This window comes from Populus nigra, chromosome 11, assembly GCF_951802175.1.
Source record: "Populus nigra chromosome 11, ddPopNigr1.1, whole genome shotgun sequence".
Taxonomy (NCBI): domain Eukaryota; kingdom Viridiplantae; phylum Streptophyta; class Magnoliopsida; order Malpighiales; family Salicaceae; genus Populus; species Populus nigra.
The window spans coordinates 7,633,509-7,705,071 of record NC_084862.1 but is presented as its reverse complement, the minus strand read 5'-3'; the positions used below and the strand labels follow the sequence as shown (position 1 = coordinate 7,705,071).

At 33.3% G+C, this 71,563-nt stretch overlaps 4 protein-coding genes and 3 long non-coding RNA genes across 12 annotated transcripts; 6 read left to right on the top strand and 1 right to left on the bottom strand.

The window, feature by feature from the left end:
• Positions 1–14,620: 14,620 nt before the first annotated feature.
• Positions 14,621–16,680, top strand: LOC133668387 (uncharacterized). The gene is made up of 3 exons (XM_062088194.1): positions 14,621–14,815; positions 15,970–16,074; positions 16,239–16,680. The coding sequence occupies exons 1-3, from the start codon at positions 14,621–14,623 to the stop codon at positions 16,278–16,280; spliced, it is 342 nt and encodes a 113-aa protein (XP_061944178.1). The 3' UTR covers positions 16,281–16,680.
• Positions 16,681–29,564: 12,884 nt separating this feature from the next.
• Positions 29,565–34,687, top strand: LOC133668389 (uncharacterized). The gene is given in 13 exon segments (XM_062088195.1): positions 29,565–29,869; positions 29,964–30,128; positions 30,250–30,357; positions 30,442–30,576; positions 30,701–30,769; positions 30,846–30,942; positions 31,038–31,140; positions 31,517–31,727; positions 32,508–32,621; positions 33,267–33,397; positions 33,624–33,705; positions 34,040–34,156; positions 34,341–34,687. Coding segments are annotated over 13 exon segments (1,554 nt in total). The 5' UTR covers positions 29,565–29,725; the 3' UTR covers positions 34,419–34,687.
• Positions 34,688–35,166: 479 nt separating this feature from the next.
• LOC133668386 (phosphoglucan phosphatase LSF2, chloroplastic-like) lies at positions 35,167–40,252 on the bottom strand. 2 transcript variants are annotated; one of them, XM_062088192.1, is made up of 5 exons: positions 40,054–40,252; positions 36,764–36,969; positions 36,422–36,592; positions 35,983–36,195; positions 35,167–35,481 (listed from the first exon to the last, which is right to left on the bottom strand). In XM_062088192.1, exons 1-4 carry the CDS (start codon positions 40,097–40,099, stop codon positions 35,992–35,994), a joined length of 627 nt encoding a protein of 208 aa, XP_061944176.1. In that variant the 5' UTR covers positions 40,100–40,252; the 3' UTR covers positions 35,167–35,481; positions 35,983–35,991. The 2 variants fall into 2 exon arrangements, with proteins under 2 accessions (XP_061944176.1, XP_061944177.1); XM_062088193.1 differs by having other exon boundaries at positions 36,764–36,916.
• Positions 40,253–43,472: 3,220 nt separating this feature from the next.
• LOC133668011 (uncharacterized) lies at positions 43,473–47,219 on the top strand. Of its 5 annotated transcripts, none has more exons than XM_062087743.1 (9): positions 43,473–43,866; positions 43,951–44,085; positions 44,210–44,278; positions 44,355–44,451; positions 44,547–44,649; positions 45,026–45,236; positions 46,017–46,130; positions 46,776–46,907; positions 47,028–47,211. In XM_062087743.1, exons 3-9 carry the CDS (start codon positions 44,267–44,269, stop codon positions 47,058–47,060), a joined length of 702 nt encoding a protein of 233 aa, XP_061943727.1. In that variant the 5' UTR covers positions 43,473–43,866; positions 43,951–44,085; positions 44,210–44,266; the 3' UTR covers positions 47,061–47,211. The 5 variants fall into 5 exon arrangements, with proteins under 5 accessions (XP_061943727.1, XP_061943726.1, XP_061943728.1 ...); XM_062087742.1 differs by having other exon boundaries at positions 46,776–46,952; positions 47,150–47,172; XM_062087745.1 differs by having other exon boundaries at positions 43,475–43,866; positions 47,150–47,219.
• Positions 47,220–49,183: 1,964 nt separating this feature from the next.
• LOC133706265 (uncharacterized) lies at positions 49,184–50,120 on the top strand. The gene is made up of 3 exons (XR_009844480.1): positions 49,184–49,334; positions 49,479–49,837; positions 49,951–50,120. It is a non-coding gene; the product is annotated as an uncharacterized LOC133706265 (long non-coding RNA).
• Positions 50,121–50,247: 127 nt separating this feature from the next.
• On the top strand, positions 50,248–67,372 carry LOC133667944 (uncharacterized). The gene is made up of 14 exons (XR_009833595.1): positions 50,248–50,296; positions 50,407–51,747; positions 51,888–52,111; positions 52,223–52,242; positions 52,576–52,611; positions 52,727–54,142; positions 54,237–54,278; positions 54,391–54,784; positions 55,124–55,839; positions 55,931–55,966; positions 56,558–56,592; positions 65,806–65,876; positions 66,675–66,779; positions 66,944–67,372. It is a non-coding gene; the product is annotated as an uncharacterized LOC133667944 (long non-coding RNA).
• LOC133667945 (uncharacterized) lies at positions 62,216–63,776 on the top strand. The gene is made up of 3 exons (XR_009833596.1): positions 62,216–63,167; positions 63,278–63,535; positions 63,628–63,776. It is a non-coding gene; the product is annotated as an uncharacterized LOC133667945 (long non-coding RNA).
• Positions 67,373–71,563: the final 4,191 nt, after the last annotated feature.

Sequence of the window (71,563 nt, the reverse complement as noted above, 5' to 3'; positions counted from 1 at the left end):
ACAGTTGGTGGAATTGAAAAACGGAGAGACTTACAAGAGGCATTTGGTCAATTATGATGCTTGGATGAACATCCATCTCTGTTTAGCTTTAATTTTCTTTAACTCTAATATCCTTAATTTGTTTTAGATTCCAAAATTTGCCATCCCTTTCCATGCTTTCATTTTATGTTCTTGACCCTGGCTTTTCTTGCAGGTTGCTTGATTTTTCTTTTTTGCTCCAAAAAACATGGTAACCATCTCAACTGTCTTTGATTTGAAAACTTTCTATCTTTCTCCTGTTTTCTTTGACACTCTTAATTTTATTTTTCTTGTGTTAACTGCAACTTCCTCTTTCTTTCCTTAAGACTGCTCAGGCCACCCAATGGTAAGAAAGAGATGTTTGTTTTTCTTCTCGTGTCATTTTACCTTATGAATCCAGATTTTTGTGCAAATTTGTAGACTTTGTTTTACGGCCTTTTATCATTTTTTTTATGTAGCTTGTAATTCATAGTGGTTGTATGCTGTAACAGTTGGTGGAATTGAAAAACGAAGTAACTTACAATGGGCATTTGGTCATTTTTGATGCTTGAATGAACATCCATCTACGTTTTGTTTTAATTTTCTTTAACCCTAATATCCTTGATCTGTTTTAGATTCCAAAATGGCTTGATTTTTCTTTTTGGCTCTAAAAAACATGGTAAACATCTCAATTGTCTTTGATTTGAAAACTTTCTATCTTTCTCCTGTTTTCTTTGACACCTTTAATTTTTTTTTTTTGTGTTAACTGCAGCTTCCTCTTTGTTTGCTCAAGACTGTCAAGGCCACCCAATGGTATGAAACAGATGTTTGTTTTTCTTGTCGTGTCATTTGACCATATGAATCCAGAATTTTCTGCAAATTTGTAGACTTTGTTTTACGGCCTTTATCATTTTTTTATCCAGCTTTTAATTCATAGTGGTTGTATGCTGTAACAGTTGGTGGAATTGAAAAACGGAGAGACTTACGATGGACATTTGGTCAATTGTGATGCTTGGATGAACATCCATCTCTGTTTAGCTTGAATTTTCTTTAACCCTAATATCCTTGATCTGTTTTAGATTCCAAAATTTCCCATCCCTTTCCATGCGTTCATTTTATGTTCTTGACCGTGGCTTTTCTTGCAGGTTGCTTGATTTTTCTTTTTTGCTCTAAAAAACATGGTAACCATCTCAACTGTCTTTGATTTGAAAACTTTCTATATTTCTCCTGTTTTCTTTGACACTCTTAATTGTTTTTTTCTTCTGTTAACTGCTGCTTCCTATTTCTTTGATTTGAAAACTTTCTTTCTCTAGTTTTCTTTGACATACATAATTTTTTTTTTCTTGTGTTAACTGCACCTTCCTCTTTCTTTATTCAAGACTGCTCAAGGCCACTCAATGGTAAGAAAGAGATGTCTGTTTTTCTTGTCGTGTCATTTGACCATATGAATCCAGAATTTTCTGCAAATTTGTAGACTTTGTTTTACAGCCTTTTCCATTTTTTTTATGCAGCTTGTAATGGTGGTTGTATGTTGTAACCGTTGGTGGAATTGAAAAACAGAGAGACTTACGATGGGCATTTGGTCAATTGTGATGCTTGGTTGAACATCCATCTCCGTTTAGCTTTAATTTTCCTTAACCCTAATATCCTTGATCTGTTTTAGATTCCAAAACTTGCCATCCTTTTCCATGCTTTCATTTTATGTTCTTGACCCTGGCTTTTCTTGCAGGTTGATTGATTTTTCTTTTTAGCTCTAAAAAACTTGGTAACCATCTCAATTGTCTTTGATTTGAAAACTTTCTATCTTTCTCCTGTGTTCTTTGACACTCTTAATTTTATTTTTCCTGTGTTAACTGCAGCTTCCTCTTTCTTTAGTCAAGACTGCTCAAGGCCACCCAATGGTAAGAAAAAGATGTATGTTTTTCTTGCCGTGTCATTTGACCATATGAATCCAGAATTTTCTGCAAATTTGTAGACTTTGTTTGATGGCCTTTTTTTTTTATGCAGTTTGTAATTCATGGTGGTTGTATGTTGTAAGAGTTGGTGTAACTGAAAGAAGGAGAGACTTACAATGGGCATTTGGTCAATTGTGATACTTGGATGAACATCCATCTCTGTTTAGCTTTAATTTTCTTTAACCCTAATATCCTTGATCTGTTTTAGATTCCAAAATTTCCCATCCCTTTCCATGCATTCATTTTATGTTCTTGACCCTGGCTTTTCTTGCAAGTTGCTTGATTTTTATTTTTGGCTCTAAAAAACATGGTTACCATCTCAACTGTCTTTTATTTGAAAACTTTCTATCTTTCTCCTGTTTTCTTTGACACTCTTAATTTTATTTTTCTTGTGTTAGCTGCAGCTTCCTCTTTCTTTGCTCAAGACTGCTCAAGGCCACCCAATGGTAAGAAAGAGATGTCTATTTTTCTTGTCGTGTCATTTGACCATGTGAATCTAGAATTTTCTGCAAATTTGTAGACTATGTTTTACAAACTTTTCCATTTTTTTATGCATCTTGTAATTCATGGCCATTCTTCCAGGTGTTTCTAGAGTGGCTTGTAAGATAGGATGGATAGACTTATAGTCACAACACAAGAACTTTGAACTGTGAATTTGCTTTATTGTTTCTTCACGTGATAAATGACTAGTCTGAGCTTCAGTTTTTTGTTCTTGGCTTTTAATGTATTGTTAAACTATTGTGTCTTGTAATTAATGTTTGAAATCTATTTATCGGATTTGCCAGCCGATATCTTTAATGAAATCCTAGGCGATGATGTTTTGGTCTTGCCCCCACATGTACTCGGTACTTACTGAGATAGGTGATGTTTCTATGCTTCCACTTAAGCATTCATCTTTTGAGAAGTGACATGCTCTCTTTTATTGGAACATATAGGTATAACTGGAGTGTGAAAGAGTTGCATAAAATGCTTCATTGGTGTAATGAGCAACTTTAGCAGTTCAGCCATATGAACAAGAAGGCACTAGATCAACATGAGGTAAGTGACGAGGCACTCCAGAAAAGGCAAGCTGAACTTGAGGCAAGTGACAAGGTACTATGGTACTGGATTTTAATGCTTAAATATCTTCTGTTTTACTTATTGTTTTTAACGTGGGATTATAATTGTAGTTTTGTGAGTATGAAAATGATATTTCTCTCATTCTTGATGCATGAGTACAGTATGTATATATACAGGTCTAGGATTAATCTAAATCCCTAGAATCAAGCTATAATTGAATGTATATAAATCAGCCCTGCAATCAGCCCTATAACTGACAGCCCTATAGTTGACTTACTCTATTTAGAACAATAATCAATCCTATAATTGATTTACTATATTTAAAACAATAATTTACTTACCTTTACTTCAACGACAAACATAAGCAGTAAAAAAGCAGACTGAGCTTGAGCTTGATGTGAAAGACCTGCTAGAGAGAATTTCAGGACATATCCAAGCCAAGGTATCAAACTCTAGCAAAGAGAAAAATGCTAATTATTTTTTGGGGATAAAGAATGTTGAATGCTTTTATTTAACATGTGCCTTGCTTTCAGGATGATGCTATGATTTAACATGTGCTATGCTAAAATGTAAGGTATCTCCTCAACTAAAATTTTCCACATTGTTATCTAAGCTATAATTTCAGCTGATAGGGCCTCACATTAGGTTTTTATCCTCTACTTTTAATAAACTAATGCATACAAATAACATGGTAGATAATAATAAAACACAGTCTAGTAGATGAAGAATTTGCAAGTAAGTAATTATAAAATTATTATTTAAGAATTATTTGGATATTTTGTTACTTAAATTAATTTGTAAGGGAATTTATACCTGCTTTCATTTGACCTAGTGTAGGGTTTGGGGGACCTATATAGGCACACATATTTTTGAGTCTTAATACTATATGCTTGTCGAGTGAAATTTGATTTTTTGTAATTTTACTTGTTTCTTTACTCTTGTGGATATCAACTCTTCTACTTTCGTTGTAGATTCCTCATAATTCATTTTATTACATCACTTTTTATCACTACTATAATCAGATAGCAACCATGATTATCGATCTGAATGTTTTGTGCTCTAGCCTTTTCAATTGTTAAGACATCTTAATAGAAAGCTTCTCCATATGGTTTCACATTTGACTTAAACACTATTGATTTTTCTTTTCCTATTTTTTGTGCTTGGCTTCTTGGATTAGTTCAGGTATTCCTCACTTGGCTTCTTGCATCATTCTTATAACAACCCGTGACATCACATAGGTAATTTACGTATAATGTTAAATATTTTCTCTCTTAGAGTTGTGTTCCCAATTTGCCAGACGGTCTGGCATAATCACTAGCAGTTTCTTGACCTTCTGCCCTGGTCACTTTATATCAATATGTATTTTGAGCAACTTATTTCATGTGGTGCTTGGGTATAATAACATATCAAGTCTAATAATTAGGCACCTTAATGCTTTGAAATGAGGACAAGCCACTTTTTTCCCCTAGGATTTGTGCAGGTTAGTTCTCCATCGAGCTTGTTCTAACTGAAATAGTATTGATACAACAAAAACTTTGATTTGAGTTTTGGTCTACACACGATTGAAAACTCAGTAATTACCTGTGCTATATATCTCTACGTGTTTTGTTAATTGATTGTTGATGTTTTCATTAGCTTGTTCTGCAAATTTGGGTTGAAAGTTTATGGTGCGACTATTTATTGATTGCTTTTGGAATCCATGGATGGATAGTTGTGAGAAAAAGTTTCAATTTGATAATTGTGGTCGATTAGTCCCACGTGTAAAAGCAAGCAAGGCTATAAAGTACCTACATATAGCCTTTTTCCTTGATGTGATAGTTGTAAGTAACTTAAATTATTTGATCGACATGTTCTTGGATACTCGTGGAGCATTGTTTATGCCTGAGGGCTTGTCTCTAATTGTATATGCTTTTTAAAAATTTACATGAGCTAAATTGTTAGTGATGTTGATATGAGTCGTGCAATAGGCTGCATGCTTATATCGTTGATTATTCTTCTAAGTATTTACCTAAACAGTGATATGCGGAGATTTGGATGTGTCCATAAATTGATGGTGTGGTCTGCAAAATTATGGATAGTTACAATAAAAATCTTATATGTTATTTTTACATGATGATCCTTATACATGTTTATGATGCCTTAACTATATACTTGTTTATAATTAGCTTACCATACTGGCTATATATACTCTCGTAATCGTGTACTAGAGTTATCTTAAGAAGCTATATATATACTCTCGTAAATAGAAAAGGAGATTTAGCTTACCATGTATAGCTTCTTAAGATAACTCTAGTACACGATGGAAAACTCAGTAATTACCTATGCAATATAACTCTACGTGTTTTGTTAATTGATTGTTGATGTTTTCATTAGCTTGTTCTGCAAATTTGGGTTGAAAGTTTTTGGTGCGACTCTTTATTGATTGCTTTTGGAATCCATGGATGGATAGTTGTGAGAAAAAGTTTCAATTTGATAATTGTGGTCGATTAGTCCCACATGTAAAAGCAAGCAAGGCTATAAAGTACCTACATATAGCCTTTTTCCTTGATGTGATAGTTGTAAGTAACTTAAATTATTTGATCGACATGTTCTTGGATACTCGTGGAGCATTGTTTATGCCTTAGGGCTTGTCTATAAATGTAGATGCTTTTTAAAAATTTACATGAGCTAAATTGTTAGTGATGTTGATATGACTCGTGCAATAGGCTGCATGCTTATATCGTTGATTATTCTTCTAAGTATTTACCTAAACAGTGATGTGGAGATTTGGATGTCCATAAATTGATGGTGTGGTCTGCAAAATTATGGATAGTTACGATAAAAATCTTATATGTTATTTTACATGATGATCCTTATACATGTTTATGATGCCTTAACTATATACATGTTTATAATTAGCTTACCATACTAGCTATATATACTCTCGTAAATAGAAAAGGAGATTTAGCTTACCATGTGTAGCTTCCTAAGATCACTCTAGTACACGATTGAAAACTCAGTAATTACCTGTGCTATATATCTCTACGTGTTTTGTTAATTGATTGTTGATGTTTTCATTAGCTTGTTCTGCAAATTTGGGTTGAAAGTTTTTGGTGCACCTCTTTATTGATTGCTTTTGGAATCGATGGATGGATAGTTGTGAGAAAAAGTTTCAATTTGATAATTGTGGTCGATTAGTCCCATGTGTAAAAGCAAGCAAGGCTATAAAGTACTTACATATAGCCTTTTTCCTTGATGTGATTGTTGTAAGTAACTTAAATTATTTGATCGACATGTTCTTGGATACTCGTGGAGCATTGTTTATGCCTGAGGGCTTGTCTATAAATGTATATGCTTTTTAAAAATTTACATGAGCTAAATTGTTAGTGATGTTGATATGACTCGTGCAATAGGCTGCATGCTTATATCATTGATTATTCTTCTTATTCTTCTAAGTATTTACCTAAACAGTGATATGTGGAGATTTGGATGTGTCCATAAATTGATGGTGTGGTCTGCAAAATTATGGATAGTTACGATAAAAATCTTATATGTTATTTTACATGATGATCCATATACATGTTTATGATGCCTTAACTATTTACATGTTTATAATTAGCTTACCATACTGGTTATATATATTCTCGTAAATAGAAAAGGAGATTTAGCTTACCATGTATAGCTTCCTAAGATCACTCTAGTACACGATTGAAAACTCAATAATTACCTTTGCTATATATCTCTACGTGTTTTGTTAATTGATTGTTGATGTTTTCATTAGCTTGTTCTGCAAATTTGGGTTGAAAGTTTTTGGTGCGACTCTTTATTGATTGCTTTTGGAATCCATGGATGGATAGTTGTGAGAAAAAGTTTCAATTTGATAATTGTGGTCGATTTGTCCCACATGTAAAAGCAAGCAAGGCTATAAATTACTTACATATAGCCTTTTTCCTTGATGTGATAGTTGTAAGTAACTTAAATTATTTGATCGACATGTTCTTGGATACTCGTGGAGCATTGTTTATGCTTGAGGGCTTGTATATAAATGTAGATGCTTTTTAAAAATTTACATGAGCTAAATTGTTAGTGATGTTGATATGACTCGTGCAATAGGCTGCATGCTTATATCGTTGATTATTCTTCTAAGTATTTACCTAAACAGTGATATGTGGAGATTTGGATGTGTCCATAAATTGATGGTGTGGTCTGTAAAATTATGGATAGTTACGATAAAAGTCTTATATGTTATTTTACATGATGATCCTTACACATGTTTATGATGCCCTAACTATATACATGTTTATAATTAGCTTACCATGCTGGCTATATATACTCTCGTAAATAGAAAAGGAGATTTAGCTTACCATGTATAGCTTTCTAAGATCACTCTAGTACACGATTGAAAACTCAGTAATTACCTGTGCTATATATCTCTACGTGTTTTGTTAATTGATTGTTGATGTTTTCATTAGCTTGTTCTGCAAATTTGGGTTGAAAGTTTTTGGTGCGACTCTTTATTGATTGCTTTTGGAATCCATGGATGGATAGTTGTGAGAAAAAGTTTCAATTTGATAATTGTGGTCGATTAGTCCCACATGTAAAAGCAAGCAAGGCTATAAAGTACCTACATATAGCCTTTTTCCTTGATGTGATAGTTGTAAGTAACTTAAATTATTTGATCGACATGTTCTTGGATACTCGTGGAGCATTGTTTATGCCTTAGGGCTTGTCTATAAATGTAGATGCTTTTTAAAAATTTACATGAGCTAAATTGTTAGTGATGTTGATATGACTCGTGCAATAGGCTGCATGCTTATATCGTTGATTATTCTTCTAAGTATTTACCTAAACAGTGATGTGGAGATTTGGATGTCCATAAATTGATGGTGTGGTCTGCAAAATTATGGATAGTTACGATAAAAATCTTATATGTTATTTTACATGATGATCCTTATACATGTTTATGATGCCTTAACTATATACATGTTTATAATTAGCTTACCATACTGGCTATATATACTCTCGTAAATAGAAAAGGAGATTTAGCTTACCATGTGTAGCTTCCTAAGATCACTCTAGTACACGATTGAAAACTCAGTAATTACCTGTGCTATATATCTCTACGTGTTTTGTTAATTGATTGTTGATGTTTTCATTAGCTTGTTCTGCAAATTTGGGTTGAAAGTTTTTGGTGCACCTCTTTATTGATTGCTTTTGGAATCGATGGATGGATAGTTGTGAGAAAAAGTTTCAATTTGATAATTGTGGTCGATTAGTCCCATGTGTAAAAGCAAGCAAGGCTATAAAGTACTTACATATAGCCTTTTTCCTTGATGTGATTGTTGTAAGTAACTTAAATTATTTGATCGACATGTTCTTGGATACTCGTGGAGCATTGTTTATGCCTGAGGGCTTGTCTATAAATGTATATGCTTTTTAAAAATTTACATGAGCTAAATTGTTAGTGATGTTGATATGACTCGTGCAATAGGCTGCATGCTTATATCATTGATTATTCTTCTTATTCTTCTAAGTATTTACCTAAACAGTGATATGTGGAGATTTGGATGTGTCCATAAATTGATGGTGTGGTCTGCAAAATTATGGATAGTTACGATAAAAATCTTATATGTTATTTTACATGATGATCCATATACATGTTTATGATGCCTTAACTATTTACATGTTTATAATTAGCTTACCATACTGGTTATATATATTCTCGTAAATAGAAAAGGAGATTTAGCTTACCATGTATAGCTTCCTAAGATCACTCTAGTACACGATTGAAAACTCAATAATTACCTTTGCTATATATCTCTACGTGTTTTGTTAATTGATTGTTGATGTTTTCATTAGCTTGTTCTGCAAATTTGGGTTGAAAGTTTTTGGTGCGACTCTTTATTGATTGCTTTTGGAATCCATGGATGGATAGTTGTGAGAAAAAGTTTCAATTTGATAATTGTGGTCGATTTGTCCCACATGTAAAAGCAAGCAAGGCTATAAATTACTTACATATAGCCTTTTTCCTTGATGTGATAGTTGTAAGTAACTTAAATTATTTGATCGACATGTTCTTGGATACTCGTGGAGCATTGTTTATGCCTGAGGGCTTGTCTCTAATTGTATATGCTTTTTAAAAATTTACATGAGCTAAATTGTTAGTGATGTTGATATGACTCGTGCAATAGGCTGCATGCTTATATCGTTGATTATTCTTCTAAGCATTTACCTAAACAATGATATGTGGAGATTTGGATGTGTCCATAAATTGATGGTGTGGTCTGTAAAATTATGGATAGTTACGATTAAAGTCTTATATGTTATTTTACATGATGATCCTTATACATGTTTATGATGCCTTAACTATATACATGTTTATAATTAGGTTACCATGCTGGCTATATATACTCTCGTAAATAGAAAAGGAGATTTAGCTTACAATGTATAGCTTCCTAAGATCACTCTAGTACACGATTGAAAACTCAGAAATTACCTGTGCTATATATCTCTACGTGTTTTTTTAATTGATTGTTGATGTTTTCATTAGCTTGTTCTGCAAATTTGGGTTGAAAGTTTTTGGTGCGACTGTTTATTGATTGCTTTTGGAATCCATGGATGGATAGTTGTGAGAAAAAGTTTCAATTTGATAATTGTGGTCGATTAGTCCCATGTGTAAAAGCAAGCAAGGCTATAAAGTACTTACATATAGCCTTTTTTCTTGATGTGATAGTTTTAAGTAACTTAAATTATTTGATAGACATGTTCTTGAATACTCGTGGAGTATTGTTTATGCCTGAGGGCTTGTCTGTAAATGTAGATGCTTTTTAAAAATTTACATGAGCTAAATTGTTAGTGATGTTGATATGACTGCTGTAATGGGCTGCATGCTTATATCGTTGATTATTCTTCTTATTCTTCTAAGTATTTACCTAAACCATGATATGTGGAGATTTGGATGTGTCCATAAATTGATGGTGTGGTCTGCAAAATTATGGATAGTTACGATAACTATCTTATTTGGTATTTTAAATGATGATCCTTATATATGTTTATGATGCCTTAATTATTTACATGTTTATAATTAGGTTACCATACTGGCTATATATATTCTCGTAAATAGAAAAGGAGATTTAGCTTACCATGTATAGCTTACTAAGATCACTCTAGTACACGATTGAAAACTCAGAAATTACCTGTGCTATATATCTCTACGTGTTTTTTTAATTGATTGTTGATGTTTTCATTAGCTTGTTCTGCAAATTTGGGTTGAAAGTTTTTGATGCGACTCTTTATTGATTGCTTTTGGAATCCATGGATGGATAGTTGTGAGAAAAAGTTTCAATTTGATAATTGTAGTCGATTAGTCCCACGTGTAAAAGCAAGCAAGGCTATAAAGTACCTACATATAGCCTTTTTCCTTGATGTGATAGTTGTAAGTAACTTAAATTATTTGATCGACACGTTCTTGGATACTCGTGGAGCATTGTTTATGCCTGACGGCTTGTCTGTAAATGTATATGCTTTTTAAAAATTTACATGACCGAAATTGTTAGTGATGTTGATATGACTCGTGCAATGGGCTGCATGCTTATATCGTTGATTATTCTTGTTTCATAGCCGTATATCCCTTGATTATCTCTCTCAGGTTTTCATTATTGTATAGGCCTAGGATTAAGGGATCTGATTATGTTTATTAGACCCTAGAATTAAGGGATTTGATCATTCTTGGTATGTGTGTGTTTGTGTGTGTAACTCTCTTAGTGAAATAAACATAAAGCATTTTAGAAATTCTCTTGTATTATCTTGTCATCAACACACTTCTTGAATACTATAAGGGTGTAACTTAGAATAGGCTAAAATGTAAGGTATCTACTCAACTAAAAGTTTTTACATATTATTACATAAGCTATGATTTCAGCTGAAAATTTCCCTCACATTAAACTAATTCATACAGCTGAGATGGCAGATAATAATAAAACATGGTCAAGAGAACACAATTATTTTAGAATTATTTGGGTATTTTATTTCCTACTTTGGTATGACCTAGTGTTGGATTTGTGGACCTGAATAGGCACCCATTTTTTCGAGTCGTAATGCTAGATGCTTGTCGAGTGAAATTTGATTTTTTGCATGTTTCCTTACTCTTGTGGATATGTCGACTTCTACTTTCCTTGTAGATTCAAGAAAGCTTCTTGTGGATTTCTAGGTTTCTTTTCTTTACTAATTGTTGGGTGATTTTTTGTTTTTGTTTTCCTTAAATCTTTTGGTAAGCTTGCGTTGCAATCTTTTGTTTTGATATGCGTGATTTTAATCAGCATTTTAATTTTGTCTGTTGTTTCATCTTTTCAGAACGTCAGCACAATTATTTTTATCAATAGTGATGCACATCGTTCACGTGTTTGCTCTTTATGCCTATGTTTTGTGTTAACACATGCTCCTGCCCGTTATATTTTCTTAGATCTTTGTCGTGCTGTCCTAGGATGCCAATAAGGCTGTTATATGTTTTGCTGGCAATGATAGTTTGTTTTTAAACCTTGGATGTGTCTTTATACTGTGACTGTGGGATGCTCTTATTAGCGTTTCTTTAATGGGTGCTGGTAAGGATTATGAGCGTTATTTTTATCAATAGATGCACATAATTCACATAATTTGCCCTTTATGCCCATGTTTTGTGTTAACACATGCTGTTGCCTATAATTTTTTTCCAGATCATTTTCCTGCTTTCCTAGGCTGCCAATAAGGCTCTTACGTGTTCTATTATTGGCAATGATAGTTTGTTTTTAAATTTTGATGTCTCTTCATAGTGTGACTGTGCGATGCTCTTATTAGCGTTTCTGTAATGGATGCTGGTAAGCATTATGAGCATTATTCAATTAGGAAAAAATTGTTGCTGCTGCAAGTTGACTACACCTATTGGAGAAATCAGTTGAGAATATGATTGATTTGGCGACTGCCTTTATTTTTAACAAAACTAGTTTCCATTCTATTCATGCAATGACTGTTTTTCTACTTTATTATGCATGGTGGATTGAATGGGTTTCCTTATAGATGCCTTATCTGATGAATTCATTTCCATTGGAGATGCCTTTGTGATGGATGGTTTCTGCACAATTGTGTTGGTTCATTTACATTTTCATTGTGTCACTTTCTACATGCAACCATTGATTTATTTAATTTTTATCTTGAGAGAATATATGACCTGAGTGCATTTGAGTAGTTAAGGCTAAATGATGAGTTTGGGATCTTTTGGTGAGTACACCTGCGCAACATTCATAGCGTTCCAACATTGTTTACCTTTAGGAACCCCATTAAGCTCTTTTGCTTCTATCCCTTATGGCTTATTTTGTTACATCACTTTTAGTCACTAATGTACTTGGATAGCAACTATGATTATTGATTTGAATGTTTTGTGCTCTGGCCTTTTCAATTGTTAAGTCATCTTAATAGAGAGGTTCTCCGTATGGTTGCACATTTTGCCCAAACACTATTGATTTTTCTTTTCCCATTTTTACTACGTTCTTTGTCTGCTCGGCTTTTTGGATTAGTTCAAGTAATCCTCACTTGGCTTCTTGCATCATTCCTATAACAACCCGTGACATCACGCAAGTAATTTACCTATTATATTCTATTATGTAAAATATTCGCTCTTATACTGTGTTCGCAATCTGCTAGACGATATGGCATAATCACTAGCAGTCTCTTGACCTTCTGCCATGGACACTTTATCGTTTGAATAATGTACTTCATATCAGTATGTCTTTCAAGCAACTTATTTCAGATGGATTCTAGAGACTAATTTCACAACTAATCTGAAATGACAAAAACAAAAGTTGGAAGCCATAATATCCTTTGCAAGGTTTGAAATGTTATATGGTGAAGCTATATTGAAGAGGCAAGAACTAAATGATGCTAACTCATTAGCTGAAGTCATAACTGGAGAACTCTAAAGTAAGCTTGTCTTATGTTGTACTTATTGTTTTTAACGTGAGATAATGATTTATGTGTCTTTACTTCATCGAGATTATGTTTTTTTTTTACTTCAATGCAATCATAGAACTTATATTTGTTTTAGATCAGCAAAATAATGAATCGATGGATCATACTTTCAAAGGAGTTGCTGAGCACTTCAGCGAAGTATTCTTTGAACTTATGCAAGGTGGTCATGGTCATTTAGTTATGATGAAGAAAAAGGTTACTTAAAGGAGCATTTAATGTTCCTTGAACCTTTTGTTATTGCTGATAGATACCATCATTGACATTGATGAAAGACTCTAGTTTCCTTCTATAACTAGCAGCTAGCCTGGTTTCCCTGTATAATTAGTCCCTTGTACAAACCAGTAGTTGGCCCTATATGTAATGGTTACCTAGTGAAAATTAATTCATTTTGAATTCTAACCATTCTATAATGATATCAAAGCACCCACTCATAGTTTTCTCTCTCAATCATAGTCTTAGTCCTTATGGAGAAGTCAAATAATGTTTGTGTCATATTCATTAGCAAAAATTATACTGCTTGGGATTTTCAATTGAAGACTTTTCTCAAAGGTCAAGAGCTGTATTTTCTTTCCTTATCTTGATGGTTCTTTCTATGCCAAAATAGCACTTTTATTTGGTAGAAGGAATTTTTCTTTGTGCAGTGTCTTTCTTTCATAAACGGTTTTGGCAACTTGCAATATAATGGAGTGTGAAAAGCAGGTGAGCATCCTTTATCAAAAAACAAGGTCGGGCAACCCATTTTCCAGCAAAGCTATTCGTGACAAAAGGCTGTAAATGGAAAATGATGATTTACGTCTTTTTTCTTCAAATTGGCTCAAGCAAGAGTTTAGATTAGTCTATTCTGATACTTTAACATCAATGTAGATGCATGCTGGTGTTGTCAGAATCTTTCTATAGGTGGCACTTTCTTATCTCATGCTCATCATTTAATTAAGAAAGGACCAGGCCCTCTTATCAGATAATTCCATGATCAAAACACAATGTTAAGGGTTTTTCTTTTTTGTTTTCTTTTTTGAATTGTTTGGGTATCTTTAGTAAACTGGACTTAACAAGAGTTATATCTAAAGAAATGATTAGCCTTTCTAGCATATTATTTGTTCAAGTTCATAGGAACTCTGAATTGTGAATTTGCTTTATCCTGTTTTTATGTGGTAAATGACTAACTATGAATTTGCTCTAGTCTGAGTTTTAATTTTTTGTTCTTGGCTTTTTATGTATTATTGTCTTGTAATCATTATTTTAAATCTATTTATCTTGCCTGATTTGCCAGCCAATATCTATGTTGAAATCCTAGCAGATGATGTTTTGGTCTTGCCTCTACATGTACTTGGTACTTACTGAGATAGGTCATGTTTGCATGCTTCCACTTAAGCTTTCATCTTTTGAGAAGTGACATGCTTTCTTTTATTGGAACATATAGGTATAAGTAGAGTGTGAAAGAGTTGCATAAAATGCTTCATAGGTGCAATGAGCAACTTCAGCCATGTAAACAAGAAGGCACTAGACCAACATGTAAATATCACTGAGAAACAGGAGAAACTCCAGAAAAGTCAAGTTGAACTATGGTGCTGGATTTTATTGCTTAAATATCTTATGTTGTACTTATTGTTTTTAACGTGAGATTAAGATTTATGTATCTTTACTTCAATGAGATTATGTTTTATTACTTCAATGCTTGTGTGCAGAAAATCATAGAACTGATATTTGTTTTAGATCAGCGAGACAATGAATATTGCACTGTCAAAGGAGTTGTTGAGCACTTTAGCGAAGTATTCTTTGAACTCGTGCAAGGTGGTCGTGGTCATTTGGCTATGATGAAGAAAAAGGTTAGTTAAAGGAGCCTTTTATGTCTTTGTTTCATTTGTTCTTTTATTTACTCACATCGTTCATTTTTCCCTTGCTAGTCTTGTGTAATGCCTTGGCGTTCTTCCTTTGTCTTTTTATTGTTTTCCAAGTTTAATCAGTATATTTTTTGGTCTTTTAAGTTGAAATTTTGAGATAACCATATGAGTGCATTTTAAAGTTTCATGTCATACATTTGTGGTCAATCTAGATAGCCGTTGGAACAGTTCTATAAATTTTGTGGTATCTTGACAAGATGTTGATCACGAATATGATAATTGTGACGATGATCGATGTCATGAAGCAAATTTGGAGGGAAATATGTTACTGTGAAAATGAAGGTATGAATATGTCGTCGCTATGTTATATGTGTTTATTTTTTTGCAGAAACAAGGAGATAGAAATAAAAAAGGATATTATGTAACACGATGCCTTAATTGCACTCTTTCCAACTTAATCACAACTTATTGATCAATGTTTTTGGATATCATCAACCATTTGTAACCAAGAAGGAAATGGACATCATTTAATGTTTACTATCATAACCATGAGAAGAGATTGTAGTGACTTGTAAATGACATCATGAAAATAGTTATGAATATTATTTTTTGTTATGCTTGAATTGAATTTGGTTTGGAGGCCATTTATCATTGTTCCCATGGATCTTTAGGTGGCAAGTTTCGTTTTGGAACTCATTGTTGCTTATTGCATTGATAAATTTTTGTAATTGATTGTAAGGAACTAAATTTGTTGTCTAAACCCATTATAATTTGGGTGCAAAGGCCACTAAAAGACCACAACTGGAAATGTTTGTCATACATATTGAACTGCTACTCTGCAACTTAATGTTGAGAGTTGTACACATGTGGTCTCTATAAATTTGTCTAGAATGACATATATTCATTACATAGGATAGTTGGCCCAAAGAGCACTTCTAAAATGGTGATTGCTCATCTTTAGAGGTATCAGTTCGGTGATTTAGTTTTAAATTGTTCATGTTTGTAAAATTCCTGTAATTTGTTAGATTTTATTGTTGCTTTTGTTTTTGTCGTTGCAATTTGTGGAATGATTTCCTCGAAGCACAACATGTTTTGACAATAAATTTCTAATCCTTCTTCTTTTCAACTCGATTTAATAGGAGTTCACATCTTTACATGCAAAAGTCACTGCACTAGAGCATGATCTTCATAAATCTTGTCAAGAGGCCTCTAATAATCATGATCTCTGTTGCCAGTTAGAAAAGGTATTGTTATACCATTACTTTATGGATTTTGGTTATCCATTATGGCTAATAATTTTTTTATTTTATCTGCAGTTTAAGAGCATTTCTGGATTTGTTTTTTGTTGCTCAGCTTTGTTGTTTGGTTTAATCTATTGTTTTTTTTTCTGGTGGTGTTCTATTTTCAGGAATATCATGTATCGGGTATCATATTGGTAATATTGTTTTGATTTTCTTACCATGTTCCAAGTTTAGTGGTTCACTTAGATTGGGGGTAATGGCAAATGGGTTTCTTCAAAGAAGAGGGTTTCCTGATTATCTTATGTGTTCTTTTCTCGACAAGGAAACATTATCATTAATATCTTATGTTTTGTAGGTTAACTTCTTGAATTGCTGCATTCATTAGGGAAAAGAGGGAGGGGCTTGGCTATTATGTGCTTGAAAAGCGCATTTTACGGGACTGGTAAGAGAGTGTGTTTGGTCTGTAAGGATTTCCTTATCCAAAACTTGGATAGCGCAACCCCATACACCTAGCCCATTTCAGTTCGAAAGTTAATTGTGTTTGTAAGTTAGTTTTTCATTGTGATTATTTTTTTATATATGTTATCTTATTTATTTGTTGTGTGTCTACTATATAATATATTGAGTGATGAGTGTTTTAAATTTATGGACTGAAGGATTATTCATTTTTTATGTGTTAATAGTCAAATTTATCTCTTGCATTGCTATCCAAGAAAACAATGCACTTAACGAGCTTTTGTTCTAGGGTCCCTTAACTTTCCCTCTAAAAAACTACATGGATTAGGGCATTTCTATGCAGCGTCCGTGGCAAAGATTTTCAAATGAGTGTTTACTGTTATATTGCAACTACTAGAGAAATGTAACTAGATCAGAAACTTCTTCCCATAAAATATAGAATTCTTCTAAAAGAAATTGTTTATCTTGTAATCTAGTGCACTGAGATTCATGTTTAGAAATTATGGTAGTTCCATAAGTCTGTCATTTATTAGAATTATGAACATTTAATATATATATCATCACTTTGTCATCATATAGGTATGTGTGGGGGATCCTTTTACTTGACTCAATCTTTAGAAAAGTAAAGAATTTAACAATATCTTACAAAATCGAGTACCAACTTGATGTTGGAGTATTTTTTGATACTAAGATAAGTAAATAAAATGCAAATTAAAATAAATTATCAACTTTAAATCCCAATTAACACAAATTGGAAGGATTAAATTAAAAATAAAAAAAATCAATAACTGAGGAAAAAGGCCAAAATATATATAAAAAAAACTACATGACGCTTTGGATTCCTATTATAACAAGAATCTTCTTCAAATAGACAAAAGACAACAAATAACAAATAATGCCCTCTCCAAGTATGAAAACTTTTGAATTTAATTACTTATCGTAGTTGCACATAATAAACTATGTTAGGAAATCCTAGCAAAAAATGAAAAACTAATAATTAGGTTGATTTCCCTTTATTGCTGTCTATAAGGTTTTCTTTTGTAGCTAGGATTTTATTAAATAATCCCTACCATATAATGAAAACTTTATTTATGCCAATAAGAGTCTTGTATAATTATAAAATCTCTCAAAATTAGTTGTTAAATATCCTTGCATTGTTAGCAAAAAAAATCTTTTTCAAATAGAAAGTCTACAAGATAAAAAAAAGACAACAACTAACAAAATTCATGTTGTATTTGCTTGCCTGTATCGCAAGATATTCTTGAACTCTATGATTGACCTTAAATTTTAACCCAATATTTACAACTCATGATACGTGCTCTTCTATTTCTCAAAGGTCATATCAGTCCATTGATGACAATGAAAGTCATTGATGTTATTCCTCTCTTATATCATATATAGGGAAACTGCTAGCATTATAGGCCGTAAATGGCTTACGATCAAGATATGTAAAAGCTAAGTATTATTATACCAGTCTCATTTGTTATGATGTAGTTTAAAGCTTTGAATGGTTTTTGAAATAACTAATAATATGGAATTAACAATTTGAGTTTAAAATTTAAAAGAAAAAAGCATTGTTTGTTTCAAAGCTATCCTCGTGCACTTCAAGTTTGAGTATGTGTGTGTGTGTAAAATCTTGGTTTCTATTGTGACTAAAGCCACCCCTTAGCTTTATATCTAATGTTAGCCTTCAACTTAGTAGCTTGCAAGCCTAATTGAACTTCTAGGAGATGTGGTGTTTCATCACTTGGATATATGTATAGTTTCAGTATAGTCACTTTCGAAATTCTAGCAAAGCTTGATATTTCTCCATTATAGGAGTTAGGTCTAAGTAAATTACCATAAATTCATTTTCCAATACAGAACCATGGTTTTGATAGCATCATCTTGTACAAGGACCCTTAACAGATTAGCTATAACGTCCTAACATTCACTAAATAAACTTTGGTCTTTCATGCTTAACCTCTCACAATAGCCCTTAGCTTGGTGACTTCATTGGTTGTCCTAGTAACATTAAGTGTTGAAGTTAATGCATTTTCCAAGTTTAGACAATTCTCCTCACGATGTTGTAGTGTCTCATAATATTCAACTAGGAAATCCACAAAGGATCGTTAACAGTTTAGCCTTGTTAGAAGCTGACACTAACCTATTTGAAAACATCAAGAATGGTCTGTCAACTTTAACACTGCATAATAGAAGAAAAAAAAAACATGGTTGTATGCCTCATGTCCTAAAGGTAACCAAAGGATAGGTTTAAGTTTCATCTATATGTGAATGGGTAATCTAGCTTGTAGCGGGTGCACGAGCGTCAACGCGACATTGTCTGGCAACGACGAAGGCTTTTTGTTGTGCCTCCTGTTGTGAGGTGTTGTGTGTTGGGAAGGTTTTTTGGATTTAATTCTAAAATTATGATTAATGTTTAGGAGGTGGCACCTAGTATTATGGTCACTAGGAACCTATGATCTGTGAGAGTCTAGGTAAGGAACTGGTTGTGCAAGGGGAAGAGGCGTTACCCCTAGTACACCCTACCTAAAGTAAGCTACATTGTTGTTTGATTGTTTTTCTAGGCCAGATTTCTATTCGCTGGTCTTTCCTAAGGTTTAAGGCAGATCTCTCTTCATGAGAAAGTCTCTACCTTATTGGGTTAAATCCTAACCGTTCTAAAATCTGAATTTTAGTATCGCATTTTTACACCTTGTATCTTTAATAACTGAAGGTGTACTTTATCATATAATTTTACACCCCATAGATATTAAAATCTACATCTGGACCCTAAAAAAGGATTGGAAAAAGGTTTTTGATTTTTTGGTCAAACTCTAATGGATGATCATAAACTGGTTATGATATTCATTTTTTTTTTATCTTCAAAACATGAAAAAGATGCAATTTTTTAATGAAAATTTGCTCAAAAATTTTTAAGGATTTAGCCGTACACAAACAAACAAAATATTTTTTTTTTTGAAAAGGGAAAATTAATTTAAACATTTTTGAGATTTTAAAAAAAAATGTTTTGATTTTTTTTGAAATATTTTGGAGAAAATCAGCTATTTTAATACCGGATTTGTATTTAAAAGTGTAAATATACAACCTGATATTATGCAAAATTTCTAGAAAAATATTTGAGAAAATCACAATTTTTTGAAATGATTTGTTTTTGAAAATTTTTGGATTTTTTTTAAATAAATATAGTCCACTGCATGAATAGTGGACGTGAATTATATAATTCACGCCCACTGTTCACGCTGTGAGCAGAGACAATGGAGAAGAAGAAGAAGAAGAAGAAGAAAGCTACCTGGCGCGGTGGTGGTCTGGCCGTGGAGGACGACATGGATCGGGTTTTGGGTATCCATTATTCAACTATTATTCAATATTCAACAAAAAATAGGAATAGATATATATGAAGTATGCATGTATTTAGTCAATGATATATTGTTTTCCTTTAAGCCAAGGGTATTTTTATCTTTTCATACAATAATCAGTCATTATAGATTTGTCTGGGGGTATTTCTGTCCATTCAATATATTTATGAATAGTAAAAGAACCAAAATACCCCTGGAATAAAAAAAAAACTAGCATTGTAAGGCAAGGGTGTTGTCTTTTTCTTTTTTAGAATATAATAAGATTACGTATGTAACTTTAAGGACAGAAATATTTGCCATTGAAACAAGGGTTTTGGTGTCTTTTTCTCACTGTTTTTTTTTTTTTGTAATTATTGGTTTGGTTGATGGTTGTAACGTAATTTACCATTTAATTCATGATTTTTAAATGCAAAAAATTGTTGGCGCGTGGACAACGCTCCGCACTTTGGGCGGCGCGTGCACCATTTCCTGGTAGTGTAAAATAAGCTTTCGTCATCTCATTTGGTTCTCCTTCGTGTTCTCTTCCGATATTGGTGGCACATGGCATCTAAAGGTGGTTGGTTTGTCGCCCATGGCCCTTCCTATTTTCCCCCTTCATACTCTTCTAGCCTAAAAAATCAACTACAATCCCTATGGTTATTGATGTTTTAGATTTAGTCTTTTCAGTTCTGATTTTTTTTTATTTTTCTCTTTTTTTCCTTATTAAAGTTTTATCTTTATTTCAATTTAATCCTTCAATTTTAATTTTTAAATGTAAGTTTTTCAATTCGGTCCTTCTAGTTTCCATTCTTTTTTTTTTTTTTGCTCTTTTATCAAAGTTTTTATGGATTTCAATTTTATCGATCATAACAGGTTTTTTTAATTTTTTCTTCAATAAGAATAATACTAATTTCAATTTGGTTTCTTTTCTTTTGATTTTTTTTATTCTGTCCTTTTGTCAAAGTTTATGTGATCTTTAATTTTATCCTTCAAATCTAGTTTATGGTTGTTGTTATTTCAATAATAATACTTTATGTATGGGTGTTGCTGTGTTTTTTTATCTCATTACTTATGGTAAAAGAAAAAAAAAAGGAATAGCAATGTTAGGAGTGGCCCCATTCAACTCTATTTCTAACACTTTGTGGGTCTACTGCTTTGCCAATTTAGTTGGTTCAATGATGATGTTTTAAATGCACCCAACTTGCCAGGTTAGTTGTTTTCTCGTGTACAAAGCTTTAGGGGAGTTGTGATTGAATTAGTGGATCTTGAAGTTTCATTTTACACTTGCTTTCATTTCCCTTCACGAAAACACCACTCGAATTTTATGGTAATGCACAATGAAAAAAAGTATTGTCGACAGTTGAGGGCAAGGAACATAGCTAGAATATTGCATATGATGTTGTGGGAAGAATCTGGTTGTTTCCTTGATTAAAGGGTGTTGACTCACTTTATGATCCAAGCCCAATGATGGTATCCTGATGTTTTAAATATGAGTCTCGTTTCATTGATGATCTTATTGGCATGTTTCACAAATGTGTATCTCATTTATACACTAATTTCTTTATGTTACAATTTATTTTTTTTGTTTGGCACTTCTTGTCTCACTACCGGCATTGAACAAAGAAAAATATCTGGAAATTCTAGTCAACCAAACATGTATGTACCTCGTGAATGCACTGGAGAAAGAAAAACATTTGCCTCTCTCTCTCTCTCTTATTAGTAATGCATCACAACAAACAAAATTATTTGATCTCTAATTGTTTTGCTATATAAGATTAGAATTAAGGTTAGGGTTTTGATATTTTAAATTGTAAGAGATTCAAGTTGTAGATAGATGGGTTTATAGGTGTTTATTGTTAAGATTAACTTGTGAATCCAGACGGTATAATTTTAGTGAAAAGACCATATAATTTCAAGGAGTACATTTTAAATCTTGTTGCTGAAGATTTTCTTCTTCTAGACTGTGACTTGTTTTCTCATCAACTATTATATAATCATAGAAATATATATTTCTAACTCTCGTTCTATTTCCCTGCATTGCATTTTTATCTTTTCAAGGGACTCATTATTGTTTTTCAAATTTTTTTTTTTTGCTTTTAACAGTCAGTAATGATGGTATTACTAGTTCATCTCTTTAAGTTTGAAAACATAAAATAGACTAAAAGTTTGATTGAATCAAGCAATGCACCAATTTGAGCTGAACTGAATTGTATTATTCTTGTTTATCTCTATGTGCCTAGTTAGGCTGACACATATTGAAAGTAACATCAAGATTAAAGCCTAGAATCGTAATTTATAAGTCTTGGACTCTTGGTAATTTGAGGGTGGTGAAATAGCACAGACGAGTTGGGTCCTACCGACCTTAGAAATCCAAGGTAAATATGTGTTGACCTAAGCTATGACGAGCTGAAACATACCGACTTTATAAATCCAGGGCAAATATATAACATGAGTATCGATAGGTCAGGGACCTACTGACCTGAGAAATCCAATGTAAAATACCTACCCACCCGAGCTTTCCCGAAATGAAATCTACTAACCCTAAAAATCAAAGGCAAAATATTTACCTACACGAGTCCCGATAGAACAGGACTTACTAACCCTAGAAATCCAAGGTGACGTAAAATTAACAAAATAAGGTTTATAACAAAATACCTACCTACTCTTCCAGTCCTACGAACTCCACTAGCAGTTGGTCTTCTCCTAGGTGCCTCTCCTGATTATCATTAAGATTAAGAATAAACTAAAACTGCTCAGTTCAGTATTTCACAGTGTAAGTTTACAGTGAAACGCTGAGCAGTCTTCATTTTCTTTTTTTTTTTCTTTTTTTTCTGTTTTTCATTTTTTTTCATTTTTTTCTGTTTTTTTTTGTTTTTTATGCTTTTATATGGGTTTTTTTTTTTGCTTTTTTTTTGTGTGTTTTTATGAATTTTTTTTGTTAATGTTAATTGTTTTTATTTAGTTATTAGATTTTCATGACACGGATTCCGAGTTTGACGAGTTAACCTGAAATTATTTTTTTTGCTTTTTTAATTAATAACATATACTAAAACTGTTCAGTTTTTCACTGTGTTGTTGTCTTCTTTTTTTTTCTCTTTTTAATTAATTTTTTTATTTAGTTTGTTGATGTTAAATTTTTTTCTATTTAGTTATCAGACTTTCATGACATGGATCTCAGGTTTGACGGGTTAACTTAGTTAATTTAGATTTTTTTTCTTTTTCTTTATTAGTTTTTTTCTTCTTATAATTTTTTTTGTTTTATTATTTCTTTTTATTTAATATTTTTTTATTTAATTTAGTTCATCAATATTAAATTTTTTTCTATTTAGTTATCGAATGATGCCTTTAGTTTTTCTTTTTGCTTTTTTGCTGTTTTTATGCCTTTAACTGTGGACTGCGCACTGGAGTACACAGTGAAATGACTGATGCCTTTTTGTTTGTTTTTTTCCTTTTTAATTAATTTTTTTTATATAATTTAGTTTGTTAATGTTCAAACGGGTTAACCTGGTTTAACGAGTTAGCCCAGTTAATTTTGTGTTAACCTGTCAATTTTTTTTTTCTATTTAGTTATCAAACTTTCACGACATGAATCCAAGGTTTGAAGGGTTAACCCAGTTAATTCAGATTTTTTTCTTTTTCTTCATTAATTTTTTTCTTCCTTTTGGTTTTTTTTTTGTTTTTTTCTTTTTAATTATCACACTTTTATGACACGACCTTACATCCAGAAGTACATCCAAGACTATTGGGTCTGGTATTGTAGTCAGACCCACTTAAACTTGGGTCATGCAAGTTTAATGTTATTATTAATATTATAAATATTACTCTTGGATCAAGCGTTGCAGCCACACCCAAGACTCTTGGGTATAACTTTGTAAAAAGACCTAATATTTTTAGATCTTAATTTTTTTTAATATTTTTATGCAAAAATTATTGACCCGCGGCATCACGCGGATCATGCAACTAGTAAACATACTAATAAGTATCACATTATGTAAATTTTCACATTACTTTAATCTCACTTGTACAATTCAGCATCATTATTTATTTTTTTTCCTTTCATTGACACATCATTATATCAATATGAATTTAACTACATGAATTTCTTAATTTATAAATCCCCCATCAGAGATATTTACTTCTTATCAATTCCCTTTTGTTATCCTCTATTCATTTCACATTCAACTATTTATTTACTAACAACTAACTTATATATTCAAATACTAGTTCTTAAATTCCCTAAATTTTCGTGTATAATCCTTACGCTACCGGCATTCAAATTTATTCTCCACATATACTTTTAATTTTATTAAATTAACTTTCCATGTTGTTTTATATTCATATTTGGGTTAAATCAAATCCAAATTTTATAAATTTTATGTCCATTTATAAATTCTAAGATAAAATTCCTATACGCCAATCTTTATAAAAAATTCTTAATACATAAACACACCTAACATTAATTTCAAAATGTTTATAACTAACTATTATCTCTCTATTATCACCATCCTAGTAACACACACACACACACACACACACACACACACACACACAAATTATCACAATTATCCAATTCTTCCGCAAACAATACATGGCCAACCCTATATAAGGTTCAATTGTTTTCATAATATGATCTTCAATTGTTTATGAATTTTTATTAAATATATTAATCTAACTCAATTTATCAATTGTAAACCATTAATGTAGTTTTAATCCACAATATACTAACAAGAAAATCAATTAAAAATTTGACAGTTAATTTAATCCAATTATAATCATCATCCACACATCTTCATATGCTAAATACATACAATAATTAAACATTCACTTTAGCTCCATAATTTCCTCACTTTTTATCTATTATGGTCGGCTATAATTTAACCAAAATACCAAAATCTTGTTCTTCAGTTACTCATTATTTGAGTCATTCCTATTCTAATCTTCTCCAACTACATCATTCCATTATAATTTTATAATTCCCTCAATTTTCATCCAAGAATCCTAATTGAAATTTGAGAATTTTACATAAAAAATCATTTCTCTCTATTTTAACTTGCACAATTGAGTTTAAAACTCCTTACCGTACAATCAAATGAACTTCGAATGTTAACCCCGATCAATATTTTTCCACCTTTTCTCTTTTTTTGCTCACTTTTTTTACTTACAGAGCTGCTCATACGAGTGATGTAAGATTTTAAATTAACATTGAAATACAAAAATACATTGAAATCACTTAAATTGACATTTTTACAAGTGATGTCCTCTAAAAATAAACACTCCATGATTGCAAAACTAGCATCAAATTAACAACTAAACCAAGGGTAGCTATTTTGTATAAGTGCATGCATACACACACATCCAAATGTTCATATAACATACAAAACCTCTAATTTATATGCAGTTCATATCATCTAATGCAGCATTATTAAAAATATCTTAGATGCATATATATACATATATATACATATATGCTACAATTATTTAGATTTGGATAAGACACTTGAAATGATTTTAAAGGTATTTACGTATAGAAATATGAATAAACACAAACGCTAATATGCAAACCGACACACTCACTTTAAGGAACGCTTCCACAGACCCGCCGCTCACACTCAGAAGAAAAGTAGAATAAAAAGGAAAGCCTCCATAACAGCATGTATGAATGGAGAAATTGAGTGCGTCCAAGAAACTGTAACCAAAAGTACTAATATTTACATTTAAAGTAATCCTCCAATATAAATGTAAAATTAATGTTTTTCTTATAAAAAAAGTTCGTAAGATGAAAAATGCATAATAGTTAGAGGACTCACATGAGAAAGAATTTAGTCTATATAGACCATGTTAAAAAAAAGTTGATAATTAATTGTAATCCTCCAATATAAATGTAAAATTAATGTTTTTCTTATAAAAAAAGTTCGTAAGATGAAAAATGCATAATAGTTAGAGGACTCACATGAGAAAGAATTTAGTCTATATAGACCATGTTAAAAAAAAGTTGATAATTAATTAAGGGATTTATTCCAAGGTTTGCCTAAATCTTCTAATAACCAATTAACCATAACAATGAGAAAAAATCGCCCTTGACAAGTTTTGTATGGATTGCGCATCTTGTACTTGTATACTCGTGGTAACATTAAATATCATTGCAAGAAAACAAAATCAACAAAAAATATATGAGAATTTACAAAATTACAATTATTTTTTATTTATTGATTAAAGAGCCCTTGCAATATTAATATGACAACTTTGCCATCAAATTAATATTAAACTCTGCCAAAAATATATATAAAGCAACTATAACTTGGTATTTCGCGTGCGCGGGCAATACAAAATCAACTCCAATTTCATATTTTTCAACAACACAAACCTAAAAAGATGGACAAACTAGCACCCTTTATCACTACTCCATGATTTTGAATCCTCAAAATGAAATCAAATCATTGGGCATGATTGACTTAATTTGTCGAGGAAGAGAGCAAACTATTGCAATTTCCAAGAGATGATACTGGCCATGGATGTTCCTTGGTTAATATGATCACCATTTCTTGCATGTGTTGCCTTTATCTTTTGAATTGAAATATGACAGTGCCTTTAATTGCCACAACAGAAGCTCCCAAGTCCACGCTTTTAACAAGATCCATCTTTTATAATGACCTCATAAACATAAGCTCCCAAGTCCAAGAGTAGTTGCTGCACTCTTTCAACATGTCAATTTAGTGTTGCCATATGCAAAGTGGTTATGCGTCCATCAACAAAATCCCAAGAAAAGAAATGAAAATGACCACCTCTGTAAACATCATCAGCTTGAAATTTTTTATTTTTTCTCTTGGTGATGTTGAACCACTTTCTGATGACTATTTTCTTGCACTAGGAGAGCTCCACCCAACAAACACAAAAAACCAATTAACCAATGACATCCAAAAAATCATCATAATTGCTCAATAAAAAAAAAAGCAGGTGAAAAAACATAGATACTTCGTGCATATGAAAATGAATAGAAAAACCTAGCTTTTTTGGGAGTTCCCACATGTCATTTTTCACTATTAATTTACCTAGCTATTATGTCTTTACTTTCTGCCCCTCCCCGGTTCCCAGGCTTTATGTAGTGTCACTAAAAAAAGGTCACTCACTCAAAGAAATAAAACTCCAAAATTGGAATTCTCCTTCCATGATTTATGAGCTTTCAACATATCTCATTAATTTAGGTTTAGATAATCAAGAGAAGAGAAGATTAGTGTTTAAAGATAGAAACTTCATCTAATTGATTTTTATGATATCTATTATAAGAAAAGCTAAATGGTGTGGCGTTTTTACTACAATTTAATTACTGTTTATCCTTTCACATTTCACTATGGATTACCGTAGTGAAATCTTTTAAAATTTTCAATTTGATCCCAAAGCTTCTCTTTTGCACAATTGAGTCATTTTGAGCCAAAATTAGAACTCCATAGCATGTTTTTTAGGGGTGGGGGTTGGAATTGAAAGCTAGGAAACTGAAGTGACAAAAGCGGGTAAAATTAATAGCAGGTATGCAATTTGTTTGAGAATTTCATTGTCGTCCACCATTTTTTTAAAGCATTTAGGTATCCGGTTCCTATAATTTTCAAAAAATATATTTTGACACCAAACTTCATTTTTCTCTTTTCTTAGTCCTTTTATTATAGAGGAGACAAAGGGGATCGTCAAATCCCGATTTAGAGAGAGAAAGTTATTGTTGGGGAAGCTTTAGGCCACCAAAACATTCAGTGTTTGTGTTAAAAGGTTCCATATAATAAGAGGACTTTAAATTATGTGTTTTCTTATCTTGAAAATACCAAAAAAACAAATCCGAGCCCAAGAAGATTTTTGATTTCTAGTTGATTTTATGTTTCAGGCTAGTTTTTTTTGCGTTTTTATAGGTCATGGTTAGGTTTAACAAGGTTCATAGGGTGTTGGTAAAAAAAAGTTGAAAATGAGTTTTTGAAAGGAAAAAAACAATGGACCTTGATTTTCTGGGCACTCTAGTGGCATGATTCTGGGATTTCAAACAACACTTCATCTTTTTTTATATTTTTAAAGCATCGGGGCAGATGAGATGTCATATGCACCTTTAACTTAAAAAAAAAACATTACAAGCCCATGTGCGCAGGCCTGAACTAGTAGGCCTGAACTAGTAGGCCTGCATGCGATCATATTGAGTTGATGTTTGATTTTGCGATTGTCTATTTTTGTTATCATATAATTAAATAAAAAATAATTTTGAAAAAAAAAACAAATTATAATCCCATTGGAGCCCATACCCCGTTTCGCAGGTTTGATGTGCTAGTCTCAGTTACTTGATTTATAGGTTTGACGAGTTCACCCACTAGACCAACAGGCTTTGTTTTTTGTTTTTGGTTCTTTAATTATTTTTAATTTGTTTCTCAATTTTACCCTTCAATATTAGATTGGTTTGAAAATAAACTACATGATTTATTTTTGTTTGCTTTTTATAATGATTATTTATATAAGCTAGTGCTCAATTTTAAGACAATATATTTTTATCATACAATTAATAAAAATTTATATAAAAACTTATTAAACTCAATGGAATCCATGACATGGGTCATTAGGCTCAGATTCAATATGTTCTTGTCTCAATAATTTTTTAAAAATAAATATGATATTGAAGTTTTTTTACAAGCTAAATCATGTTTTTACTAGTAATTAAGTTTATATTTGAACTCATGAAATCAATTATTTTTGTTCAGGACCAACTTCAGCGTAATTTAGTTTACAACTATATTTAAAGAAATAGGTTATAAGATTTGAAAATTAATCTTTTAAATCATATTTAATTATACAACTAAAAATTTATTAGCACTTTTAATATTTTAAAAAATTAACAGAACCCGAAACGGCAAATAAAATAGTACATACACAAGGTTAATTTAGGGTGTAATTTTTGGAGATAATAATTATAATTCCAACCAAATTACAGAATCCTTAATTTACAATCCCGTAATTGACAAAACAATATCAAGGGCTGTCATAATATAAAACCAACCTTAATTTTTTTGAAAACATTTCTCGAGCTCTACCTTCTCCGTTGAATTCAACCATCAACAACGGTCTCCTCTCTCTCTCTCTCTCTCTAAAAAAATAAATGAAAATACCACTTTCTCTCTGGAAATAGTCTTTCTCTTTTACTCTTCAAAACGCTCTCTCATTATTATAGGATTTACCATTGTTTGATTCAGTGATCGACTAAAATTAGAGAGAGAAGTGAAACTGCAAGGTGGAATGTTTGAAACCGCAATGCTGGAGTTTTTAGTGCCGGGAGATCTAGGTGACGGTGGCGGCTTTGATATTTTTGATCGCGGCGTACTGGTCTTTCTTGTGGAGGAGGCAGAGATGGTGGTGGTGATTTAGGAGAATTCTTGACATGGCATTGATGATAAAGACAAGGATAGCTTACAGGTTATATTTATGTTAATCTTGATTATTATATTTTTTAAACTTTGATTTGTTCATTCGATGAGATTTTTTTTAATGTGCTGAGATAGATTTTTGTCGTTTTTAGTTTGTTTTAATGAATTCAATTTCGTGTGAATCTTGATATCTTAACGTTAATTTTTTTTCATATGTTTTTGGGTTTTAAATGTATAATTTTATTCTTTCTTTATTTTTATTTGTTTTTTTTATTGTTTTAGATAATTAGTGTTACCGTTGTAGATTTTCTGAATGCCTGAAGATTTTTTTCATGAATTTTGTGCGGGCAACGGAATCCTTTGAAAAAGTCCAATCTTTTTTCAAAAGAATAAAACAAAATAAAACTCTGATGTGCAATTGGTAGGAAAGAGGAGAAAAAAGAAAAAGAAAAAGAAGAGAAGGTTTGGAAGTGAATGAAAAGGAAGAAGAAAATGTCAGTACTGAACATGGTAATGGATAGGTGGAGGCCTCAATTAGATGCGATCCTCTCCACCTTCGTGTCCATCTACCCTCACGAAACCTCACCTCTCCTTAACTCCTCTTCCTGCTTTTTCTTCGTAATGATAATAATTAAATCTTGTTCTTCTTTTGTTTTGTTCTTTAAATCAATATCAAGAATTCATAAATTAATTTTCGTGTTTCTCGTTGCAGATTTTGAGTGCATCTTTTGTAGTGTTACCATTGCGGGATGAAGGTGCAATCTCTCTAGGTTTATCGAAGCTTCCAGCTCTCTTTATCGGATCCTTATTCCTCACCTTGATTGCTGCTCCTTTATCAACTCTCCTTTTCTCTTTCCCTAATTTCTCTAAATCCAAGGTTGGTTACCATTTCCCTTTTTTCTTTCATTATTATTGTGATTGTAATAATAAAATCACTGAAATGGGTTTTGATTTTCAATCATTAATTCTTGAGATTTCATGCCCCCCACCACCACCAGGCTTTGTTTTTGATACACAGGTTTTTTAGCGTTTCTCTTGTTCTCTTGTTCTTTCCATGGCATTTCTCTTCCTCTGCTTCTGCTGAGTTTTCGCTCTTCAAGTCAAAGGTATTTTTTATTATTATTTTTAATTACCAACAGTTTTTTTGTCTTAATTTCTGAGTAAATTGTCTCTTTTTTTTTAATGATTAGGGTACTGTTGCTATATCAACTGAATTGAAAGAGGGTTTGAAGGTTGATGTTGACAGAACCAGCAGTACATAGTCTTGAAGTTGGGATGATCATGGATGGTTTTATATTTCTGTCAGAATTGGATTGTTTCTCTGGGTATGATGAGTTTGAAAGCTTCTATTGGTTTTAGTTATTTCCTAAATTAAATGTCGACTGATTGCCTTGTGATTTGACTTTTTGAGTTTCTTCTATGGTTGGAATTTTTTTCTTTTTTTTGAAGGTTGCGCTGCTTAATCTTATTACCATATCGTCGACTTGGGCTAGGGTTATTGATGTGATGGATAGTGAGGTTAGATGCTGCAACGTGGAGACCTTAAAATCATCATGGTTTTATATTCTGCATTTGACATTTCGGTTGTATTCAGTCAGGTTCAAGATTGTTTGGGTTCATTGGTGCTGGTGCTACACTTGGTCAGCTATTTGGATCGTTGTTTGCAACATCAATGGCTTGGTTGGGTCCTTGTACGTATGCTTCGGAAAATGAGATTGTTTAGTGTCTGAGTTTCTGTTTGTTTGAATTTGGTTTTAAATGATTGGTTGGTTCAATGCAATTGCAGTTTTACTTCTATTTGCTGCTTTGTTGATGGAACTAGCTGCACAGTCATCAAAAGGGATCGACAAGGATGTATCCCATCTTCCTCATGAATTATCTCCCGTAAGGTCAGCCATTAGTAGTGATGACTTGTTACTGTCTGTTTAGTAGTGATGACTTGTTACTGTCTCTTAGTTCATGGATAATCAATGTCCTAGTTTTGTACGAACTGTTCTTCCGGAGTGAATGCAAATTCTTGTTGTTTGTATCTGATACATTTCTTTTACCCTTTTCTTTTCTCTATGGAGCTTTCACTTCTAGTCAAAACATTTGAACAGTCTGGATGATCCACTAGTACTTTTTTAGCTTCTTAGACTACATGCTACTCACCTGTCAAGAAAAAAAAATGTATTCATGTAGGTCATATTATTTTGCATCTCTGGAAGAGTGAAAGAGCTTTTCAGGTGCTTTCATGTAGCTTATTGGGATGCTTTTGCTTTTTAGAAAAGTTGATGCTGATCAGCATAGTGAGGCTGATGGACGATCATCACCAGCTTTCAAAGTCTCTTCTCCAAAGTCTCCTTCATCCAGGATGAGGCCTCAGCTTTGGGTCATCTTAGATGGGTTTCGGCTTGTATTATCTTCAACTTATTTGTTGAATGTGTCTCTATTCCTGTGGCTGAGTGCAGTTATTTCGTCATTCTTCTATTTTCAGGTAAAATGGAACTCTGCTCCTGTTCATGTACTCTGAATTTCTAAATCACCCTTTCCAAACCAGATTTTATGATTTGACTGAACAGGAAGTAAACTAATTTAGAGAACTATCTATAATTTATCTTGCTTTTTGTTGATTTTGTTATTATTAACCATGAGAAAAGCAAGAGGGAAGAGTAAGAGTGGATTGAAAGTAAGAAAGGGATCAGACCGTGTTTTTTATACATGCACTCTGTTTCTCAGTTGGTCAGAGATAACGCTTATCCTTATCGTATAACTCAGTGGATCTCACATTATCAATTTTTTTCGGCTTTTTATTTATTGATTTTGTAATCCTTATGGCTTAAAACTTAGCAACATAACTCAGTGTCGCTCCCTTCCACTCTTAACCCTTCCGATCTTGGGTATGACTGGGATTTTAATCTCAGGTTTACTGTATGACGGTTCATGCCAAGTGACTACCACTATGATAGCCGGAATATCTGCCAATTTTGCTGTCATATGCTGGCTAATTTTATTTTTTGATATCTGAAACTTGTTTCTTAAACATTTACATACCCGCATAGAATATGTACAAGTAACATGAACCAGAATAAGTAATTATTGGAGCTGGGATTCCACTACAAGTAAATTCAAATTTAGGGAGCTTAAACTTTGTAGGCTTGACTATTGATAAAAAATGATTTGATTTGTTGCCATTGCTCTAGATATGATTTATCCTCATCTATACATGAATTATGCGTATTTCCTCTCACTAATGAATCCTTGTTTTCTTTTGTAGAAAGTAACAGTAATTGCCATGACTGTTTCAAGCTCTCTTGGAAGAAGAAAATTGTTTGCCCAGATAAATAGCTTCATTGCTGTTTTTATCCTTGCTGGACAACTTACTTTAACAGTAAGCTAATAACCAAATATATTTCTTCAATGTTTTGATGTTCTGACTGGTTATAAAACCAAGAAAATAGATAATACTTACTGGAGTTCCATTATTAAGGAAATCAGTTGCAGAATTATGATCAAATTTAACAGGCGTCTTGCTCTGATTAGTTGTTACTGAGTTTCCCCTGAAGCAATTTTAATCTTTGTATTCCCAAGCCTCAGAGAGGGTAATTTCTGAAAATAAAATAATCTCATGGTTTGTTTGGATGTGGTGGATACAAAGAACATGCATGGTACCTTTATGCAATTGAATCTGAAATTTGTCCCCGTAAAAAATGTAAAGAAGGAAGCTTCGTAGAAGAATTCCGGTACCAAAATGTTTTTAGAAATGATATTCTTTTACACTAATTCAATCTTGAATCTTTAACAAATTGCATGATCTGTAGCAGAGAAATTCATTATGTCAGGTTCTGGTGGTTATTACTGTCTGTTCATTGGGATCTGCAATTACTTTCCTTAATTCTGCTTGATAAATTTCTGCAAGTAATATTTTCTGTGTTTGTGCATCTCTGGGGACAAAACTGCAGTGTTCATTGCATTTCACATTATTAGAGTTCCTGTTTATAATTTGTTGTGCTTTCGCTTATCAAATCAAACACAGGGACGCATCCTTACTTTAGCTGGGGTTACTGCAGCAATATGCTCTGCTCCGGTTGCTGCCTTCTCAAATTTGGTTGCTATTGCTGTTTGGCCAACTTGGGTAGCAGTTGCCATCTGTGAGACTGCACGGAAGGTTTGTCACCATTGGTCCCTTGCCTGCAGTGAAACAGCATTGTGGGTTGTATTTCTTTCTTTCTTCCTTTCCCAGTTATTCTATTTGAATATAATAATGCTTATGTATCCAATTATCTAGAGTATTATTTGGGTGAATGCACTTTCCTCTTAAATTGTTGAGAACACTTGGAAGTATGTCCCATTCATTTTGAGGCCTCATGGTTTGGTTTTACCCTTACTTGCGGGTGGTTACTTATGTAGTGACCAGGCCTGGAAGAGAACTTCTGTTTACTGTGGTCACTCAAGAAGAGAAATACAAAGCTAAGGTTAGTAGATGTTTCTGCACTAGTAAGTTTTATGTATCCCTGATTGAATTGGGCTATTAATACCAGATTTTGTTAACAAGCAGTAATGTCGTTGCTTACTTATCGATCTCCAATCTTTTCTCCCCTTTTGGCAGAAATTTCGTTTCATGTCTGATGTCATTTTTATGAAATCCCTTGAGACTCTTTTAGGCATGCATGAGTACACTTACCTTTGCAATTGATGCAAATAACATGGATTTCACGCATTTCTTGTTTGATATTACCATTAGATTTTGAATAATTGCTTGCATGTCTTCTACTGCATTATGTCAACCAGCACTATGTCTTACCACAGGTTTGCATAGATGTCATTGTTCAACGGCTTGGAGATGCTACAGCTGCAGGAATGTACAAACTACTATTCAGCACTCTTCATGGGAGGACATCAACTGTGTCTCTTTATGCTCTGCCTGTACGTATATAACCATCAAATTTTATAGATTAATTATTATGGTGGTTATTGATCCAACCTTTTTAATTCCAACGTAGTTCTGCACCACATCAAGTAATGCTCTGAAAATGCCATTTCATTTGTTATGATTATGTTTTTCAACCAAGAATAATGCAAGGTTTTGTTAATCGTCTTTGTGCTGCAGATCTGTTTACTTTGGATTTTTACAGCATTCCATTTAGGACAGCGGCAAGCTCAACTTGCAAAGCTCCAGGCCGTCTAAACTTTTTTAGGTTTTTGAAGAATGATTTTATGTACAGTTATTGAACAAAGGAAACAAAGATAAATAATTCCTTTGTATCATTTCCTCTTTGGGATTATAATTTTATAGGCTGATAGTTAATCGCTGGTAGAGCATGTCTCACTATGTCAAATGCATGTACGATGATGTTTCCTTGTGCTAATACTGCTCCAACTTTACTCGGTTCAAGGCATGGTAACTCGACTTCTTTAGAACACAATTCACCAGCAAAACATTGCAATTTTACTAAATGCTAAGTTGAGTTGCAGTTGGTTGATCTGTGCAGATCACAGGCAATTGTATCAGTGGAAAAAAAGTGCTGCTGTGTGGTGGTTACACAGTCGTGAATAAATTTGATTCTATCAACTTAGCTCAAGACACAAGATTGCACCTCTGAAATAGGATTTCAATCTTTGTAAGAGCTGTTCACCTGTCATCTTTTCCTCCCATCTAGCGCCAATTGGGGTGACCAAGAACCACATTATCTGTCATCATGGCGCAAAAAACATAAAATAAAAAAGATTTGTACCTAACACCCAAGATCCCAGGCCATAAACAGGGATAGCCGTAGACATTGTCCAGGGCGGTTTTCTCGTTCGCTAGCTATCCACTGTAAAGCTCGAACATCGATTCTTTTTATGAACAGTGAACAATACCTCAACAAGAGCGTGTCCCTACTCCCAGTTAACAATGAAGTAACATTGTCGGGGAGGGATACTGAAGATTGATATTTTATAAATCCTCCAAGATTATTATTACACCTGCACTAATTCACGGAGTTTCCCAATATTAGGTACATAAGTACCATTATTGTACATTTGGATACAGGTAAAGCTTCCATTACTGCTATTAAACTGTGCTAATCGGAGTTCCTCTGCTTCACTTTTTTTCATTTATTTTAACAAAGTGCACAGGTTCCAAGCTCATCTCTAGCCATGAGCTACCATTTGCCTCCCCTGCAAGTTCCCTCGTCCCATGAAACCAGCCCTTTGCAGTTGATTGATTTGAGTTTCTCCTCGTAGCGGCTTTATCAAATGAAATTATCCTGGGTCAACATGATTCAACCAGTCAGAATGTACATCAGCAAGGTTTCAACTTTCATATGATAAAATAAGGGGGAGTATAATTATATAAATTATGCATGCTTTGTTTTGGCAATGGCTAGAAGGATAACTAAAATTAGTCCCTACCATGCATGCAAATAACTGACTTTTGTGCAGGATGATAGTCGCCCTTCAGACTTTGAGGGCACTAGAGGGTGTCAGGGCTAGATGAATCTGTGTCTCCTTATTTATTTCATCAGGTTTGCTTGCGTTTCACACGTGGTCAAGGCAGGTATTAGTAATTTCACCAGATTAAAATATAATTATTTTGTTTTCACATTTTTATGGATATGCTGAATAGCGAGATGCGCTGCTAATCCATCTAGTAATGATCAGACAAAATAACCTCCAGGAGAGATCCCTTACTTTATCAGATCACAGCCTCAGAATCTTGAACTAGAAATGTTTACCTTAAATGCTTTGCAAGACAACAAAATGTTTACCTTAAATGCTTATGTTCCACGGAGGGAACAGACACGATCTTGAATCAAGTGCCTCTCCCAATCTGCCATATCTTCAAAAGCATATTCTGGTAGACTCTCAAAGGGTTCCTTCCATGGATCATTCTTGGCTAGATCATAAGTAGCTGCTCGTATCGATCTCTTACTGGGTCCACAAGGTCTCTTCGAAGTTAGTGTATCATAAGCTGTATTAAGCTGTCCCATACCAGTAGCAAAAATGACAATCAGAAAAATGTGTTCCAGTTAGCGAATCAATCAATCAAGAAATTGTATCAAAACAATCACTCTAGAAGTCCGATAATATCATGATATCCATACCAAATATAGCCCACAGTTTTGTAAGAAATCATATCAATACAAGTCCGAAATTTAAAATAATAATTTTTGACAAAAATAAATAGTAGAAGAGTTGAGAACTAACATTCATGCAACAAAACCAGAACATGTAAGCTATAGCAACAGCAGGGGCTCTTCCCAGTCCAGCTGTGCAATGTACGTACACTCTGCCTTTTCCCTCAGAAATAGCCCATTCCAACGATGAAACAGCTTTGGGTAATGCACTTCTCAAGGAATCTGGATCGAAATCTGTAGCCTGAAGAAAGAATTATATTTGCAAATTCATCCAGTTAGCACCAAGAAAACACTGGTAAAAAAATAAAACGCAGGCATGAACACATGAAAAATGGTTGAAACATATAATAACTAATTTTGGAAATTAGAGTCTTCTACATGTTTCAATTTTCAATGAGTAGCACTTTCTTACAGGCCTTCTCATATGACGGATTCCAAGTTGTTGACATCTCTGTATAATAGACAGCAAGTCAATGCCCCAATACTCGATGTCCTTGTCCTGCTGCAAGTTTAGAATGTAGGCCACATTCTCCTCATGTCTTAGATGTTCTATATCTTCAGGTTTCTGAGGTTGGGATCCCACAATCACATTATCAGTTATCAATGTGTAGTTCATACCTGAATATAGCATGTCAGTTATCGACTGAATTAAGGAACACAACACACACGGTAAGAAAACTGGAATGCATTTACCATAAAAAGTTGGGGTGCAGGGGAGCCAAAAGTGGAATGCTAATGGTGGAGCCTATACTGCAAGATACATAACTTCTTTGCAATCGTTTAGATTTTAGACTTGTGTTGATGATGGTAGTAGCTCTATCAACAAAACCAAACCTCATTTACAAACTAGTTGATATGGGTGTCCACAGTTCACACTCACACACATCTTTATCAATGATTTCTGTAGCCATTCAAAAGAATACTTGTACAGTGTGGCTTCAGACTTTTCTATTTCCAAGTTAGTCAAAAGGTTAAGCAATTTCAAAACTTGAACCTTTTATTTTAATCCCTACACCTTTAGACCCATGCATGTCGGGCTGTAATAAATAAAACTGATACAAATTTTGTATCAAAAGTCTTTCTTTTAAAAAAATGGCTGGGTCGATCCCAACCCTTTTCCATAAGATCTAGACATATATAAAATGCTTTCATTCAGCTGAAAGGTAATATAATAGCAATGATAAGTCATCTTTCTCAGAAGTGACACAGATCAGGATTATTTTTTCAAGCTTTTCCCTAAAGTGTGTCTATAAAGGTTGTTAAAATCACGATTTAACTCGTAAAATTATACGATTTTACGAGTTAATGTAGGTTTTACGTGCTAAATCGTTTATAAAACTCGAAAATAGATGAAATCGAGTTAAAATCAGGTAAAATCATTAAAATCAGGTGAAATCGTGTAAAAAAGCGATTTCAGCACCGTTTTAACGATTTTGGCAGAAAATATATACTGCCCGTAACCTTTGCCTCGCTCCAGCTGTCCAGCGGCTATTGGGCTATTGAGCCATTGACTATTGCGATTTGCGTGTTTTTTCATCTTTCTTTCAGCTGTTGATACACACACACAGAACAAACAAAATCTAAATCCCTAAGCCTAAAATTATCTACACAAAATCATGCATCTCTGAACTTCTTTGAACACCTCAAATTCTCAATGCTTCTGTTCTGCTGCTCCCGTTCGTCACTCGAAAACAAAGGTAGAAAGCGAACCAGGAAACGCAAAACTGCGTGAGTGAGCTTAACTCGGGCAAGAAGGAAAGAAAGGCACCTTCGGGCACACAACCGCTGAAGTGGAGGTTTCAAGTCTCCAAACCGGCAAGGAGAGAATAGATGCACGAAGCAGCTGGTTTGCATTTTAGATCTGAGAATCAACGAGTGAAGAAGCCAGTTGTTCTGAGCGATCCTGAAACAGGGAAGAAAGAGCTCGATATAGAGTTGGGTGAAGTGAACTTTCAGCATTTCAAAAAGGGAGCATGGATCTAGGAGATTGAATGAGAGAAGGGCCCGGATGGAGGAGAAACTGGAGAAATTTCCAGTATTCGTTCATGAGGAATAAAGGATGAAATTTCTAGTATTTTGTATCCTCTCCCTGGTGCTGTTTGTTTTGGGTTAGTGGAAGGTAAGGAAGATGATGATGTTTATAAAGGCTGAGATATGGTGGAGATAGCTCACGATTTGATGGGCATGGTGTTGGTTTGTGTTTGAAAGGATGGCTATGGTGATGTGGGTCTCTGGATCGGTTGAAATCTGGAAGCATTTCCAGACTTCTTTGTTGGTTCTCTGTTGTTATTTCTTGGTTTTTTTCCCTGGTTCCCCCCATTTGAATTCCCCAGTGTCCACCATTTCTTTGTAGGAGAGAAAATCTGGAATTAATGCAGTATTGAATGATTTCTGGGACTTGATTCCTGGAGATGGAATTGGGAGATTAGAATCTGGGTTTATTTTGCTGGGATTTGGGGTGTAATTTAAATCCTGGACTAGATTGAATCAATTGGACAAAATCAGACCAAAAACATGCTTTGAGTGGGCTGAGTTGAATTAGTTCAATTTAATTGGACTAAATTAATTGGTATGAAACAAATGGGATTGAAATGAAATTATAACTAAGATAATTGATCCTCAGAATGTTTCTTACTTTTAATTACAGTCCATGGCTTTTGAGTTTTTCAATTCCATTCAATTAAAATATTTAATCTTATGATTTTTTTCAATTTATATCCTAAAATGTATCAATTCATTTTTCAATTTCAAATTTGTCTTGAATTATTTTTTGTATTATTTTATATTTTTTACGATTGTTTGTTTTATCCCTGTTAATTATTAGTTAATGAAAAGTTATTTTAAATTATATATGATTTTTATTTGAACCATGTATTTTAAGATGTTTAAACTATGTATGAATTTTTATTTAAAGACTTGAAATATGTATGAATTTTTATTTGAAGCATGTTTTTTAAGGTACTTGAACTATGTATGAATTTTTATTTGAAGCATGAATTTTTTATATATATATTTTAAAATTCCTTATGATTTTATGATTTTACGATCCGTTTTTACGATCTGAGTTTGTGTGAGGCTTTCCTTGCCGTGTTAAAATCACGATTTTAACAACCATGGTGTCTATACAACTATTGATTTGTGATTCTCAATAACTTGCATCCGAAATTAGAGGGTGACAGTGGAAGCATTACCGGGAGCATGGTCAACTCCATTAAAAGATAGAGAGCAAAGAATTCATGGAAAAAGTAACAACCTTTTCTGTGTTAAGCTTCATACTTACGAATAAACTGACAACATAAAATTAAATAAATTAAGGATAAAAGGATGCCATCCAGATTCAGATGCTGCCTAAATTATATAGTCATTGACCATTTCAAAAAATTAAAAACCACAGAATGGGTTGTTATTGGATTACTTCAGAATTGAATTCAACAACACAACTTAAAGTATTTAGTATTATGGAAATTTCATTGTATGGCAAAAGCAAGAAGAACCCAGAAAAACATATCCGCCAACCTGCACATTCTCCTTACTTGCAATCCACCAGAGAAAAACAAACTGAAAGTATAAAAGGAACACAAAACACTGACACACAGAAACGGATGAACAAACACAGTACCAAAATCTTAGATGGAAATGAAAGATGAAGATCAAGAGCAAGAAATAATTAGGAACATGGAGGTAAAAGGGAAACTAACTAACCAAGATCATGATGATACTCGTATGGGTTCCTCATCATCCTTTTCATGGCAATATTATACTCTTACATCCTGTTTGTTGAGGTCAATGATAAGTTCTTTCCTGTGGGGTTGTCCTCAACTCCACTCCCATGACTATGAGCTGGTAACTTACAATGGATTCCAGTTCTGCCCATTTTAAAGCAACTCTTAAAGACCATAAAATTCCAGTTCTGACTATTGAGTGATTGTTTGAAAGCATGACAATTGTCGTTTTTCTTCTCGGTTACAAATATTACTGTTTGGTTGTTGATGCAGACTCTTTTTAAAATACGTTGGTAACTTTAATTGATGCAGACACCTTCTAGAATTTGATTTAAATGGATTGTGACTTAACCCATCAAGAATTTTTCTTGAAAAATCAAAATTATACATAATGATCATCATCACTTTACGTTTATAAGAAATGCAAATAAGTAAAATTAAATCACAATGAAGTTGACGAAATTGATTAATTATTTGAAGAATTTGCAAATTCAATAAAAAATTTAGTATGAGAATCACTCAACCATACAAAAAATAACAAGAATGCTAATTTTTTTTCTTAAAAATAATCTTTTAAAAAAAACAAGTTTCTACAAAATAGTATTTATACTAAAAATAACTCTAAGTCCAATAGGATATCCCTAATAAAAATGGATAAACCTAATAAATAATAATAATTCTATGAACATAAATTTAATTAAAGGCTCTAATATCTCTAAAGGCCTAATAACAACTAAAAGATAAATAAAATAATAGCCTAATTAATTTAAATAAGACTTTTTTTATGATCTATTAGAAAAATCAAAGTTTAACTTCAAATTCATGGTTTTCCCTCGTATTAATGAATTAAAAGGTTTTTCATGCATCAATGGAAAATTATGGGTGTCTATTTTCCAATGCAACTGGAATCGTATTAAAATTCTTTTTGTAGCTCAAGTTATGACCAAAACAATATCAAAAAGTCAAACTGACAAATTTGAATGTTTTTATAATGTCTAAATGACCACCTGCAAGTCTTTATTGAACATGAAATAAATTAATCAAGGCTTGTACTTTATTATTTATTATCTTCTTGAAATCCACCTTAGCCTATGTGTTTCGAAGCCATTGAAAGCCTTTTTGTAGCTCTAAGTCTTGTCATTGAACCAACTGGAACCTCTAACGTATTTCTTGGTATTGTTTGGATCGCATCATTAAAAGCCTTGATTAATCCAACTAGAATTGAATTAAAATCCCTTTTATAGCTCCAATTTTTACCAAAATAGTAGAGAAAGGTCAAAAGGTAGATTTGAATCTTTTTGTAATTTATGAATGTCCATCTACAAGCCTTTCTTGAATATGAATTAAAGTAATCAAGACTTCATTATTTAAACATCTTATTGAAGTCCATCTTAGCACATGTTTCTTGAAGAAGTCAGATACAACCCTTTTTGAACCTTTTGGTTCTAAATTTTATCTCTAGACCAACTAGAACTTCTAACATATTTTTTAGTATTGCTTGGATTTTATCAATTGTCTTTATTAAATTGTGGTTTAGAGGGTAGATCTTATCTAAAATGAAGGTGTAATCTCAATTTCATGCAAAGCATAAATCAGAAAACACCAGAGAATTAGAGACATGATTTTTTAATATATTATACAACCAAAAATTTATTAGCACTTTTAATATTTAAAAAAATTAGTTGAACCCGAAACGACAAATAAAATAGTGCATACACAAGGTTAATTTAGTCGTGTAATTTTTCGAGCTAAAAAATATAATTCCAACCAAATTACAGAATGCTTAATTTTTCAAATGAGATTTTAAACAACACTTCGTTTTTTTTTAAAGCATCGGGGCATATGAGATGTCATCTGTATCTTTAACTTAAAAAAAAAAACATTACAGTCTCATGTGCGCAGGCCTGAACTAGTAGGCCTGCACGCGATCGTATTGGGTTGATGTTTTGATTTTGCGATTGTCTATTTTTGTTATTGTATAATTAAATAAAAAATTTATTAGCACTTTTAATATTTAAAAAAATTAGTTGAACCCGAAACGGCAAATAAAATAGAACATACACAATGTTAATTTAGTCGTGTAATTTTTGGAGATAATAATTATAATTCCAACCAAATTACAGAATACTTAATTTTCCAAATTAATAATAATAACAATAAAAACCACCTTTATATCCATAAAATAATGAGCATTGGAATTTAGCCCATTGAGCTCTCTCTCCCAAAACTACCCTCCAAAACAACCACACCATACTTTTCAAAGCTTCGACAATCCCGTAATGACAAAACAATATCAAGGGCTGTCATAATAGAAAACCAACCTTAATTTTTTTGAAAAAATTTCACGAGCTCTACCTTCTCCGTTGAATTCAACCATCAACAACGGTCTCCTCTCTCTCTCTTTCTCTCTCTAAAAAAATAAATGAAAATACCACTTTTTCTCTGGAAATAGTCTTTCTCTTTTACTCTTCAAAACGCTCTCTCATTATTATAGGATTTATCATTGTTTGATTCAGTGATCGACTAAAATTAGAGAGAGAAGTGAAACTGCAAGGTGGAATGTTTGAAACCGCAATGCTGGAGTTTTTAGTGCCGGGAGATCTAGGTGACGGTGGCGGCTTTGATATTTTTGATCGCGGCGTACTGGTCTTTCTTGTGGAGGTGGCAGAGATGGTGGTGGTGATTTAGGAGAATTCTTGACATGGCATTGATGATAAAAACAAGGATAGCTTACGGGTTATATTTATGTTAATCTTGATTATTATATTTTTTAAACTTTGATTTGTTCATTCGATGAGATTTTTTTTAATGTGCTGAGATAGATTTTTGTGGTTTTTAGTTTGTTTTCATGAATTCAATTTCGTGTGAATCTTGATATCTTAACGTTAATTTTTTTTCATATGTTTTTGGGTTTTAAATGTATAATTTTATTCTTTCTTTATTTTTATTTGTTTTTTTTATTGTTTTAGATAATTAGTGTTACCGTTGTAGATTTTCTGAATGCCTGAAGATTTTTTTCATGAATTTTGTGCGGGCAACGGAATCCTTTGAAAAAGTCCAATCTTTTTTCAAAAGAATAAAACAAAATAAAACTCTGATGTGCAATTGGTAGGAAAGAGGAGAAAAAAGAAGAAGAAAAAGAAGAGAAGGTTTGGAAGTGAATGAAAAGGAAGAAGAAAATGTCAGTACTGAACAGGGTAATGGATAGGTGGAGGCCTCAATTAGATGCGATCCTCTCCATCTTCGTGTCCATCTACCCTCACGAAACCTCACCTCTCCTTAACTCCTCTTCCTGCTTTTTCTTCGTAATGATAATAATTAAATCTTGTTCTTCTTTTGTTTTGTTCTTTAAATCAATATCAAGAATTCATAAATTAATTTTAGTGTTTCTCGTTGCAGATTTTGAGTGCATCTTTTGTATTGTTACCATTGCGGGATGAAGGTGCAATCTCTCTAGGTTTATCGAAGCTTCCAGCTCTCTTTATCGGATCCTTATTCCTCACCTTGATTGCTGCTCCTTTATCAACTCTCCTTTTCTCTTTCCCTAATTTCTCTAAATCCAAGGCTGGTTACCATTTCCCTTTTTTCTTTCATTATTATTGTGATTGTAATAATAAAATCACTGAAATGGGTTTTGATTTTCAATCATTAATTCTTGAGATTTCATGCCCCCCACCACCACCAGGCTTTGTTTTTGATACACAGGTTTTTTAGCGTTTCTCTTGTTCTCTTGTTCTTTCCATGGCATTTCTCTTCCTCTGCTTCTGCTGAATTTTCGCTCTTCAAGTCAAAGGTATTTTTTATTATTATTTTTAATTACCAACAGTTTTTTTGTCTTAATTTCTGAGTAAATTGTCTCTTTTTTTTTAATGATTAGGGTACTGTTGCTATATCAACTGAATTGAAAGAGGGTTTGAAGGTTGATGTTGACAGAACCAGCAGTACATATTCTTGAAGTTGGGATAATCATGGATGGTTTTATATTTCTGTCAGAATTGGATTGTTTCTCTGGGTATGATGAGTTTGAAAGCTTCTATTGGTTTTAGTTATTTCCTAAATTAAATGTCGACTGATTGCCTTGTGATTTGACTTTTTGAGTTTCTTCTATGGTTGGAATTTTTTTCTTTTTTTTGAAGGTTGCGCTGCTTAATCTTATTACCATATCGTCGACTTGGGCTAGGGTTATTGATGTGATGGATAGTGAGGTTAGATGCTGCAACGTGGAGACCTTAAAATCATCATGGTTTTATATTCTGCATTTGACATTTCGGTTGTATTCAGTCAGGTTCAAGATTGTTTGGGTTCATTGGTGCTGGTGCTACACTTGGTCAGCTATTTGGATCGTTGTTTGCAACATCAATGGCTTGGTTGGGTCCTTGTACGTATGCTTCGGAAAATGAGATTGTTTAGTGTCTGAGTTTCTGTTTGTTTGAATTTGGTTTTAAATGATTGGTTGGTTCAATGCAATTGCAGTTTTACTTCTATTTGCTGCTTTGTTGATGGAACTAGCTGCACAGTCATCAAAAGGGATCGACAAGGATGTATCCCATCTTCCTCATGAATTATCTCCCGTAAGGTCAGCCATTAGTAGTGATGACTTGTTACTGTCTGTTTAGTAGTGATGACTTGTTACTGTCTCTTAGTTCATGGATAATCAATGTCCTAGTTTTGTACGAACTGTTCTTCCGGAGTGAATGCAAATTCTTGTTGTTTGTATCTGATACATTTCTTTTACCCTTTTCTTTTCTCTATGGAGCTTTCACTTCTAGTCAAAACATTTGAACAGTCTGGATGATCCACTAGTACTTTTTTAGCTTCTTAGACTACATGCTACTCACCTGTCAAGAAAAAAAAATGTATTCATGTAGGTCATATTATTTTGCATCTCTGGAAGAGTGAAAGAGCTTTTCAGGTGCTTTCATGTAGCTTATTGGGATGCTTTTGCTTTTTAGAAAAGTTGATGCTGATCAGCATAGTGAGGCTGATGGACGATCATCACCAGCTTTCAAAGTCTCTTCTCCAAAGTCTCCTTCATCCAGGATGAGGCCTCAGCTTTGGGTCATCTTAGATGGGTTTCGGCTTGTATTATCTTCAACTTATTTGTTGAATGTGTCTCTATTCCTGTGGCTGAGTGCAGTTATTTCGTCATTCTTCTATTTTCAGGTAAAATGGAACTCTGCTCCTGTTCATGTACTCTGAATTTCTAAATCACCCTTTCCAAACCAGATTTTATGATTTGACTGAACAGGAAGTAAACTAATTTAGAGAACTATCTATAATTTATCTTGCTTTTTGTTGATTTTGTTATTATTAACCATGAGAAAAGCAAGAGGGAAGAGTAAGAGTGGATTGAAAGTAAGAAAGGGATCAGACCGTGTTTTTTATACATGCACTCTGTTTCTCAGTTGGTCAGAGATAACGCTTATCCTTATCGTATAACTCAGTGGATCTCACATTATCAATTTTTTTCGGCTTTTTATTTATTGATTTTGTAATCCTTATGGCTTAAAACTTAGCAACATAACTCAGTGTCGCTCCCTTCCACTCTTAACCCTTCCGATCTTGGGTATGACTGGGATTTTAATCTCAGGTTTACTGTATGACGGTTCATGCCAAGTGACTACCACTATGATAGCCGGAATATCTGCCAATTTTGCTGTCATATGCTGGCTAATTTTATTTTTTGATATCTGAAACTTGTTTCTTAAACATTTACATACCCGCATAGAATATGTACAAGTAACATGAACCAGAATAAGTAATTATTGGAGCTGGGATTCCACTACAAGTAAATTCAAATTTAGGGAGCTTAAACTTTGTAGGCTTGACTATTGATAAAAAATGATTTGATTTGTTGCCATTGCTCTAGATATGATTTATCCTCATCTATACATGAATTATGCGTATTTCCTCTCACTAATGAATCCTTGTTTTCTTTTGTAGAAAGTAACAGTAATTGCCATGACTGTTTCAAGCTCTCTTGGAAGAAGAAAATTGTTTGCCCAGATAAATAGCTTCATTGCTGTTTTTATCCTTGCTGGACAACTTACTTTAACAGTAAGCTAATAACCAAATATATTTCTTCAATGTTTTGATGTTCTGACTGGTTGTAAAACCAAGAAAATAGATAATACTTACTGGAGTTCCATTATTAAGGAAATCAGTTGCAGAATTATGATCAAATTTAACAGGCGTCTTGCTCTGATTAGTTGTTACTGAGTTTCCCCTGAAGCAATTTTAATCTTTGTATTCCCAAGCCTCAGAGAGGGTAATTTCTGAAAATAAAATAATCTCATGGTTTGTTTGGATGTGGTGGATACAAAGAACATGCATGGTACCTTTATGCAATTGAATCTGAAATTTGTCCCCGTAAAAAATGTAAAGAAGGAAGCTTCGTAGAAGAATTCCGGTACCAAAATGTTTTTAGAAATGATATTCTTTTACACTAATTCAATCTTGAATCTTTAACAAATTGCATGATCTGTAGCAGAGAAATTCATTATGTCAGGTTCTGGTGGTTATTACTGTCTGTTCATTGGGATCTGCAATTACTTTCCTTAATTCTGCTTGATAAATTTCTGCAAGTAATATTTTCTGTGTTTGTGCATCTCTGGGGACAAAACTGCAGTGTTCATTGCATTTCACATTATTAGAGTTCCTGTTTATAATTTGTTGTGCTTTCGCTTATCAAATCAAACACAGGGACGCATCCTTACTTTAGCTGGGGTTACTGCAGCAATATGCTCTGCTCCGGTTGCTGCCTTCTCAAATTTGGTTGCTATTGCTGTTTGGCCAACTTGGGTAGCAGTTGCCATCTGTGAGACTGCACGGAAGGTTTGTCACCATTGGTCCCTTGCCTGCAGTGAAACAGCATTGTGGGTTGTATTTCTTTCTTTCTTCCTTTCCCAGTTATTCTATTTGAATATAATAATGCTTATGTATCCAATTATCTAGAGTATTATTTGGGTGAATGCACTTTCCTCTTAAATTGTTGAGAACACTTGGAAGTATGTCCCATTCATTTTGAGGCCTCACGGTTTGGTTTTACCCTTACTTGCGGGTGGTTACTTATGTAGTGACCAGGCCTGGAAGAGAACTTCTGTTTACTGTGGTCACTCAAGAAGAGAAATACAAAGCTAAGGTTAGTTAGTAGATGTTTCTGCACTAGTAAGTTTTATGTATCCCTGATTGAATTGGGCTATTAATACCAGATTTTGTTAACAAGCAGTAATGTCGTTGCTCAAGGCCACCCAATAGTAAGAAAGAGATGTCTGTTTTTCTTGTAGTGTCATTTGACCATATGAATCCAGAATTTTCAGCAAATTTGTAGACTTTGTTTAACGGCCTTTTCCATTTTTTTATGCAGCTTGTAATTCATGGTGGTTGTATGCTGTAAGGGTTGGTGGAATTGAAAAAATGAAAGACTTACAATGGGCATTTGGTCAATTGTGATGCTTGGATGAACATCCATCTCCGTTTATCTTTAATTTTCTTTAACCCTAATATCCTTGATCTGTTTTAGATTCCAAAATTTCCCGTCCCTTTCCATGCGTTCATTTTATGTTCTTGACCCTAGTTTTTTTTGCAGGTTGCTTGATTTTTCTTTTTGGCTCTAAAAAACATGGTAACCATCTCAACTGTCTTTGATTTGAAAACTTTCTGTCTTTCTCCTGTTTTCTTTGACACTTAATTTTTTTCTTCTTTTGTTAAATGCAGCTTCCTCTTTCTTTTCTTAGGACTGCTCAAGGCCACCCAATGGTAAGAAAGAGATCTCTGTTTTTCTTGTCGTGTCATTTGACCATATGAATCTAGAATTTTCTGCAAATTTGTAGACTTTGTTTTATGATCTTTTTCAAATTTTTTTATGCAGCTTGTAATTCATGGTGGTTGTATGATGTAACAGTTGGTGGAATGGAAAAATGAAGACTTACTATGGGCATTTGGTCAATTGTTATGCTTGGATGAACATCCATCTCCGTTTAGCTTTAATTTTTCTGAACCCTAATATCCTTGATCTGTTTTAGATTTCAAAATTTGCCATCCCTTTCCATGCTTTCATTTTATGTTCTTGACCCCAGCTTTTCTTGCAGGTTGCTTTATTTTTCTTTTTGGATCTAAAAAACATGGTAACCATCTCAACTGTCTTTGATTTGAAAACTTTCTTTCTCCTGTTTTCTTTGACACTTAATTTTTATTTTTGTTGTGTTAACTGCAACTTCCTCTTTCTTTACTCAAGACTACTCAAGGCCACCCAATGGTAAGAAAGAGATGTCTGTTTTTCTTGTCGTGTCATTTGACCTTATGAATCCAGAATTTCTGCAAATTTGTAGGCTTTGTTTTACGCTCTTTTTTGTTTTTTTTTATGCAACTTGTAATTCATGGTGGTTGTATGCTGTAACAGTTGGTGGAATTGAAAAACGGAGAAACTTACAATGGGCATTTGGTCAATTGTGATGCTTGGATGAACATCCATCTCCGTTTAGCTTTAATTTTCCTTAACCCTAATATCCTTGATCTGTTTTAGATTCCAAAATTTGCCATCCCTTTCCATGCATTCATTTTATGTTCTTGACCCTGGCTTTTCTTGCAGGTTGCTTGATTTTTCTTTTTTACTCTAAAAAACATGGTAACCATCTCAACTGTCTTTGATTTGAAAACTTTCTATCTTTCTCCTATTTTCTTTGACACTTTATTTTTTTTTCTTGTATTAACTGCTGCTTCCTATTTCTTAACTCAACACTGCTCAAGGCCACCCAGTGGTAAGAAAGAGATGTTTGTTTTTCTTGTCGTGTCATTTGACCATATGAATCCAGAAGTTTCTGCAAATTTGTAGACTTTGTTTTACGACCTTTATCATTGTTTTTCTGGAGCTTATAATTCATGGTTGTTGCATGCTGTAACAGTTGATGGAATTATAAAAAGGAGAGTACAATGGGCATTTGTTCAATTGTGATGCTTGGATGAACATCCATCTCCGTTTAGCTTTAATTTTCTTTAACCCTAATATCGTTGATCTGTTTTAGATTCCAAAATTTGCCATCCCTTTCCCTGCATTCAATTTATGTTCTTGACCCTGGCTTTTCTTGCAGGTTGCTTGATTTTTCTTTTTGGCTCTAAAAAACATGGTAACCATCTCATTTGTCTTTGATTTGAAAACTTTCTATCTTTCTCCTGTTTTCTTTGACATACTTAATTTTTTTTTTCTTGTGTTAACTGCAGCTTCCTCTTTCTTTACTCAAGATTGCTCAAGGCCACCCAATGGTAAGAAAGAGATGTCTGTTTTCCTTGTAGTGTCATTTGACCATATGATTCCTGAATTTTCTGCAAATTTGTAGACTTTGTTTTACGGCCTTTATCATTTTTTTTATGCAGCTTGTAATTCATCGTGGTTGTATGCTGTAACAGTTGGTGGAATTGAAAAACAGAGACTTACAATGGGCATTTGGTCAATTGTGATGCTTGGATGAACATCCATCTCCGTTTAGCTTTCATTTTCCTTAAATCTAATATCCTTGATCTATTTTAGATTCCAAAATTTGCCATCCCTTTACACGCTTTCATTTTATGTTCTTGACCCTGGCTTTTCTTGCAGGTTGCTTGATTTTTCTGTTTTGCTCTAAAAAACATGGTAACCATCTCAACTGTCTTTGATTTGAAAACTTTTTATCTTTCTGCAGTTTTCTTTGACACTCTTAATTTTTTTTTTCTTGTGTTAAATGCTGCTTCCTATTTCTTTACTCATGACTGCTCAAGGCCACCCAATAGTAAGAAAGAGATGTCTGTTTTTCTTGTCGTGTCATTTGACCATATGAATCCAGAATTTTTTTCAAATTTGTAGACTTTCTTTTATAGCCTTTTCCTTTTTTTTTTTATGCAGCTTGTAATTCATGGTGGTTCTATGATGTAATAGATGGTGGAATTGAAAAACGGAGAAACTTACAATGGGCATTTGGTCAATTGTGATGCTTGGATGAACATCCATCTCCGTTTAGCTTTAATTTTCGCTAACCCTAATATCCTTGATTTGTTTTAGATTCCAAAATTTGCCATACCTTGCAAGTTGCTTGATTTTTCTTTTTGGCTCTAAAAAACATGGTAACCATCTCAACTGTCTTTGATTTGAAAACTTTCTATCTTTCTCATGTTTTCTGACACTTTTTTTTTTCTTGTGTTAGCTGCAGCTTTCTCTTTCCTTACTCAAGACTGCTCAAGGCCACCCAATGGTAAGAAAGAGATGTCTGTTTTTCTTGTCGTGTCATTTGACCAGATGAATCCAGAATTTTCTGCAAATTTGTATACTTTGTTTTACGCTCTTTTCCATTTTTTTATGCAGCTTCTAATTCATGGTGGTTGTATGTTGTAACCGTTGGTGGAATTGAGAAACGGATAGACTTCCGATGGGCATTTGGTATATTGTGATGCTTAGATGAACATCCATCTCTGTTTAGCTTTAATTTTCTTTAACCCTAATATCCTTGATCTGTTTTAGATTCCAAAATTTCCCATCCCTTTCCATGCGTTCATTTTATGTTCTTGACCCTGGCTTTTCTTGCAAGTTGCTTGATTTTTATTTTTGGCTTTAAAAAACATGGTAACCATCTCAACTGTCTTTGATTTCAAAACTTTCTATCTTTCTCCTGTTTTCTGACACTTATTTTTTTTTTCTTGTGTTAGCTGCAGCTTCCTCTTTATTTACTCAAGACTGCTCAAGGCCACCCAATGGTAAGAAAGAGATGTCTGTTTTTCTTGTCGTCTCATTTGACCATACGAATCCAGAATTTTCTGCAAATTTGTAGACTTTGTTTTACAGCCTTTTTCATTTTTTTTATGCAGCTTGTAATTCATGGTGGTTCTATGATGTAATAGTTGGTGGAATTGAAAAACGGAGAAACTTACAATGTGCATTTGGTCAATTGTGATGCTTGGTTGAACATCCATCTCCGTTTAGCTTTAATTTTCCTTAACCCTAATATCCTTGATCTGTTTTAGATTTCAAAATTTGCCATCCCTTTCCATGCTTTCATTTTATGTTCTTGAGCCTGGCTTTTCTTGCAGGTTGCTTGATTTTTCTTTTTAGCTCTAAAAAATAGGGTAACCATCTCAAGTGTCTTTGATTTGAAAACTTTCTATCTTTCTCCTGTTTTCTTTGACTCTCTTCATTTTATTTTTCTTGTGTTAGCTACAGCTTCCTCTTTCTTTACTCAAGAACTGCTCAAGGCCACCCAATGGTAAGAAAGAAATATCTGTTTTTCTTGTAGTGTCATTTGACCATATGAATCCAGAATTTTCTGCAAATTTGTAGACTTTGTTTTACGGCCTTTATCATTTTTTTTATGCAACTTGTAATTCATGGTGGTTGTATGCTGTAACAGTTGGTGGAATTGAAAAACGGAGAAACTTACAATGGGCATTTGGTCAATTGTGATGCTTGGATGAACATCCATCTCCGTTTAGCTTTAATTTTCTTTAACCCTAATATCCTTGATCTGTTTTAGATTCCAAAATGGCTTGATTTTTCTTTTTGGCTCTAAAAAACATGGTAAACATCTCAATTGTCTTTGATTTGAAAACTTTCTATCTTTCTCCTGTTTTCTTTGACACCCTTAAATTTTTTTTCTTATGTTACCTGAAGCTTCCTCTTTCTTTGCTCAAGACTACTCAAGGCCACCCAATGGTAAGAAACAAATGTCTGTTTTTCTTGTCGTGTCATTTGACCATATGAATCCAGAATTTTCTGCAAATTTGTGGACTTTTTTTCGTGCTCTTTTCCAATTTTTTTATGCAGCTTGTAATGGTGGTTGTATGTTGTAACAGTTGGTGGAATTGAAATCGAAGAGACTTACGATGGGCATGTGGTCAATTGTGATGCTTGGATGAACATCCATCTCTGTTTAGCTTTAATTTTCTTTAACCCTAATTACCTTGATCTGTTTTAGATTCCAAAATTTCCCATCCCTTTCCATGCGTTCATTTTATGTTCTTGACACTGGCTTTTCTTGCAGGTTGCTTGATTTTTCTTTTTTGCTCCAAAAAACATGGTAGCCATCTCAACTGTCTTTGATTTGAAAACTTTCTTTCTCCTGTTTTCTTTGACACTCTTAATTTTATTTTTCTTGTGTTAACTGCAACTTCCTCTTTCTTTCCTCAAGACTTCTCAGGCCACCCAATGGTAAGAAAGAAATGTCTGTTTTTCTTCTCGTGTCATTTTACCTTATGAATCCAGATTTTTGTGCAAATTTGTAGACTTTGTTTTACGGCCTTTATCATTTTTTTTATGCAACTTGTAATTCATGGTGGTTGTATGATGTAACAGTTGGTGGAATTGAAAAACGGAAAGACTTACAATAGGCATTTGGTCAATTGTGATGCTTGGATGAACATCCATCTCTGTTTAGCTTTAATTTTCTTTAACTCTAATATCCTTAATTTGTTTTAGATTCCAAAATTGGCCATCCCTTTCCATGCTTTCATTTTATGTTCTTGACCCTGGCTTTTCTTGCAGGTTGCTTGATTTTTCTTTTTTGCTCCAATAAACATGGTAACCATCTCAACTGTCTTTGATTTGAAAACTTTCTATCTTTCTCCTGTTTTCTTTGACACTCTTAATTTTATTTTTCTTGTGTTAACTGCAACTTCCTCTTTCTTTCCTCAAGACTGCTCAGGCCACCCAATGGTAAGAAAGAGATGTCTGTTTTTCTTGTCGTGTCATTTTACCTTATGAATCCAGATTTTTGTGCAAATTTGTAGACTTTGTTTTACGGCCTTTATCATTTTTTTTATGTACCTTGTAATTCATAGTGGTTGTATGCTGTAACAGTTGGTGGAATTGAAAAACGAAGAAACTTACAATGGGCATTTGGTCATTTGTGATGCTTGGATGAACATCCATCTACGTTTCGTTTTAATTTTCTTTAACCCTAATATCCTTGATCTGTTTTAGATTCCAAAATGGCTTGATTTTTCTTTTTGGCTCTAAAAAACATGGTAAACATCTCAATTGTCTTTGATTTGAAAACTTTCTATCTTTCTCCTGTTTTCTTTGACACCTTTAATTTTTTTTTTCTTGTGTTAACTGCAGCTTCCTCTTTGTTTGCTCAAGACTGCTCAAGGCCACCCAATGGTAAGAAACAGATGTCTGTTTTTCTTGTCATGTCATTTGACCATATGAATCCAGAATTTTCTGCAAATTTGTAGACTTTGTTTTACGGCCTTTATCATTTTTTTTATGCAGCTTTTAATTCATAGTGGTTGTATGCTGTAACAGTTGGTGGAATTGAAAAACGGAGAGACTTACGATGGACATTTGGTCAATTGTGATGCTTGGATGAACATCCATCTCTGTTTAGCTTTAATTTTCTTTAACCCTAATATCCTTGATCTGTTTTAGATTCCAAAATTTCCCATCCCTTTCCATGCGTTCATTTTATGTTCGTGACCTTGGCTTTTCTTGCAGGTTGCTTGATTTTTCTTTTTTGCTCTAAAAAACATGTAACCATCTCAACTGTCTTTGATTTGAAAACTTTCTATCTTTCTCCTGTTTTCTTTGACACTTAATTTTTTTTTCTTCTGTTAACTGTTGCTTCCTATTTCTTTGATTTGAAAACTTTCTTTCTCTAGTTTTCTTTGACATACTTAATTTTTTTTTTCTTGTGTTAACTGCACCTTCCTCTTTCTTTATTCAAAACTGCTCAAGGCCACGCAATGGTAAGAAAGAGATGTCCGTTTTTCTTGTCGTGTCATTTGACCATATGAGTCCAGAATTTTCTGCAAATTTGTAGACTTTGTTTTACAGCTTTTTCCATTTTTTTTATGCAGCTTGTAATGGTGGTTGTATGTTGTAACCGTTGGTGGAATTGAAAAACAGAGAGGCTTACGATGGGCATTTGGTCAATTGTGATGCTTGGTTGAACATCCATCTCCGTTTAGCTTTAATTTTCCTTAACCCTAATATCCTTGATCTGTTTTAGATTCCAAAACTTGCCATCCCTTTCCATGCTTTCATTTTATGTTCTTGACCCTGGCTTTTCTTGCAGGTTGCTTGATTTTTCTTTTTGGCTCTAAAAAACTTGGTAACCATCTCAAGTGTCTTTGATTTGAAAACTTTCTATCTTTCTCCTGTGTTCTTTGACACTCTTAATTTTATTTTTCTTGTGTTAACTGCAGCTTCCTCTTTCTTTACTCAAGACTGCTCAAGGCCACCCAATGGTAAGAGAAAGATGTATGTTTTTCTTGCCGTGTCATTTGACCATATGAATCCAGAATTTTCGGCAAATTTGTAGACTTTGTTTTACGGCCTTTTTCTTTTTTTTTTATGCAGTTTGTAATTCATGGTGGTTGTATGTTGTAAGAGTTGGTGGAACTGAAAGAAGGAGAGACTTACAATGGGCATTTGGTCAATTGTGATACTTGGATGAACATCCATCTTTGTTTAGCTTTAATTTTCTTTAACCCTAATATCCTTGATCTGTTTTAGATTCCAAAATTTCCCATCCCTTTCCATGCCTTCATTTTATGTTCTTGACCCTGGCTTTTCTTGCAAGTTGCTTGATTTTTATTTTTGGCTCCAAAAAACATGGTTACCATCTCAACTGTCTTTTATTTGAAAACTTTCTATCTTTCTCCTGTTTTCTTTGACACTCTTAATTTTATTTTTCTTGTGTTAGCTGCAGCTTCCTCTTTCTTTGCTCAAGACTGCTCAAGGCCACCCAATGGTAAGAAAGAGATGTCTATTTTTCTTGTCGTGTCATTTGACCATGTGAATCTAGAATTTTCTACAAATTTGTAGACTATATTTTACAAACTTTTCCATTTTTTTATGCATCTTGTAATTCATGGCTATTCTTCTAGGTGTTTCTAGAGTGGCTTGTAAGATAGGATGGATAGACTTATAGTCACAACACAAGAACTTTGAACTGTGAATTTGCTTTATTGTTTCTTCACGTGATAAATGACTAGTCTTAGCTTCAGTTTTTTGTTCTTGGCTTTTAATGTATTGTTAAACTATTGTGTCTTGTAATTAATGTTTGAAATCTATTTATCGGATTTGCCAGCCGATATCTTTAATGAAATCCTAGGCGATGATGTTTTGGTCTTGCCCCCACATGTACTCGGTACTTACTGAGATAGGTGATGTTTCTATGCTTCCACTTAAGCATTCATCTTTTGAGAAGTGACATGCTCTCTTTTATTGGAACATATAGGTATAACTGGAGTGTGAAAGAGTTGCATAAAATGCTTCATTGGTGCAATGAGCAACTTCAGCAGTTCAGCCATATGAACAAGAAGGCACTAGATCAACATGAGGTAAGTGACGAGGCACTCCAGAAAAGGCAAGCTGAACTTGAGGCAAGTGACGAGGTACTATGGTACTGGATTTTAATGTTTAAATATCTTCTGTTTTACTTATTGTTTTTAACGTGGGATTATAATTGTAGTTTTGTGAGTATGAAAATGATATTTCTCTCATTCTTGATGCATGAGTACAGTATGTATATATACAGGTCTAGGATTAATCTAAATCCCTAGAATCAAGCTATAATTGAATGTATATAAATCAGCCCTGCAATCAGCCCTATAACTGACAGCCCTATAGTTGACTTACTCTATTTAGAACAATAATCAATCCTATAATTGATTTACTATATTTAAAACAATAATTTACTTATCTTTACTTCAACGACAAACATAAGCACTAAAAAAGCAGACTGAGCGTGAGCTTGATGTGAAAGACCTGCTAGAGAGAATTTCAGGACATATCCAAGCCAAGGTATCAAACTCTAGCAAAGAGAAAAATGCTAATTATTTTTTGGGGATAAAGAATGTTGAATGCTTTTATTTAACATGTGCCTTGCTTTCAGGATGATGCTATGATTTAACGTGTGCTATGCTAAAATGTAAGGTATCTCCTCAACTAAAATTTTCCACATTGTTATCTAAGCTATAATTTCAGCTGATAGGGCCTCACATTAGGTTTTTATCCTCTACTTTCAATAAACTAATGCATACAAATAACATGGTAGATAATAATAAAACATAGTCTAGTAGATGAAGAATTTGCAAATAAGTAATTATAAAATTATTATTTAAGAATTATTTGGATATTTTGTTACTTAAATTAATTTGTAAGGGAATTTATACCTGCTTTCATTTGACCTAGTGTAGGGTTTGGGGGACCTATATAGGCACACATATTTTTGAGTCTTAATACTATATGCTTGTCGAGTGAAATTTGATTTTTTGTAATTTTACTTGTTTCCTTACTCTTGTGGATATCAACTCTTCTACTTTCGTTGTAGATTCCTCATAATTCATTTTATTACATCACTTTTTATCACTACTATAATCAGATAGCAACCATGATTATCGATCTAAATTTTTTGTGCTCTAGCCTTTTCAATTGTTAAGACATCTTAATAGAAAGCTTCTCCATATGGTTTCACATTTGACTTAAACACTATTGATTTTTCTTTTCCTATTTTTACTAGGTTCTTTGTCTGCTTGGCTTCTCGGATTAGTTCAGGTATTCCTCACTTGGCTTCTTGCATCATTCTTATAACAACCCGTGACATCACATAGGTAATTTACGTATAATGTTAAATATTTTCTCTCTTAGAGTTGTGTTCCCAATTTGCCAGACGGTCTGGCATAATCACTAGCAGTTTCTTGACCTTCTGCCCTGGTCACTTTATCGTTTGAATGATGCACTTTATATCAATATGTATTTTGAGCAACTTATTTCATGTGGTGGTTGGGTATAATAACATATCAAGTCTAATAATTAGGCACCTTAATGCTTTGAAATGAGGACAAGCCACTTTTTTCCCCTAGGATTTGTGCAGGTTAGTTCTCCATCGAGCTTGTTCTAACCGAAATAGTATTGATACAACAAAAACTTTGATTTGAGTTTTGAGTTTTGGTCTACACACGATTGAAAACTCAGTAATTACCTGTGCTATATATCTCTACGTGTTTTGTTAATTGATTGTTGATGTTTTCATTAGCTTGTTCTGCAAATTTGGGTTGAAAGTTTTTGGTGCGACTCTTTGTTGATTGCTTTTGGAATCCATGGATGGATAGTTGTGAGAAAAAGTTTCAATTTGATAATTGTGGTCGATTAGTCCCACGTGTAAAAGCAAGCAAGGCTATAAAGTACCTACATATAGCCTTTTTCCTTGATGTGATAGTTTTAAGTAACTTAAATTATTTGATCGACATGTTCTTGGATACTCGTGGAGCATTGTTTATGCCTGAGGGGTTGTCTATAAATGTAGATGCTTTTTAAAAATTTACATGAGCTAAATTGTTAGTGATGTTGATATGACTCGTGCAATAGGCTGCATGCTTATATCGTTGATTATTCTTCTTATTCTTCTAAGTATTTGCCTAAACCATGATATGTGGAGATTTGGATGTGTCCATAAATTGATGGTGTGGTCTGCAAAATTATGGATAGTTACGATAAAAATCTTATATGTTATTTTACATGATGATCCTTATACATGTTTATGATGTCTTAACTATATACATGTTTATAATTAGCTTACCATACTTGCTATATATACTCTCTTAAATAGAAAAGGAGATTTAGCTTACCATGTATAGCTTCCTAAGATCACTCTAGTTCACGATTGAAAACTCAGTAATTACCTGTGCTATGTATCTCTACGTGTTTTGTTAATTGATTGTTGATGTTTTCATTAGCTTGTTCTGCAAATTTGGGTTGAAAGTTTTTGGTGCGACTCTTTGTTGATTGCTTTTGGAATCCATAGATGGATAGTTGTGAGAAAAAGTTTCAATTTGATAATTGTGGTCGATTAGTCCCACGTGTAAAAGCAAGCAAGGCTATAAAGTACCTACATATAGCCTTTTTCCTTGATGTGATGGTTGTAAGTAACTTAAATTATTTGATCGACATGTTATTGGATACTCGTGGAGCATTGTTAATGTCTGAGGGGTTGTCTATAAATGTAGATGCTTTTTAAAAATTTACATGAGCTAAATTGTTAGTGATGTTGATATGACTCCTACAATGGGCTGCATGCTTATATCGTTGATTATTCTTCTTATTCTTCTAGGTGTTTACCTAAACCGTTATATTCGGAGATTTGGATGTGTCCATAAATTGATGGTGTGGTCCGCAAAATTATGGATAGTTACGATAAAAATCTTATATGTTATTTTACATGATGATCCTTATACATGTTTATGATGCCTTAACTATATACATGTTTATAATTAGCTTATCATGCTGGCTATATATATCTCGTAAATAGAAAAGGAGATTTAGCTTACCATTTATAGCTTTCTAAGATCACTCTAGTACACGATTGAAAACTCAGTAATTAGTTGTGCTATATGTCTCTACGTGTTTTGTTAATTGATTGTTGATGTTTTCATTAGCTTGTTCTGCAAATTTGGGTTGAAAGTTTTTGGTGCGACTCTTTATTGATTGCTTTTGGAATCCATGGATGGATAATTGTTAGAAAAAGTTTTAATTTGATAATTGTGGTCGATTAATCCCACGTGTAAAATCAAGCAAGGCTATAAAGTAACTACATATAGCCTTTTTTCTTGATGTGATGGTTGTAAGTAACTTAAATTATTTGATCGACATGTTCTTGGATACTCGTGGAGCATTGTTTATGCCTGAGGGGTTGTCTATAAATATAGATGCTTTTTAAAAATTTACATGAGCTAAATTGTTAGTGATGTTGATATGACTCCTGCAATGGGCTGCATGCTTATATCGTTGATTATTCTTCTAAGTATTTGCCTAAACCGTGATATGTGGAGATTTGGATGTGTCCATAAATTGATGGTGTGGTCTGCAAAATTATGGATAGTTACGATAAAAATCTTATATGTTATTTTACATGATGATCCTTGTACATGTTTATGATGCCTTAACTATATACATGTTTATAATTAGCTTACCATACTCTCTTAAACAGAAAAGGAGATTTAGCTTACCATGTATAGCTTCCTAAGATCACTCTAGTTCACGATTGAAAACTCAGTAATTACCTGTGCTATATATCTCTACGTGTTATGTTAATTGATTGTTGATGTTTTCATTAGCTTGTTCTGCAAATTTGGGTTGAAAGTTTTTGGTGCGACTCTTTATTGATTGCTTTTGGAATCCATGGATGGATAGTTGTGAGAAAAAGTTTCAATTTGATAATTGTGGTCACTTAGTCCCACGTGTAAAATCAAGCAAGGCTATAAAGTACCTACATATAGCCTTTTTCCTTGATGTGATAGTTGTAACTTAAATTATTTGATCGACATGTTCTTGGATACTCGTGGAGCATTGTTTATGCCTGAATGCTTGTCTATAAATGTAGATGCTTTTTAAAAATTTACATGAGCTAAATTGTCAGTGATGTTGATATGACTCCTGCAATGGCTGCATGCTTATATCGCTGATTATTCTTCTTTCATAGCTGTATATCCCATTATTATCTCTCTCAGATTTTCATTATTGTTTAGGCCTAGGATTAAAGGATCTGATTATGTTTATTAGACCCTAAAATTAAGGGATTTGATCATTCTTGTTGTGTGTGTGTGTGTGTGTGGGTGGGTGTAACTCTCTTAGTGAAAGAAACAGAAAGCATTTTAGAAATTCTCTTGTATTATCTTGTCATCAACACACTTCTTGAATACTACAAGGGTGTAGCTTAGAATAAGCTAAAATGTAAGGTATCTCCTCAACTAAGTTTCTACATATTATTACATAAGCTATGATTTCAGCTGAAAATTTCCCTCACATTAAACTAATTCATATAGCTGAGATGATAGATAATAATAAAACATGGTCTAGAGAACACAATTATTTAAGAATTATTTGGGTATTTTATTTCCTACTTTGGTATGACCTAGTGTAGGATTTGGGGACCTGAATAGGCACCCATTTTTTCGAGTCGTAATGCTAGATGCTTGTCGAGTGAAATTTGATTTTTTGCATGTTTCCTTACTCTTGTGGATATGTCGACTTCTACTTTCCTTGTAGATTCAAGAAAGCTTCTTGTGGATTTCTAGGTTTCTTTTCTTCACTAATTGTTGGGTGATATTTTGTTTTTGTTTTCCTTAAATCCTTTGGTAAGCTTGCGTTGCAGTCTTTTGTTTTGATATGCGTGATTTTAATCAGCATTTCAATTTTGTTTGTTGTTTCATCTGTTCAGAATGACGACACAATTATTTTATCAATAGAGATGCACATCGTTCACGTGTTTGCTCTTTATGCTTATGTTTTGTGTTAACACATGCTCCTGCCCGTTATATTTTCCTAAATCTTTGTCGTGCTTTCCTAGGATGCCAATAAGGCTGTTATATGTTTTGCTGGCAATGATAGTTTGTTTTTAAACCTTGGATGTGTCTTTATACTGTGATTGTGCGATGCTCTTATTAGCGTTTCTTTAATGGGTGCTGGTAAGGATTATGAGTGTTATTTTTATCAATAGATGCACATAATTCACATAATTTGCCCTTTATGCCCATGTTTTGTGTTAACACATGCTGCTGCTTATAATTTTCTTCCAGATCATTTTCATGCTTTTCTAGGCTGCCAATAAGGCTCTTACGTGTTCTATTGGCAATGATAGTTTGTTTTTAAATTTTGATGACTCTTCATAGTGTGACTGTGCGATGCTCTTATTAGCGTTTCTGTAATCGATGTTGGAAAGCATTATGAGCATTATTCAATTAGGAAAAAATTGTTGCTCCTGTAACTTGACTACACCTATTGGAGAAATCAGTTGAGAATATAATTGATTTGGTGACTGCCTTTATTTTTAACAAAACTAGTTTCCATTATATTCATGCAATGACTGTTTTTCTACTTTATTATGCATGGTGGATTGAATGGGTTCCCTTATAGATGCCTTATCTAATGAATTCATTTCCATTGGAGATGCCTTTGTGATGGATGGTTTCTGCACAATTGTGTTGGTTCATTTACATTTTCATTGTGTCACTTTCTACATGCAACCATTGATTTATTTAATTTTTATCTTGAGAGAATATATGACCTGAGTGCATTTGAGTAGTTAAGGCCAAATGATGAGTTTGGGATCTTTTGGTGAGTACACCTGCGCAACATTCATAGCGTTCCAACATTGTTTACCTTTAGGAACCCCATTAAGCTCTTTTGCTTCTATTCCTCACAGCTCATTTTGTTACATCACTTTTAGTCACTAATGTACTTGGATGGCAACCATGATTATTGATTTGAATGTTTTGTGCTCTAACCTTTTCAATTGTTAAGTCATCTTAATAGAGAGGTTCTCCGTATGGTTGCACATTTTGCCCAAACACTGTTGATTTTTCTTTTCCCATTTTTACTATGTTCTTTGTCTGCTCGGCTTTTTGGATTAGTTCAAGTAATCCTCACTTGGCTTCTTGCATCATTCCTATAACAACCCGTGACATCACGCAAGTAATTTACCTATTCTATTCTATTATGTTAAATATTCTCTCTTATACTGTGTTCCCAGTCTGCTAGACGATATGGCATAATCACTAGCACTCTTGACCTTCTGCCATGGACACTTTATCGTTTAAATGATGTACTTCATATCAGTATGTCTTTCGAGCAACTTATTTCAGATGGATTCTAGAGACTAATTTCACAACTAATCTACAGCTTCTTATTTCTTTAATCAAGACTGCTCAAGGCCACCTAATGGTAAGAAAGAGATGTCTGTTTTTCTTGTTGTGTCATTTGACCATATGAATCCAGAATTTTCTGCAAGTTTGTAGACTTTGTTTTACGGCCTTTTCCATTTTTTTTTGCAGCTTGTAATTCATGGTGGTTGTACGCTGTAATAGTTGGTGGAATTGAAAAACGGAGAGACTTACAATGGGCATTTGGTCAATTGTGATGCTTGGATGAACATCCATCTCCGTTTAGCTTTAATTTTCTTTAACGCTAATATCCTTAATCTGTTTTAGAATCCAAAATTTCCCCTCCCTTTCCATGCGTTCATTTTATGTTCTTGACCCTGGCTTTTCTTGCAGGTTGCTTGATTTTTCTTGTGTTAACTGCTGCTCCCTCTTTCTTTACTGAAGACTGCTCAAGGCCACCCAATGGTAAGAAAGAGATGTCTGTTTTTCTTGTCGTGTCATTCGACCATATGAAACCAGAATTTTCTGCAAATTTGTAGACTTTGTTTTACGACCTTTATCATTTTTTTTATGCAGCTTTTAATTCATAGTGGTTGTATGCTGTAACAGTTGGTGGAATTGAAAAACGGAGAAACTTACAATGGGCATTTGGTCAATTGTGATGCTTGGATGAACATCCATCTCCGTTTATCTTTAATTTTCTTAAACCCTAATATCCTTGATCTGTTTTAGATTCCAAAATTTCCCATCCCTTTCCATGCGTTCATTTTATGTTCTTGACACTGGCTTTTCTTGCAGGTTGCTTGATTTTTCTTTTTTGCTCCAAAAAACATGGTAACCATCTTAACTGTCTTTGATTTGAAAACTTTCTATCTTTCTCCTGTTTTCTTTGACACTTTTAATTTTATTTTTCTTGTGTTAACTGCAACTTCCTCTTTCTTTCCTCAAGACTGCTCAGGCCACCCAATGGTAAGAAAGAGATGTCTGTTTTTCTTCTCGTGTCATTTTACCTTATGAATCCAGATTTTTGTGCAAATTTGTAGACTTTGTTTTACGACCTTTATCATTTTTTTTATGCAGCTTGTAATTCATGGTGGTTGTATGATGTAACAGTTGGTGGAATTGAAAAACGGAGAGACTTACAATAGGCATTTGGTCAATTGTGATGCTTGGATGAACATCCATCTCTTTTTAGCTTTAATTTTCTTTAACTCTAATATCCTTAACTTGTTTTAGATTTCAAAATTTGCCATCCCTTTCCATGCGTTCATTTTATGTTCTTGACCCTGGCTTTTCTTGCAGGTTGCTCGATTTTTATTTTTGCTCTAAAAACCATAGTAACCATCTCAACTGTCTTTGATTTGAAATCTTTCTATCTTTCTCCTGTTTTCTTTGACACTCTTAATTTTATTTTTCTTGTGTTAGCTACAGCTTCCTCTTTCTTTACTCAAGACTGCTCAAGGCCACCCAATAGTAAGAAAGAGATGTCTGTTTTTCTTGTAGTGTCATTTGACCATATGAATCCAGAATTTTCAGCAAATTTGTAGACTTTGTTTAACGGCCTTTTCCATTTTTTTATGCAGCTTGTAATTCATGGTGGTTGTATGCTGTAAGGGTTGGTGGAATTGAAAAAATGAAAGACTTACAATGGGCATTTGGTCAATTGTGATGCTTGGATGAACATCCATCTCCGTTTATCTTTAATTTTCTTTAACCCTAATATCCTTGATCTGTTTTAGATTCCAAAATTTCCCGTCCCTTTCCATGCGTTCATTTTATGTTCTTGACCCTAGTTTTTTTTGCAGGTTGCTTGATTTTTCTTTTTGGCTCTAAAAAACATGGTAACCATCTCAACTGTCTTTGATTTGAAAACTTTCTGTCTTTCTCCTGTTTTCTTTGACACTTAATTTTTTTCTTCTTTTGTTAAATGCAGCTTCCTCTTTCTTTTCTTAGGACTGCTCAAGGCCACCCAATGGTAAGAAAGAGATCTCTGTTTTTCTTGTCGTGTCATTTGACCATATGAATCTAGAATTTTCTGCAAATTTGTAGACTTTGTTTTATGATCTTTTTCAAATTTTTTTATGCAGCTTGTAATTCATGGTGGTTGTATGATGTAACAGTTGGTGGAATGGAAAAATGAAGACTTACTATGGGCATTTGGTCAATTGTTATGCTTGGATGAACATCCATCTCCGTTTAGCTTTAATTTTTCTGAACCCTAATATCCTTGATCTGTTTTAGATTTCAAAATTTGCCATCCCTTTCCATGCTTTCATTTTATGTTCTTGACCCCAGCTTTTCTTGCAGGTTGCTTTATTTTTCTTTTTGGATCTAAAAAACATGGTAACCATCTCAACTGTCTTTGATTTGAAAACTTTCTTTCTCCTGTTTTCTTTGACACTTAATTTTTATTTTTGTTGTGTTAACTGCAACTTCCTCTTTCTTTACTCAAGACTACTCAAGGCCACCCAATGGTAAGAAAGAGATGTCTGTTTTTCTTGTCGTGTCATTTGACCTTATGAATCCAGAATTTCAGCAAATTTGTAGGCTTTGTTTTACGCTCTTTTTTGTTTTTTTTATGCAACTTGTAATTCATGGTGGTTGTATGCTGTAACAGTTGGTGGAATTGAAAAACGGAGAAACTTACAATGGGCATTTGGTCAATTGTGATGCTTGGATGAACATCCATCTCTGTTTAGCTTTAATTTTCCTTAACCCTAATATCCTTGATCTGTTTTAGATTCCAAAATTTGCCATCCTTTTCCATGCATTCATTTTATGTTCTTGACCCTGGCTTTTCTTGCAGGTTGCTTGATTTTTCTTTTTTACTCTAAAAAACATGGTAACCATCTCAACTGTCTTTGATTTGAAAACTTTCTATCTTTCTCCTATTTTCTTTGACACTTTATTTTTTTTCTTGTATTAACCATCTCAACAAGGCACATATATATACACCGGACTCTTTGTGCAATCATGAAATAAGTGCCTAGAGTTTTGGCTAAGAGGGTGAGAGACCATGGTCACCCTAACATGCCCTCAAGGAGGTTACCACTTATTTTCTAGCTTATGAGAATGATGACACTATAGACACAAATAGCGTAGCCCTCAGAAAATTAGAATCTCACTAATATCTGAAAGCTCACTTGGAATCTCTCCAAATAATGAACAAAAACTTCATAAAACTAAACTGCTTCTATTAGTCAAAATCAGGCTTTAAATAATCGAATTACAAATAACTGAAATTGAAAGATTAAACGACTAACTATCTGTTACATAAACCAACACCCATGTTCCACCACTTGTTCATAAATCAAGAGAAAGTGGGCAATTATTGACAAATAAAGAAAAAAAAGAAGCAGACGTAATCCATAATAATAGAGGTAGTGGGTAATTATTGATAATTAAAGGAAATAAGAAACGCATGCAAATATGTTTAGTTAACTGATTATGGCTGGTCATGTAGTTCTGGTAAATGCATCAGAGAATTCATTATCTTAGTCTGATTAGTGTTCATGCTTCTACCCTAGTATTGTAAAGTATTTATTAGGCCCTTTCTAACGCATGTGATTAGAAAATTAAGATCAAGCTCAATCTCTCACCTATTAAAGCTCAATTGTGAAGGTGTGTAATTTAAGCTTGAAATTAGGGATGATAATAGATATTGACGGATCGGGTTTTGGGTATCCATTATTCAACTATTATTCAATATTCAACAAAAAATAGGAATACATATATATGAAGTATGCATGTATTTAGTCAATGATATATTGTTTGCCTTTAAGCCAAGGGTATTTTTATCTTTTCATACAATAATCAGTCATTATGGATTTGTCTGGGGGTATTTCTGTCCATTCAATATATTTATGAATAGTAAAAGAACGAAAATACCCCTGGAATAAAAAAAAAACTAGCATTGTAAGGCAAGGGTGTTGTCTTTTTCTTTTTTAGAATATAATAAGATTACGTATGTAACTTTAAGGACATAAATATTATGCCATTGAAACAAGGGTTTTGGTGTCTTTTTCTCACTATTTTTTTTTTGTAATTATTGGTTTGGTTGATGGTTGTAACGTAATTTACCATTTAATTCATGATTTTTAAATGCAAAAAGTTGTTGGCGCGTGGACGACGCTCCACACTTTGGACGACGCGTGCACCATCTCCTGGTAGTGTAAAATGAAGGTATGAATATGTTGTTGCTATGTTATATGTGTTTATTTTTTTGCAGAAACAAGGAGATAGAAATAAAAAAAGGATATTATGTAACATGATGCCTTAATTGCACTCTTTCCAACTTAATCACAACTTATTGATCAATGTTTTTGGATATCATCAACCATTTGTAACCAACAAGGAAATGGACATCATTTAATGTTTACTATCATAATCATGAGAAGAGATTGTAGTGACTTGTAAATGACATCATGAAAATAGTTATGAATATTATTTTTTGTTATGCTTGAATTGAATTTGGTTTGGAGGCCATTTATCATTGTTCTCATGGATCTTTAGGTGGCAAGTTTCGTTTTGGAACTCATTGTTGCTTATTGCATTGATAAATTTTTGTAATTGATTCTAAGGAACTAAATTTGTTGTCTAAACCCATTATAATTTGGGTGCAAAGGCCATTAAAAGACCACAACTGGAAATGTTTGTCATACATATTGAACTGCTACTCTGCAACTTAATGTTGAGAGTTGTACGCATGTGGTCTCTATAAATTTGTCTAGAATGACATATATTCATTACATAGGATAGCTGGCCCAAAGAGCACTTCTAAAATGGTGATTGCTCATCTTTAGAGGTATCAGTTCGGTGATTTAGTTTTAAATTGTTCATGTTTGTAAAATTCCTGTAATTTGTTAGATTTTATTGTTGCTTTTGTTTTTGTCGTTGCAATTTGTGGAATGATTTCCTCGAAGCACAACATGTTTTGACAATAAATTTCTAATCCTTCTTCTTTTCAACTCGATTTAATAGGAGTTCACATCTTTACGTGCAAAAGTCACTGCACTAGAGCATAATCTTCATAAATCTTGTCAAGAGGCCTCTAATAATCATTATCTCTGTTGTCAGTTAGAAAAGGTATTGTTATACCATTACTTTATGGATTTTGGTTATCCATTATGGCTAATAATCTTTTATTTTATCTGCAGTTTAAGAGCATTTCTGGATTTGTTTTTTGTTGCTCAGCTTTGTTGTTTGGTTTAATCTATTGTTTTTTTTTTCTGGTGGTGTTCTATTTTCAGGAATATCATGTATCGGGTATCCCATTGGTAATATTGTTTTGATTTGTTTACCATGTTCCAAGTTTAAGGGTTCACTTAGATTGGGGTAATGGCAATTGGGTTTCTTCAAAGAAGAGGGTTTCCTGATTATCTTATGTGTTCTTTTCTCGACAAGGAAACATTATCATTAATATCTTATGTTTTGTAGGTTAACTTGTTGAATTGCTCCATTCATTAGGGAAAAGAGGGAGGGGCTTGGCTATTATATGCTTGAAAAGTGTATTTTGCGGGACTGATAAGAGAGTGTGTTTGGTCTGTAAGGATTTCCTTATCCAAAACTTGGATAGCGCAACCCCATACACCTAGCCCATTTCAGTTCGAAAGTTAATTGTGTTTGTAAATTATTTTTTCATTGTGATTATTTTTTTATATATGTTATCTTATTTATTTGTTGTGTGTCTACTATATAATATATTGAGTGATGAGTATTTTAAATTTATGGACTGAAGGATTATTCCCTTTTTATGTGTTAATAGTCAAATTTATCTCTTGCATTGCTATCCAAGAAAACAATGCACTTAACGAGCTTTTGTTCTAGGGTCCCTTAACTTTCCCTCTAAAAAAACATGGATTAGGGCATTTCTATGCAGCGTCTGTGGCAAAGATTTTCAAATGTGTGTTTACTGTTATATTGCAACTACTAGAGAAATGTAACTAGATCAGAAACTTCTTCCCATTAAATATAGAATTCTTCTAAAAGAAATTGTTTATCTTGTAATCTAGTGCACTGAGATTCATGTTTAGAAATTATGGTAGTTCCATAAGTCTGTCATTTATTAGAATTATGAACATTTAATATATATATCATCACTTTGTCATCATATAGGTATGTGTGGGGGATCCTTTTACTTGACTCAATCTTTAGAAAAGTAAAGAATTTAACAATATCTTACAAAATCGAGTACCAACTTGATGTTGGAGTATTTTTTGATACTAAGATAAGTAAATAAAATGCAAATTAAAATAAATTATCAACTTTAAATCCCAATTAACACAAAGTGGAAGGATTAAATTAAAAATAAAAAAAAAATCAATAACTGAGGAAAAATGCCAAAACATATATAAAAAGAACTACATAACGCTTTGGATTCCTATTATAACAAGAATCTTCTTCAAATAGATAAAAGACAACAAATAACAAATAATGCCCTCTCCAAGTATGAAAACTTTTGAATTTAATTACTTATCGTAGTTGCACATAATAAACTATGTTAGGAAATCCTAGCAAAAAATGAAAAAATAATAATGAGGTTGATTTCCTTTTATTGCTGTCTATAAGGTTTTCTTTTGTAGCTAGGATTTTATTAAATAATCCTTACCATATAATGAAAACTTTATTTATGCTAATAAGAGTCTTGTATAATTATAAAATCTCTCAAAATTAGTTGTTAAATATCCTTGCATTGTTAGCAAAAAAAATCTTTTTCAAATAGAAAGTCTACAAGATAAAAAAAGACAACAACTAACAAAATTCATGTTGTATTTGCTTGCCTGTATCGCAAGAGATTCTCGAACTCTATGATTGACTTTAAATTTTAACCCAATATTTACAACTCATGATACGTGCTCTTCTATTTCTCAAAGGTCATATCAGTCCATTGATGACAATGAAAGTCATTGATGTTATTCCTCTCTTATATCATATATAGGGAAAATGCTAGCATTATAGGCCGTAAATGGCTTACGATCAAGATATGTAAAAGCTAAGTATTATTATACCAGTCTCATTTGTTATGATGTAGTTTAAAGCTTTGAATGGTTTTTGAAATAACTAATAATATGGAATTAACAATTTGAGTTTAAAATTTAAAAGAAAAAAGCATTGTTTGTTTCAAAGCTATCCTCGTGCACTTCAAGTTTGAGTATGTGTGTGTGTAAAATCTTGGTTTCTATTGTGACTAAAGCCACCCCTTAGCTTTGTCTCTAATGTTAGCCTTCAACTTAGTAGCTTGCAAGCCTAATTGAACTTCTAGGAGATGTGGTGTTTCATCACTTGGATATATGTATAGTTTCAGTATAGTCACTTTGGAAATTCTAACAAGGCTTGATATTTCTCCATTGTAGGAGTTAGGTCTATGTAAATTACCACAAATTCATTTTCCAATACAGAACCATGGTTTTGATAGCATCATCTTGTACAAGGACTCGTAACAGATTAGCTATAACGTCCTAACATTCACTAAATAAACTTTTGTCTTTCATGTTTAACCTCTCAAAATAGCCCTTAGCTTGGTGACTTCATTGGTTGTCCTAGTAACATTAAGTGTTGAAGTTAATGCATTTTTCAAGTTTAGACAATTCTCCTCACGATGTTGTAGTGTCTCATATTCAACTAGGAAATCCACAAAGGACCGTTAACAGTTTAGCCTTGTTAGAAGCTGACACTAACCTATTTGAAAACATCAAGAATGGTCTGTCAACTTTAACACTGCATAATAGAAGAAGAAAAAACATGGTTGTATACCTCATGTCCTAAAGGTAACCAAAGAATAGGTTTAAGTTTCATCTATATGTGAATTGGTAATCTAACTTATAGCGGGTGCGCGAGCGTCGACGCGACGTTGTCTGGCGACGGCGAAGGCTTTTTGTTGTGCCTCTTGTTGTGAGGTGTTGTGTGTTGGGAAGGTTTTTTGGATTTAATTCTAAAATTATGATTAATGTTTAGGAGGTGCCACCTAGTATTATGGTCACTAAGAACCTATGGTCTGTGAGAGTTTAGGTAAGGAACTGGTTGTGCAAGGGGAAGAGGCGTTACCCCTAGTACACCCTACCTAAAGTAAGCTACATTGTTGTTTGATTGTTTTTCTAGGCTGGGTTTCTATTTGCTGGTCTTTCCTAAGGTTTAAGGCAGATCTCTCTTCATGAGAAAGTCTCTACCTTATTGGGTTAAATCCTAACCATTCTAAATTCTGAATTTTAACATCGCATTTTTACACCTTGTATCTTTAATAACTGAAGGTGTACTTTATCATGTAATTTTACACCCCATAGATATTAAAGTCTACATCTAGACCCCCTAAAAAAGGATTGGAAAAAGGTTTTTGATTTTTTGACCAAACTCTAATGAATGATCATAAACTGGTTATGATATTCATTTTTTTTTAATCTTCAAAACATGAAAAAGATGCAATTTTTTAATGAAAATTTGCCTGAAAATTTTTTAGGATTTGGCCGTACGCAAAAAAACAAATTTTTTTTTGAAAAGGGAAAATTAATTTAAACATTTTTTAGATTTTTTTTTTAAAATGTTTTGATTTTTTTTGAAATATTTCAGAGAAAATCAGCTATTTTAATACCGGATTTGTATTTAAAAGTGTAAATATACAACCTGATATTATGTAAAATTTCTAGAAAAATATTTGAGAAAATCACAATTTTTTGAAATGATTTGTTTTTGAAAATTTTTGGATTTTTTTTAAAATAAATATAGTCCACTGCATGAATAATGGACGTGAATTATATAATTCATGCCCACTGTTCACGCTGTGAGCAGAGACAATGGAGAAGAAGAAAAAGAAGAAAGCTACATGGCGCGGTGGTGGTCTGGCCGTGGAGGATGACATGCGGTGGTGAGGCCAACGATTGGAGTTGGTTACAGGTGGCAGAGCAGGAAGAAAGAAGGAGAAGAAAATCTACAGGAGAGAGAGAGAGGGATCAGCGGTGTATGCTTTGCCACTGATGAGGAGTTCAGCCGACCACTAGTAGTGGAGACAGTGACGAAATGACGGTGGTTGGAATGGTGGTGGCTGAAGGCCATAGTGGAGAGAGAGGGAGAGGAAAGAGAGAGAGATTGCAGAAACAAGGGAAAATGGCTGGTTTTGGCCGCCTTTGGACCTGATTTTCTCCTCCCTCAAGCCATGAAATCTACCTCTATTTATAGGTGGTGGAAGAGGGAAATCATGTCTACACTAGGGAAAAATTGCAACCCTTGATTCAGTTGGGAAGGATTCCAACCATTGGTTCAAGGGTTTGGCAAATTTGGTGGATGTTAGGTGCATTAAATGCACCTACAAAGGATTTGACCAGACCAGCTTTTTCGAAAAAAAAAAGCATAAGCTAATGAACAGTGACCACACGACACGTCGTCTAGTCGTATTTTTATTTTTTTTTACTCAAACGACGTCATTTTAGGTTGAATTAGGGATTTTTACTGATTTTCAATGTAGCCCTCTAGCTTTCAATTGAACCCCTAATTGACCCTAAACTTTTGATTTAATGCAATTAAGCCTCCGATGAACTTTAATTGGAACCCCGAAATTACGTGCCTATTATGGTATGGTCCTTAGTTTTGGATTCGTTCAATTGAACCCCTAATTGACCATTAAAGTTTCAATTTCTTCAATTTAACCCCTGATTTTTGTTAATTTCACCCCTATAGTTTGGCGCCTTTTATAAAAACGTCATTGGCTGTCAATTTCTTCAATTTAGCCCTTAATTGATCCAAAACTTCAAATTTCTTGTAATTTTGCCCCTGATTTCAATCAATTAACTTTGTAAAATTAAATTTGATCTTTTATAATTTCAATATTTTCAATTAAGCCCAATTAGGCTCCCAAACTTAATTTTTCACCAATTAAGCCC

What these genes read in the sequence shown, in the direction of transcription:
- LOC133668387 (XM_062088194.1), top strand. Translation starts at nt 14,621, where the DNA reads ATGTATCTTTACTTCAATGAGATTATGTTTTATTACTTCAATGCTTGT. An exon ending in TGGCTATGATGAAGAAAAAG is followed by an intron (nt 14,816 to 15,969) that starts GTTAGTTAAAGG and finishes TCGATTTAATAG; the next exon opens with GAGTTCACATCTTTACATGC. An exon ending in TCTGTTGCCAGTTAGAAAAG is followed by an intron (nt 16,075 to 16,238) that starts GTATTGTTATAC and finishes TTCTATTTTCAG; the next exon opens with GAATATCATGTATCGGGTAT.
- LOC133668386 (XM_062088192.1), bottom strand. Translation starts at nt 40,099, where the DNA reads ATGAAAAGGATGATGAGGAACCCATACGAGTATCATCATGATCTTG. An exon ending in TCCGTCATATGAGAAGGCCT is followed by an intron (nt 36,593 to 36,763) that starts GTAAGAAAGTGC and finishes TTCTTTCTTCAG; the next exon opens with GCTACAGATTTCGATCCAGA. An exon ending in TCTGGTTTTGTTGCATGAAT is followed by an intron (nt 36,196 to 36,421) that starts GTTAGTTCTCAA and finishes GGTATGGGACAG; the next exon opens with CTTAATACAGCTTATGATAC.
- LOC133668011 (XM_062087741.1), top strand. An exon ending in CATGAATTATCTCCCGTAAG is followed by an intron (nt 44,650 to 45,025) that starts GTCAGCCATTAG and finishes TTTGCTTTTTAG; the next exon opens with AAAAGTTGATGCTGATCAGC. An exon ending in CGTCATTCTTCTATTTTCAG is followed by an intron (nt 45,237 to 46,016) that starts GTAAAATGGAAC and finishes TTTCTTTTGTAG; the next exon opens with AAAGTAACAGTAATTGCCAT.